General features: G+C 50.0%; 2 protein-coding genes and 1 pseudogene across 2 annotated transcripts; 2 read left to right on the top strand and 1 right to left on the bottom strand.

Moving 5' to 3' along the window:
- The first annotated feature begins 38,965 nt into the window (after nucleotides 1–38,965).
- On the top strand, nucleotides 38,966–46,509 carry LOC146764056 (uncharacterized). The gene is made up of 2 exons (XM_085565645.1): nucleotides 38,966–40,375; nucleotides 43,682–46,509. The coding sequence occupies exon 1, from the start codon at nucleotides 39,541–39,543 to the stop codon at nucleotides 40,258–40,260; it is 720 nt and encodes a 239-aa protein (XP_085421771.1). The 5' UTR covers nucleotides 38,966–39,540; the 3' UTR covers nucleotides 40,261–40,375; nucleotides 43,682–46,509.
- Nucleotides 40,698–42,338, top strand: LOC146764057 (uncharacterized; annotated as a pseudogene).
- A 9,885-nt stretch (nucleotides 46,510–56,394) lies between the features above and the next one.
- Nucleotides 56,395–68,528, bottom strand: LOC144248774 (uncharacterized). The gene is made up of 2 exons (XM_085565550.1): nucleotides 68,438–68,528; nucleotides 56,395–59,238 (listed from the first exon to the last, which is right to left on the bottom strand). The coding sequence occupies exon 2, from the start codon at nucleotides 59,209–59,211 to the stop codon at nucleotides 58,036–58,038; it is 1,176 nt and encodes a 391-aa protein (XP_085421676.1). The 5' UTR covers nucleotides 59,212–59,238; nucleotides 68,438–68,528; the 3' UTR covers nucleotides 56,395–58,035.
- Nucleotides 68,529–70,807: the final 2,279 nt, after the last annotated feature.

Genomic DNA, 70,807 nt, shown 5'->3' with positions numbered 1-70,807 from the left:
CCCAGAGAGGGCTCCGGCACCTGTCTCAGCCCGAGTGTCCCTGCAGAGGAACAGGGCATTTTTCAGGCACTTCCACAAGCTCAGGGTTCCCATTTCATGGGGAATCTGGGATGAAAATGGCCTTTTTCAGAAAGACAAATGCAGAGGAGATGGATTAGAAATTATTTGGAAAAAGTGACCCTTCTTCCAAACAAAGTTCACCAAGTCATTGCCTGCATTTCTCCTTTTCAGGTTCTTACAGTCATCTCCTGAAAGGTCCAGATTGTTCTGGTGCTTTTCATGAACTGATTGAACTCTTGATATATATCAGTGCATGAGATGTGGAAGCTTCTAAACTGAACACAGAAACAAACTCCCTCTGTCAGCCCATTTCCATCTTCTACATCACTTTCAGCTGTCCATGGGGATGTTGGAATTATTATCACACAGCTCTCCATTTCTGGCTGCAGGCTCTGGAGATTCTTTCTCTGCATTCAGTCAGGCTTGCATTCCCTGACAATTCCTGGTAGCCCATCATGGTTTCTTAGGGTAGAACAATAACAGTGAAAATCTCACCAATGGCCCAACTGCCCAGCCCACAAGATAAAGAAAGAACAAATTGTAAAGTTCTTCAACTATTTGTCCCACTTTTCTGCAAGAGTCAAGCTGCACACATGGTGTGGAAAGGCAAGAAAAGCTGCAGCTGGTGGCACATCTTGTGACAAAAGCTGCTCAAAGCTTCCTCGTCTTCCAGCAAAGGTTCTTGGAAAACTGAAACAGCTTTTAAGAAATGAAATGAAAATGGAAAGAAACAATCCTGTTATAAACGAGCACAATAGGCTGTCAAATCCAATTAAAAGGATTTATTAATAGCAGAAAGCGAAAGCAAACCAGCGCGCGCTGGGCGGCAGTCGTTTCAACTACCGCGCCTAGCTCCCCGTTTCCCCCCCACTTATTGGGTTGTCTCTTCCGGGTGTGTGACGCTCTGGTGACGCTCCGGTGTCTCTTCTGCGCAGGCGCACCCTGTTGTTAGGTGGTTGTTCTCTGCCTCTTGATGGCGCCAGTGGTCTTCTTTAAGGTTATCTCTGCAACCTGGAAATTCCCTCAAAAACAAGAAATGTTATCTCTAGGCACGTTTACATGTTTTGTCAAGTCTGTAACGGAACTATCCTTGAAACATATCTATTTGCTTAGGTGTTTGGGTGCCTAGCAGCAGCTTTTTCAAAACAGTTCTAACTCCCTAAAAAGTTCGTAACGAAGTCGTCCTTGAGAGATAGTCACTGGAATGCATGAGATAGACACTGGAATGCCTGACAAGATGAGAACATGTTCAGGCAAGTAAAAACTCTAATTAAAACTCTATTCTGTGAATATGAGAGACTCTATATGAACAAAAAGGCCTTATTTTCCTAACAATATCCCCCCTTTTTATTTTAACCTCCTTTTTGTTCATTAAAGCGTTCTAATTCTCTCTTGCTCAATTCTAAATACTCTTCAGTCTCTACTTCGCTAAGTGGCTCATACTTTGGCTTTACTATCATTAAATGTGCAGCTTCTAACCTATTTTTCACTAGTGTAATAAGTTTGCTAAGAATACATGGTCCAAAAGTAAGTATTAGAATTAGTAAAATTACTGGTCCTGCAAGGGTGGATAATAGAGTGGTCAGCCAGGGAGAATATGTAAACCAGGATTCATACCAACTTTGCTGGGATTCTCTTTCTCTTTTTCGTTGTTCTATTTGTTTGCGTAACTCAGCCATCGTGTCTTTTACAATACCTGTGTGATCTACATAAGCGCAACATTCTTCTTGTAAAGCAACACATAGTCCCCCTTGCTGTAAGAACAACAAATCTAATCCCCTTCGGTTTTGGAGGACTACCTCAGAAAGGGATTTTACTGATTTAACTAGTTCACTTATGGCTTTATCTATTCTACTTAGATCCTCATCTACAGATGTGCGCAGAGCTTTCATACCTTGGGTTTGACTTACCAGGGAAGCGACCCCTGTTCCTACTCCTGCTCCTCCTATGCTGAGCAAGATTGCTACCGTTAGTGCTGTAAGTGGTTCTCTTTTAACCAGGTAGTGTTCAGGGGTCTTTTGATGTTCTAACACGTATTCTTTTGGGTGGTATACGATTCTGGGGATTATTAGAACTTGAATGCAGAAGTCTGAATTATTAAAGGCTTTTACCGATAGGCAGGGTGTAACTCCAAGTTGTTGACATACCCATTTAGTATTGACTGCTGGCATAAGCCAATCAAAAGGCTTGTCTGTTCTGCTAATGCTCATTGTTGTGTTGCAGAGGTGTCGCATATCTGCAGGAACTTTTCCTACGCATCTTCCTTGCCCACTAACTTGGGACAAGGTAATGCCTGGAACATTATCTCTTTCTTTTTTCCAGAGACACTCTTTTGGATTTGTACCATTTATTTCCTTTGCCTCGGATGTAATCCCAATAGCTTCATAAAAGGGTGGATTTATCATATAGCAAAGCCAACATCCTTTAGTTAGGTTAGGATGGGTATGATTCAGAACCCCAAAAGTAGCTTGCATGATTTTCCATAAAGTTGTATACTTCTGCACTAATAACTGAGGTTCTTGATTACCTTTGTCTATAACATTATCTCTGGCTTTATTACTTTCTTTTAAGTCATTGCTTATTACTGGGTTTGGGCCTATAGGGCTAGGGTCGTGTGGCGCTACTTCTTTTTTTATTTGAATCAGATTTCCCGGATCATGTCCTTCTATCCAATGCCTAACTCCCCATGTTTTGCCTATTAACCACCCAGAATCGCTTGGTTGAGTGACATTTAGGTAAAGAAAGGTGCAGTTCCCAAGTAAGTTTTTCCCAGTCCAAGGCCACTCTCGTGGTCGTTTACATCCTACTGGTCCATGTCCTACCTTTAAATATTTGTCTAATCCCCCACCCGGAGCCCACGCTGATGCTATTGTTTCACAGCCCCAATAGGCACAGTAATAATGTTTGGGGTAATTACAGTATTGCTTCCCTGGGTTTGAAGCGGGGCACATATAGAAGCTTGTTAAGTTTAACAGTCGCCCGCATTTTAAATTCCGAGTTAGATCACAGATCCCAACTTTGAAGCTCGGTGCTCCAGGTCCCGTTATTGTTTGTAAAATATGACGGGTATCGTGATCCTCCCATCTGCTTAAGGTCCATTTAAAGGGTTCATGTGAATTAACTGTAGCACTCTGAAGGGGAAACCATACAAACATAAAAACCCATAGGATTGAGTGATACGCACTGCAGGGGAGGATGTTACTTATCATGCTCAGTTTTACATTCCCATTTTCCCCCATTCCGTTGTCACCATTCTCATACTCATGATGATTTACGTTCTCTTTCAAGGTTTGGGAGGGCCCCTCATCCCCACTATCTACCTCTCTGTCTCGCCTGTCAACTTGGTTGCTACAAGTTACAGGGCAAGCCATCTTCCCGACAGCAGAGATATTCTTCAGGGGTGGGATCGTTCCCTCTCTCCCACTTTGATCTCCGGGAGATCCAATTTTTTGTATTCAACTGTGGAGTGTCGCACCTGAGTTTTTTAACTAATTTGCGACACTTAACTTGGACTATATCCGTGAGGAACGGACCCAGGGGCTCGTTGGAATGGTAACAGTGGAATTCAGGGTTTATTCCCTTTACGAAAACCTCCCACCACTCAGGGGATCCTTTAGTCAATTCCCGAGTGGCAACCTTGTAATTTAGTACTTCAGATGTCAATTTGCGCTGCTCCAGCCAGCAGCGTTGACATACACTCTTTGGAGCTCTCCCCTTTCTGCAGTGAGCCCACCACAATCCTTTACAGATTTTGCAGGAAAAACAGGCAAAAGGGTAACAACGACAATCTAACCAGCTATACCTTACTCTAATACTTTGATGTTCAGCGTGGCCCTCCCCTTCCCAAGGTCTCTGTTCTTTTTCAAGTCGGATGAACCGATAGAAGGGCTGCTGGGCTGAATCCTCTAGACGTTTACAGTATCCTGGAGGCTTTGTTTCTCCAACTAGTTGTACTTGCAGTTCCCAGTTATCTCCAACCCAAATGTCTTTAGAGCTGATGGAGCTCATGAAAATTATTTGTAAGTTCTCTTTACTGTTAGCTTTAAATCCCCCAGCTTCCCGTCAATTTTCCAGCTCGCTTCTTTGGAAGCTGTATGAAATCGAGTTGGATCCACTGGCCCCTTTATTCTGCTAGCATGAGTCCATCCCTTCTCTGCTGTACGGACTGCGGAGTCAGTGGTGATTAAAACCAGGTATGGTCCGTCCCACTTTGGGGTGATCGAATCTTCCTTCCAGCTCCGGATGAGGACCCAGTCGCCGGGTTGTACCTGGTGTAACACAAGATCTAGGGGTGGTCTTTGGGCCCACATCCCTTTTTCCCATAACTGTTTTTTATATTTCATTAAAATGGTTAAGTATTTATTAATACTTTGATCAGTAATATTGGGATTGGTTTGAACTTTTTCTAGGGAATAGGGCATCCCATATAGCATTTCAAATGGGGATAGTCCTATATCAGCTCGTGGCTGAGTTCGAACATTTAATAATGCCAACGGCAAACATTTTATCCAGGATAATTTAGTTTCTAGTGTTAATTTGGTGAGTTGTTTCTTAATTTCCCCATTCATTCTTTCTACCCTTCCCGAACTCTGTGGATGCCAGGGAGTATGTTGTTCCCATTTTGTGCCCAGAGCTTCTGCTAGCATCTGTGTTATTTTTGAAGTGAAATGGGGGCCTTTATCAGAGTCTTATCGTTTCTGGGACCCCATATCTAGGTATTATTTCTTCCAGCAAGGCTTTTGTTACTGTCCGAGCTGTTTCTCTGGCAGTGGGGATTGCTTCTACATAATGTGTTAAATGGTCCACTATAACCAAAAGATATTTTAGTCTCCCTATCTTGGGGAGCTCAGTAAAGTCTACTTGTAAATTTGAAAAGGGCCTCTTTGCCACTGGCCTCCCACCCAGGGGTAGTTTCCTTAGGTTTCTTCTGTTTACTCGTAGACAGGTTGGACAGCTTCTAGTAATCCCTTTCGCTAAGTCATGTAGGCCCACTGTCATATAATGGGTGGCAAAGTGATCCACCAGTCCCTGAGCGCCCCAGTGTGTTCTCTGGTGTAATTTACTAAGCATCCGCTGGGCTATGGCTCTAGGTAAAACCTCCCTCCCATCCTTTAACAGCCATTTCCCTGATTCCTCTTTTATTCCCAATTTTGTAAGCTTCTCCTGTTCTTCTATTGTAAATATAAGCTTATCCTGGGTAGTAGACCCAGGGTTCTTTGGGGTATCTACAAGGTCCTTCCTAATTCCCTCACTTAAGGTTAATGTCTTAATAATTGCAGCTTTCTTTGCCTCATAGTCTGCCGCATTGTTACCCCTACTCCGGTAATCCATTCCCCGTTGATGCCCTTTTAAATGGACCACTGCTATCCTGGTAGGGCCTCTCAAAGCCCTCAGGAGGGCTATTATTAGTTTCTGATGGATTAAGTCCTTTCCCTGTGAATTTACGAGGCCTCTCTCTTCCCATAATTTCCCAAAAGTGTGCACCACCCCGTATCCATATTTAGAATCTGTATAGATGGTCCCCTCTTTTCCTTTTAATAGTTCCAAGGCTCTTAGGATAGCGTATATCTCGCAGGCTTGGGCTGACCATGTTTTGTCTAGGGGTCCAGATTCGATTACCTTTAAATCAGCCCCCCCCACTATGGCATATCCTGATCTCCTTTGCCCCTCAACTACTCTGGATGATCCATCAACAAACAATTTTTCCCCAGTCTCTAATTCTTCTTCCTCCAGGTCAGGTCTAATTTTGGTTTGTTCTTCTATAGTAATTACACAGTCATGTATCAGTGATTCAGTTTCGGGCTCTCCGAAGAGGAAGGAGGCTGGATTTTGTAATGAGGTGGTTTCTAAAGTGAAATTAGGGGTTTCTAATAGAATCCCCTCATATTTTAGGAGCCTGGCGTCGGAGATCCATTTGTCTGCTTTTTGTTGCATTACACTCCGTATGTTATGTGGAGTTAATACCTTCAGAGTGGCATTAAAGGTGATCTTCCTTGCTTCTTCTACTAACTCCGCACAGCCTGCAATTATTTGTAAACAGCCCGGCCATCCCCTGCTTACAGGGTCTAAGATTTTAGACAGATATGCAATAGGTTTCTTTTTCCCCGCCCAGTCCTGGGTAAGTACTCCATAAGTTACTCCATCTGTGATATTAACAAATAAAAAGAAGGGCCTCTTTAAATCTGGGAGGCTTAGGACTGGAGCATGGACCAGAGTTTCTTTTAATTCTTGGAATTTAGATTTTTCCTCCTCTGTCCACTTGAGGTGCCCGTCTTGGGTAAGTTTTTGATACAGAAATCTTGCCTTCCCGCTATAGTTCTCAATCCACTGCCTACAATATCCTGTAAGTCCTAATACCTGACGAATTTGTCGTTTACTTTGCGGTAGAGGCAGAGATAGGATTGCTTGTACTCTATCTGGATCAATTCTTTTTTCTCCCTTTTTCAAATAATGTCCCAGGTACCTAACTTCTTCTTCCACAAATTGTAGTTTTGCTTTAGAGACTTTTAATCCTTTTAGTCCCAGGAAATTCAATAGTTTAATACTTTCCTTCCGGACTTTGTCTTCTTCTTTACCTGCTATTAACAAATCATCCACATACTGAACTAGCTTTACCTCTGGGTCTGTTTTATAGTCTTGCAAAATTTGTTCCAGGGCTTGCCCGAATAAATTAGGTGATTCCGTAAAGCCTTGTGGAAGTACCGCCCACCTGAGTTGCTGTCGCCTCCCCGTGTCAGGATCTTCCCATTCAAAGGCAAAATAATCTCGACTGGATTCGTCCAGAGGGCAGGCCCAAAAGGCATCCTTCAGGTCTATTACACTATACCACTCATTTTCAGGTCCCAGTTTGCTTAAAAGAGTATAGGGATTTGCCACTACTGGGAATCAGGCTACAGTTCGCTTATTAATTTCCCTAAGGTCGTGCACCAGTCGATAGGATCCGTCTGCCTTTTTTACCGGGAGTATAGGGGTGTTAAAAGGCGACATACAAGGCTCTAGCAGTCCTTGGTTTAACAGCCTTTCAACCTCAGGTTTTAACCCTCTCCTCCCTTCTAGTGAAATTGGATACTGTTTTATTCTTACCGGGATTTCGGGATTTCTGATCTTCACTGTAAATGGGGTTATATTTAATTTGCCCACAGTCCCTGGATTATACCACACTTCGGGGTTTATTTTCTCTTCATCTTCTAAACGGAGGGAACAAAGTCTGATCTTTAATTCCTTCTCTACCACCTCAATTTGAACTCCCAATTCGACAATCAAGTCTCTCCCTAACAAATTGTAATCTGCTTCAGGAACTAATAGGAAGTCACCCAACCCCACTTTAGTTCCCGATTCCACCACCACCCCTTTAATAATTTGTACTTCAAAAGGTTCCCCCTTAGCCCCTATTACCGTGGCTGTCTGTTTTGACAAATTACAGCCCTGAGGCAGAAATTGAATAGTAGATCTTTCTGCCCCTGTATCGACCAGGAAATCTATTTCCTGGCCCTGGGGACCCACCTTCAATTTTATCAAGGGCTCTTTCTGATGTTTCCTGGTCCCCATAAAATAGAGCCCCTGACTCCCCTATTCGATTTTGAACTCCTCCTCGTCCCTTAGCCTCCTCCTGCACTCCCTCTTGAAATGTCCCTTCTTACCGCAATAATAGCATACCCTTTCTCCTACCTTTCCCTTGTCACCCCCCCCCTTCCGAGTGACTCTCTTTTGTTCTTCCTCTACCCGCCTGCTTTCCCTCACTGCAGCAACCATCATTTTCACCTGTCTCTTCTGACTTTCATCCTCTCTGCGGACATAAACCTTCTGCGCCTCTCGCAATAATTCTGCTAAATCCCTATCCTGCCAATCATCCATTTTCTGTATCTTCCTCCTGATATCATCCCAAGATTTAGAGACAAACTGGACTTTGAGAATTGCCTGTCCCATTGGGTTATTCGGGTCTAATCCCGAGTACAGCTGGAAACTTTTCCTTAACCTCTCTAACCATTCAGTGGGGGTTTCATCCTTCTTTTGTCGGTCGTTAAATGCTTTATTTATATTCTGGCCCCTAGGAACGGACTCTCTTATGCCATCAATTAATATGGTTCGAAAGTCCTGCATATTAGCTCTATGGGCCGCATCCTGGTTATTCCAATTAGGATTCTGGAGAGGCCATTTGGTGTCGGCTGGCTGCTGGGCATGCGCGGGTAGGGCATCCCAGGCTCGCATTCCAGCAACTCTTATCATGTTCTTTTCCTCGGCCGTGAATAAAATGTTAAGTATAGCTTGTAATTCCTCCCAAGTGTATATATTAGGACCTAAAAATTGATCCACCCGCTCTGCCACACCCAGGGGGTCTTCTAGCAAATTTCCCATCTCCTTCTTAAAGTCTCTAACATCCCCCGAACTTAAAGGCACCGAAATAAATCCAATCCCCGGCTCTGGTCCCCCCATCGGCATTTCCCTTAAGGGAAATAGTTTGCCTTGCGTCTTACTTCGGGTAAGAGGACCACGCGAGCCTGAGGGTTGATCAGAGTCTGAGTCTGATTCTTCCTCATCCGATTGTGGAGGAGGAGGGGGTGCATTTGGTGCAGGGGGAATGTAGGGCGGGGGTGCAATAATTACTTCTTCCGCTCGCCCCTTCTTTTTCTTTCCCCCTGAAACCTCCGAGAGTTTAAACACGAGCACCTCCGGCTTTTCTATCCAGACTTGGGCATAGGCACTCTCCTCAAGGTTAGAAGGTTGTTTAGCGTGTACCCAACCATTCAACAGTTGCTTTACCCAGTCCTCTGAGGACCCAAAGATGGGCCAAAACACACCTTTAGAAATCTCTTGTCCTCCCCATACTTCTATGCAATAGTGTATCATCTTTGCCTTATTCTTCCCAGGTGCCCCTGGAAAGTGCTCCCAATTTGTTAGCATAAACCCTAAGGGACTCTCCTTAGGAATTGGGGGAAGTTTTACCCCCACCGGGGAGGGGGATTTATCCTTGCTTCTCCCCTGCCCCATGTCCTCCGGAGTACCTTCAATCACTCACGACAGCACAATCGCTTCCCCTGGTTCGTGGCCCAGGCCCTCGCGGGCTCTGGAAAATGCACTACTGAGGGTCCACACTCGCTTGGAGAATCCGGCTGCCGGTTCTCCTCTCATTCACACACACACTCGCCGTACTCCGGGATCCCGAACCCCGCCCGAACGGATCCCCTTTATACTCACGCGTCCTGCGCCTTCGTCCGGACTTTTGTGCACAAAAATTACGGGGTACCCTGGGCCCGCTTCCCTTTCTTTGCTTTCGCTCTCTAGGCTTTTAGGTTCGTCGGTCGGGATGAGGGTAAAAACCCCGGTCTGAGTCCGCTCAAGGGAGCGGAATCGTGGCGCCCCTCTCAGAGAGAGGTTCCCCAGATCCCGATCCGAGTCACGGCACCAAATTGTTATAAACGAGCACAATAGGCTGTCAAATCCAATTAAAAGGATTTATTAATAGCAGAAAGCGAAAGCAAACCAGCGCGCGCTGGGCGGCAGTCGTTTCAACTACCGCGCCTAGCTCTCTGTTTCCCCCCCCACTTATTGGGTCGTCTCTTCCGGGTGTGTGACGCTCTGGTGACGCTCCGGTGTCTCTTCTGCGCAGGCGCACCCTGTTGTTAGGTGGTTGTTCTCTGCCTCTTGATGGCGCCAGTGGTCTTCTTTAAGGTTATCTCTGCGACCTGGAAATTCCCTCAAAAACAAGAAATGTTATCTCTAGGCACGTTTACATGTTTTGTCAAGTCTGTAACGGAACTATCCTTGAAACATATCTATTTGCTTAGGTGTTTGGGTGCCTAGCAGCAGCTTTTTCAAAACAGTTCTAACTCCCTAAAAAGTTCGTAACGAAGTCGTCCTTGAGAGATAGTCACTGGAATGCATGAGATAGACACTGGAATGCCTGACAAGATGAGAACATGTTCAGACAAGTAAAAACTCTAATTAAAACTCTATTCTGTGAATATGAGAGACTCTATATGAATAAAAAGGCCTTATTTTCCTAACAATCCAAGATGTATTTCTCTGTTTATTTTTATGCTACCCTTTTCTATCTTTCACTACTTCTCCTTCTCACTAATTCCAAGTGGATCTCACTTTTATGATCCACGACGTGGCAAGTTTTAGACAGTGTAAAATATCATGAGCTACACACAGTTTGCCTTCCCCTGTTTTGTTTTGTTTTTTGGTGTTTTCTTTTTGGAGATCAGTGCTGGGGACTAAGTGCAGTTCTTGGGTCAGGTACAAATTCAGCACTGAGGGAATGTGCTCCAAGAGTGTTTGACCCTCAGCAGGGACAATGCACAGCAGTGACCGAGGGGATTCCTGTGCTCCTGGGCAGGAGTCCAGGCTCTGGGTCTGGGCTGGACACGGCAAAGTTCCCGTGTTTGGACAGGCTCAGGAGCTGCCCCGGGGAGCGCGGGGCTGGGCACGGGGGCGAGCGGGCAGCGGACACATGGACACGGGACACACGGACACAGGGACACATGGATATGGACACACGGACACGGGGACACACGCACACTCGACATACGGACACGGGGACACATGGACACGGGGACACACGGACACGGGACAGATGGATACAGGGACACACAGACACGGGGACACATGGAAACGGGGACACACGGACATGGAATTTCAGCTGCAGCGGCTGCAGTGGCAGCAAAAGCAGCGAAAGCAGCGAAAGCAACCAGCACTAGGGTGAGCTGGTGAGTGAGCCGGGCCAGCGGCAGAAGCCGGGCCGTGCCGGGCAGGGCTGAGCCGGGGCCCGGCAGGGTGGGAGCTGCCAGGACGCCTGTAGGGAGAGCGGGCGTGGGGCCAGCGCAGGGCGCAGAGCATCCCGGGCTGGCTGAGGGGTTCCCGACCCCCGGCACGGCATCAGCCCCACTGACGGCATCGTGCTCCTCCCGCAGCCCCACGGCACCAGCGCAGCCCTGGAGATCGCGCTGCTGGACAAGGTCTCCTCTGGCTGTGCTGGTGTCATTCAGCTCCTGGAGTGGCTTCAGCTCCCCGACAGCTTTGTGCTGGTGCTGGAGCATCCGGAGCGGTGCCAGGACCTGTCGGGTTTCCTGGCGGAGCGGGGGTTCCTGCCGGAGGAGGAGGCGCGGGGGCTGCTCCTCCAGGTGCTGGAGGCTGCAGCATCCCCCTGATGAACTGTGTCTGTGTTCCACAGGAACCCTGTCCTACAGCCCACCAGAGGGGATCCACCAGCAACGCTACCACGGCGAGGCAGCGACGATCTGGTCCCTGGGCCTCCTGCTGCACCACCTGGTCATGGGGAAGCTCCCATTCAGGAGGGGCCAGGAGATATCTGGGGTCAGATCTTGTTCCCACCATGGCTCTCTCAAGGTGGATCCTCATCTGTGGGCACAGGGGGAATACCAGTGCTGGGAGACAGCAGCAGCTCATGGGCATTCTGCTCTGGCAGCTGCTGAGGAGGTGGCACATGTCCTGTTCTCCTGCTCTTCTCCAAACAGAGAATCCATGGGGAAGTTTAGGCCCAGCTCTGGGCACACTCAGCATGGCCTGGGCATGGGAACAGGGGGCAACTTCTCCAGCTGACTGGTGATTGCTGGTTTCTCTCCCCAGAGTGCCTGGATGTCATTAAGAGGTGTTTGTCCATGCAGCCCTTGAACAGGCCATCCTTAGAAGAGCTTTTCCGTGATCCTTGGGTGAAGGGAGTTCCTCTGCCCTAGAAGATGGGAGAGATCCACGTGCACAGTTGGATCCAGGGGCCTGGCAGGTAACAGCTGCACACATCGCTTGGCACTCAGTGGCAAAGCCAACCAGACAGGTTTTGTCCTGCCTGTAGCTCTGAGCAGGGGTCAGCAGAAGGGAACACAGCTCATGGGCTGGAGCTGAGCTGGAGACCTGGTGTGGCAAGCACAGGGGGCCACCATCCCCCTGATTTTGCTTGCCATGGTTCATGGATGCTGGGGCCCTGGGCAGAGCCCTGACAGCCTGGTCTGGCCCAGGGAAGAAGGAGCCCCTGGAGAAGCTGTCCCAGGTGGGGCTGCTGCTGCTGGGGACAGCGAGGATGACGTCAAGGATGACAACCTCTTGCTCCACCTGGTCTCTGGCAGGCTGAAGATGGTGGACTTTGATTCTGACATCTCCTTGAAAGCCAGGTTCCACAGGGAATTTGCAGATGAGTCCACACGCAGGGGGATGCTCCCAGATTTCGGCATTGCTCAGCCTGGCTGGGAACCAAAGGTTCCCCCTTTGCTGGGGCGGATGCAGCTGATCCTTCAGTCGGCTGCCAGGCTGCTTTTGGAAGGGCTGGGGACATGGGCTGGGGTGGATATGAAATGGGAGTGGGCTCCTGGCCCTGCCAAAAGCCCCCAGCACCCACCGTGCCTCGGGCTGGGGCTGGGCTGGGGCAGCCAGCCTGACACAAACAAACCCCCATGGTGGGAGCAGAGGTGGGACTCCAGACCCTGTTCAGGGGCTGCTTTGCTTTGCAGGCAAGGAAGGGCTTGGGCTGCTCCACTGCCCTTGTTTGCTTTGGGATCACCATGGGGGCAGTGCAGGGGAAGGGAGAAAGCCTGGGATTCCCTCCCCCATGGTGGGTTTTTCCCTGGCACGCAGGGGTTGGGCCTTCCTTAGGCCCCTGACAGAGATAAGATTTTTGACCTTTTTTCTTGTTCCCCTTTTTGTCTGTAACCTATTTTCCATAATTTGATGTTTGTCTTTCTAGAGGAAGCGTTTCAGGTGGAGTCCAGTCTGGATCAGGACGTGCTTGGGAGCAGCTGCAGCGTGGATGGGCCGTGCCCTTGGAGAAGGCTGAGGGCATCGTTTGGGAGCAGCTTTTCTTCCAGCGGGGGATGGCGTGAGGTGGGTCCTGTCTGCTGGGGATGGTGGGATCAGAGCTCTGGGGAGATGGCAGCGAGCACAGGAGCGTCCTGCTCTGGGCAGCTGCTGAGGGCTGGAGGTGCCGTGGCTGGCTGCAGGCTGGGCACATGTCCTGCCCTCTTGCTCTGCTCCCAAAGGCAGCAGTGATGGGCAGCTCTGGGCACAGCTCTGGCACGGCCAGCATGGCCTGGGCACCGCGGGTGGCTGGGACAAGGGGACAGGAGCCTTCAGCTGACGGGGCTTTCTGGTTTCTCTCCTTGCAGCCAGGCTCTGTGGGTGCTGAGGCTGCTCTGGGCTCTGCCAGGGCCCTGCTGGAGCTCAGCATGGGGCTGCAATCAGCCAAAGGAGAAATGGGGTGACCTGCAGCACAGACTGGCTTGAGCATTTTAGCAATACAGCTCAAGAAAACATGCAGCCACCCAAAAAATAAACTTGTTCAATAACTTCTGAAATGAAATCAATCTGGGATGACCCCAAATGACTTTTTGCAGCTTGCTCAAGCAGTAGCTCAGCCCTTCTCTGAACTGTTCTCTCTTCTCCCAACTGCTTCCTCTTTTCCCCCAGTGAGTTCCCAGCCTATTCCAGTCTCCATCACACTGTTCCCTTCCTTGGTGCCCCTCGCCATGAGGAAGGCCAAGCCCCAGGCTAAGGGACTCATCCTGTCGCTGGCTGAGGAGCAGCAATGTCTCAAGAGGTCTGGTGGGATTTTAGTGTCATTCAGAGCTGCTCTCCAGCCCCCAGCTCTCCTCACTGCTGAGTTCCCGCTCCCTTTTCCTCATCCTTGCAGCAGGATGAGCTCTGTGAATCCCCTGGAGCCTCCCCACTCTTTCCAGCCCACGCACCCACCTCAGTTAGGCTGAAGCTGCAGCTTCTCTGTCCCCTCTGGCACACCAGTGCAGTCCCCTGTGCAGGGAGCCCCAGCCCCAGAGCACAGCACTCAGCAGTGCAATCGGGGCTGGAGCAGCTGCCCTGCAGCCCTGCCTTGGCTCTTTGTGGCAGGGAATGCTCCCTGTTTGCAGCTGTCCCTGCAGGATGGCCCCAGGGCAGAGCCCAGCCGGGCTCCCACTGCAGCCCCTGAAGCTTGGGGCAGACAGTGGTCCCAGAGCTGAGGTTCACGGGGAGCTCCCGGAGCTGTGCCTCGCACTCTGTTGCCGTGTGTCACCGTGCAGGCTGGCTTGTACGGGGTGAATGTACCAGCCCTGCTTTGACTGACAGGGGCCTGGCCCATCACATCTCTCCCAAGGCTGCAGGCATTGCCCAGGCCAGAATCTGAAGGGGCACAGAGATCAGAGCAGTGAAATCCAGACTGGGTTTTCAAAGGCCCTTTAGAAGGAAGGGCTTGAGAATAAACGTGCTCTGTTTGCCACATAAACATCGGGGTGAGTGGTCTCTTTGGCTCCAACCCACTTTCCTACCCGAGCCAACGTTACCCACTCCCTCACACGTCCCCCCCGTGCCTTCCCACTGCCTTGTCCTGTCAGGGCTCCCACAGCCCCTCATCCCTTCGTGGCCCCGTCCCCTCAGGGTCTCCCCAGCCCGGCCAGCCTGCCCGGCAGCAGCGCCGCAGCCCCACAGGAGCTCCAGAGGAGCCCCACCAAGAGGCACCTGGGAGCCCTCAGCAATCCAGCCAGGAACACACAGGCAGGAGGACACGGATGGCGCTTCCTGCCTGGGACAGGGCTTGTGGCCATCTCCAGGCACCGCTCTCACAGAGATCCCCACAGCTCCAGCCCCTGCCCGTCTGCTCTGTGGGCAGCACAGAGGCTTCAGCAGAACCACCAAAGGCCAAGGGGCTTCTGGCCATTTTCCCTGCAACCCTGCATGCCTGGGCAGCTTGCTGAGCCCAGGAACCATTTTCTCCCTCTTCCCCTAGGCCCTGCAGAGCCTGGGCAGCAAAAGAAAGAACCTGGGAGTCTGTCTATAGCAACACATCCTATATTTCTACGCTAAAGAAAAACAAAAGAAAGAAAAGAACAATCTTAAAGAAACGAAACAGTCCTGCTGGCTCGGGTGGCCCTGCAGACAGAGCCTCTGGAATCAGCTCTCTGCAGAGCTCCAGCAGCGCAGCCAGCCGAGCCCCGACAGACGAGGCCGTCTCCTCCATGCCCTGCAGAGCCGATCACGCAGGTTGTCAAAGGTGGAATATGGAGCTCTCTCTGCTTCCTGGAGAATGTACGATGTTTGAACTGCCAGGCTTGCGACGGCGTCACTGATGTCATTTTCCATTCCTTCAAGGGCTGAAAGAGAGAGGAACAGAGCCATGGTCAGTTCCCACATCTGAGGGCCATGGCCAGCAGGGAGCAGGGACCAGCTGGATCAGCCCAAAGCTGCTGGCCACGAATCCCCAGGTGCCCTGAAAGCTCTGTGTGCTCTGCCCACGCCAGCCCTGGTCCGCACAGGGAGCAGAGCCCTCCGCAGCCGGGGCAGGGCTCGCAGCTCCCCCGGCAGCCCCCGCTGGCAGCCCGCTGCCCTCACTCACCCTCAGAGAGGAGATGGAGCTCTTCCTTCCTCCCCCTCAGGTGCCGCCCGGCCGTCCCTGGGAACACAGAGCCTGTCAGGCCCAGGGCACAGCTCCCTGCCAGCGGCGCCGCCAGCCCTGTGCCCACACGCCCTCCTGGCCCGGCTCGTGGCTCACCCATGAACCTGACGGCCGCCTCTCGCAGGGGCTCCTGTGGGCTCTGCAGGTAGGGCAGGGCCCGGCGCAGGTGCTCGGCCACGCTGCTGCTGTCCTCTGCCAGCTGGAGAGAGTGGCAGGAGGGAAGGGTTGGCCCCGCAGCCCCCCGGGCCGGGGCTCCATGGGCACCCGGCTGGGGCCGCAGGAGCCTGGAGCAGAGCCCGCGCGGCCTCGGGCTGCAGCAGCGGGCAGGGGCACAGCTGCCAGCCCGCACACCGAGCACCGCGCTCAGGGGCTGCTCCAGGCTGGGGCTGCGGCTTCCCGGCCCTCCTTACCAGGATCTCAATGAACTTCCACAGCTTCTCCTTCTTTACAGATTTTTCAAGATCTGTCCTGTTCAGGAATTTGGCCACACAAAGGAGAGTTTCCTGAGAAGCCTGGAGAGCAGTAGAGACACGGAAATTGCCCTACAGCCCAGGATCAGCATCCCTGTGCCAGAGCCAGTAGGAGGATCCAGCCTACTAGGTGCCAGGGTAGGAGGCAGCCAAGCCCTCTCCCAGGGGGACAGCAGCAGCCCGCGAGTCCTCACCTCTGCCACACACTGATTCTCATCATGGCAGTGGAAGAAGAGTGGGAGCAGGCTGTGACACACTTGTGTCATCAGGAGCTTTTTTCCTTCTTCTTCTACAGTAGACAGCAAGGTTCGAAATACAAACATGGAGATCCACTGCACATGCCTGTCATCCTGTGTAACAGGAAGGAAACAAGACCTTGGCATCAGCTGATTCTGGCCCACGTTGGTGCAGGCCTGCATCTCCACAGGGCACCAAGTGTCTGGGCAGCAGCCAGTGGCCATGGCTGAGGGCATAGAGCCTTACGTGTTCAAAGAGTGGCAGGAGCACCTTAGCCAGCTGCAGGGTGATGAGGCTGGGTATTGGGGCGTCATTATCCAGGAACAAATCACTAACTAGAACAATGGCCATCCTGACCACATCACTGTCATTTTCCTGCAGGAGCTCCCCGAGGCTTTCGGTCAGGCTCCACATTCTTTTGGCCTGTGCGGAGCAAAGGTGTGTGAAAGGCCACCCTGCTGCCACAGTGCCCAGAGGCCAAAGGCCTGTCCCAGCACTCAGGCAGCCGAAGTGGGAGGCAGGAGAGCTGGGAGCGGCTGCCCCAGTGCCTGAAGCCCAGCCAAGTTCCAGCAACTGCGTTCCCCAGCCCCACGCTGCCTGCACGGCTTCAGCTGCTGCCCCTCCTTACCAGCGAGGGATTATCCCTGAGCAAGAGGAGGGCCCTCAGAACCTGGCGGCGCATCTCTGTGCACTCACTCAGCAAGTGTCTCGACAAGAGATCCATGATGCTGTCACTGCATGCGCTCAAGTCCAGGCAATGCAGGACCTGAAAGGCACAGGGCAGTGACAGGGGACCCGGCCGGCAGGAGCCCAGAACCGCACAGGGCGGGGACCAGGCAGCAGCACAGGGCGTGGGCACCATCCCAGGCAGCTGCGGCTACGAGAGGGCAGAGAGCTGGGAGGCAGTGCCGGCCTTCAGACTCACCCCCACAAGGAATGCCAGGGCAGGGAAGTTCCAGTATGGCATCTCTTTGCGGAGCAACTGAAGGAGACAGTCTGAGATGCTTTTACACAAATCGATGGATTCATTGTGCATCTCCCTGGAAGGCGGAAAATGGCACTAAGATGTGGCAGCAGCTCTCTGGCCTCAGAGAGAAACAGACAACCTTCCCAGGCATCGCCTGAGAAAGTCTGAGAAGATCAGAGGAAAGAATGAAAAAACATTCTTATCTTAACATGCTGCACCTGGTATTGTGAACATCTGAATATGTTACGGAGATTTGTCTACCTAAGCGTGATTTTTTAATTAACTAATGGTGATAATGTTTAGACTTGAAAACCCATTAAATCAATCTATATCATAACTATCTATAAGAACACTGGGTTTCTTAATAATAATTATTATTGATCGGACCTCTGAAATATATGGAGTCAGTGATAATGATTACCCAGCTGGGGGCCTGCTCCTATGACACTAAGACCCTGAGCCGGGGGGGGAAGCCCCTTCCAGGACAGACTGATGCAGTTCTTGTCTTTACCCCCCACCCTGCAGGGGGACCTGGGCCCTTTGAGATGTGGCTGCTACTGGGCACCCTCCTCTCCCAGCCTTTCCCAGTCTGCTTGGCCGTCCCTCGTGCCTCTGGCCCACAGCCACAGGGACTGAATGGGATACCCCAGACACAGAGCAGAAATGCCGGGAGCAATGGGGAGAAGGGGGTCTCACCTGGCCAGCAGACCCACGGCATAAATGTGGGTGTCAGCACAGAGCAGCGTGTCCCAACCACGCTTGCGTTCCATTGACAACACCACATCCTCATAGTCCATTTGGCACAGCAGGGACTTCAGGGTCCTCACTGCAAACCTGAGTGCAGATCAAAGCCCGGGTCACACTGGGAGCACTGGCTCCTGCCCTGGCCATGTGGCAGGTACAGAAGGACTGGGATAGAGCACCTGCTGGGGCTGGTGGCAAGGCCGTGTTCTTCCTGGCATCCCTTCCAGAAGGTACCAACCGCCTCTGGCATCTCTTTGGTGCTGGAGAACACTTGGAAGAGCAGATGCACAAATAACTGCGGGAAATGCTCATCCACTATATCTGGGACACAGCGCTCCTGGAGGATCTTCCATATTACCACAGTTGCCTGCAAAGGACAAAGCCCCCCAATACAGCGCTCAGTGCCGAGGTGTTTGTGTGACAGGGCCCGAGCATGGCAGGGAGAGGCCCAGAGAGCCACAGGGGGAGCAGCGGGCCTGGTGGCCCTGCAGCTGTCCCTAGGCCAGCTTTCAGGCCCTGAGGCAGGGAGATGCAGTGGGGGAAGGAGGATGGAGAGCTGCTGGACAGGTGACCTTGGGGCCAGCAAAGGCCACTGGCAGAAACTCACAGCCAGGACAAAGACACCCGTTTTGTCCCCATCGGAGGTGCACGTGCTGTGCTCTGGCCAGCTCCCCAGCACATCCAGGAGTATCTGCTGTGCCAGCTCTGCAGTCCAGGGCGTGCACATGATGCTCTTCCACATGGCCATGGCAGCTCTGTGGGGTTAGAGCTCTGTCTCAGGGGATCTCAGACACAGCACCGTGGCCTGGGCATCTCTAGGGGCCCGGGTTGACCGACGGCTCTGCCTTTGCCCACTGCCCCTCTCCAGCAGCAGCCAGGCAGCCCAGCCCTGTGGGGACAGGCCCCTGTGGGGCAGCGAGGGAGCATGGCAGCAGGATCGGGGGCTGACATGCCAGGGCTGGGAAAGGGAGCAGCCAGAGGGCCCTGGGACTCTCTGTGGGTCAGACACCTGGCACAGGCTGTGCAGGGCGATGGGTTGGGGTGAGCCCTGAGCCCTCTGGGCAGGTGGGCCCCATACCTGTCACAGGATGGGGCCACACGCAGGAGTGTCATTACTGCGTCATTTGGCTGCGCTTCTGTGAGATACAGCAGGGCGTTGTCCAGCCTGTGCTCTGCAGAATCATTGGCCATGAGCCACTGGTGGATGTACCTCACCATGGCAGGCACCTGGAGAAGGCACAGGGAGACTTGGAAAGCTGCCAGAGGGAGCAGTGTTCCCAGTGTCCCCAGAGAAGTGCTTCCCTTCCCACCACAATGTGATGGCCTCAAAGGCTCACAGGGCCCAGCACTGTGGCTTGGGAAGCCGTGTGACTCATGGGGGAATTGAAGCCTGGCCACAGCTGCCTACTTGCTCTGCTCTGGAAACACCCCTCTGCACAAGCAAATCCAGCAGGGCGGCACTGGTCTCATGTCCGAGGAGCTCTGAGTAGGCTCTGAGCCCAGGGCCCATGGCGCCGGTCTCTTCCTGCCGAATTCTCTTGATGAATTTGCAAACGAGCTGTAGGAGAAGGGCAAGAAGCCATGGAGTGCTGCAGGCGTGCTGCTGGGCTGAGCAGTGCCAGCAGGCCCAGCCCAGGTGGGGATGGCTGCAGGTACCTGCGCTGTTCTGCGGAAGCGGCCACGGGTGCGTTCCTGCTCTCGTGTGCGCTGCACAGCTGCACCTGGCAAAGAGCGAGCGCAGCCCGAGCTGAGGGGCTGCGGGAGAGGCCGGAGAACACAGCCCAGCCCTGCGCTGCCCAGGCAGGGACAGCCCCGTGACGGCCCAGGGCACGGAGCACGGCTGTGGGGTGTCTGCCCGGCCCCTATTCCATCCTGTCCATGGGCATGGCCCCAGAAGATGGGATGGCATGGCATGGCATGGCATGGCATGGCATGGCATGGCATGGCATGGCATGGCATGGCATGGGGCCAAGCTGGCTGCAGGCACCATCCCTGTGGCCCAGCTCTGCCACTCACCCTTCTGCCGTGGCTGGAACTGCTCCAGCTCTTTAGGCTGCTGTGCTGGGGCAGCTCCAGGGCCTTCTTTCTCCTCCTTCCCCCGGGCCAGCTTGGGCACGCTCGCAGGTCTGAGCTCTACGTCGCTGCCTGGATTCATGGCTGCTTGCAGAAGGTGAAAAGGAAAAGGTCCGAGTCAGCAAGTGCTGCAGTCGTGCCTTGAGGGCACCTGCAAGAGTGAAGTCTTGGCAAGGCTACAGGACAGCAAGTCCTGCACTCTGGTCCTGGGGCTCCAACCACAAGGACAGGAGACTCCTGTCAAGGATGGTGCAAATGCCACAGTCTGCCCTCAAGGGCAGCTGCAGAAGAGATGCCTCGGGAAGGCCAGGGGTCACCAAGTGCTCTGGTCTGGCCACGAGCTCACCTGCAGGAGTAATACCTCGGGAAAGCTCCGGGTCAGCAAGGAATGAGTGGCTGTGCGAGGGCTCCTCACAGCACCGCTCTCTCGCGTCCTCTCTCGTCGTGTGCACCGAGCACTGTGGAGTGTAACTGTAACTTGTAACTGCCAACACCTCTGCCAGAGCGTGTCACCAAGGGCCCTTGGAATCCCTGTCCCGTTCCATTCCACGGTGACCATGCTGCACCGTGTCACCAAGGGCCCTTGGATCCCCTGTCCCGTTCCATTCCACGGTGACCATGCTGCACCGTGTCACCAAGGGCCCTTGCACGCACTGCCACCTGCCCTGGGGCCACCCCCAGCCCCCCAGAGTGGCCCAGGGTGGAAGGAATGCCTTGCCCCAGGTGTGTCAGACAGCCCAACAGGATCTTTAGGAAGGGCTCAGCCCATCAGCAAACGCTGCCCTGCTCTGCGGGCTCAGAGCAGCAGGAGCCCCCGCAGCTGCCGACGCAGCCGCGGCGGGAAGGGCACGGGGCCTCCACAGAAGCTGGCACGGCCTCCTCGGGACACGTCCCACATGGTGGCCATCCTAAGCACGGCCATGGGACACAGACCAGGAACGTGTGGGCCAGGGCAGGAATGCTGCTCTGAGCCCTGGGGCCCGGGCAGCGCTGACAGCAGCAGGTGAGGCACAGTCCCTGCCCAAGCAGAGTTCCCCCGAGCCCTGGCAGCAGCGGTGCCCGTCTCCTGCCCAGAAATCTGTGCCCCAAAAGGGCTTCTCTGCCCGAGGGCAGCCAAAGCTGGTGTGCACTGGGGGCTGTGCTCCGTCCTGCAGGGGCTGTGGGTAGCAGCACCTGGAGCAACTGGGGGCAACATTTGGTGCGTGTCAGATGTTGTTGCTCCTTCCTGGGATGATTTTTTCATGGAGGGGATTAGCAGCAGCACAGAAACACCAACAGCTACTGAACTTCACAGGACAAAGAGACTCCACCGAAACACTGCCATGTTTCCTTGTGCTTTTGTGTCTTTCTTGCACTCTGAAAGAAAAAGAATTGGCCCAAGCCCTGCTATTCAAATCTCCAGCTGCTGTGTGTCTTCCTGTGGCAGCTCACTGCAAACACAACTGGCTGCCTGCTCAGCTGGGCAATGGACGGCCACAAACAGGGAGGGCCCTGGTGAACATCTCTTTGGTCTCGTGGGGCAGCGAGGGCACAGGAGACAAAGACTGCTCCTCCCGAGTTCATGGGGCAACAGAGAGATTTTATTTCCCAAGCCCCCCCTTACACAGGGCATTTGAAAGACCAGGCCTGGAAGCTCTCATTGGTTTGAGCTCCACGCCCCTTCAGGTTCTGGCCGTGAGGTGCCTGCAGTTTTGGGGGATATTTGATTGGTCAAGACCCCTGTCAATCATGGGAACACCTCACCCTTCTTTTCTGTATAAAATTCTGTGTATTGTTCTCTGTCACCCTTCTGCAAGGGCCCTTTGCCAACATGGTGACAGAGGACAGCGTGCATCTAATTTACACTGGAGCTGCAGCATTCCCCTCCAGGAACTGTTAGGGGAGAACTCAGGCCACAGGCATAATGCTTCTTGGTTACAAATTGAACTTATCTCTAAAAGCAGAAAGCTATTTAACCCTGAGCCCATTTAACACTTAGAGAAAAACCCAATTTTAAAAAACAACCTTTAAACACTTGATCCCTTGGGGAAAAACCAAACTCCCAGAAAACAGTCTGTAAACAGAAAAACTGTTTGTAAACATGAGAAATAATTTGTAAACAAATCAAATCCATCTATGAACTGTCCATGAGGCAGGTGATCATTTGTAATGCTGTCTGTGGTTTCCAGTGTCCATATTTTAGGCAGCTGTATTGTACTGTTGTAGGATTTATTGTAAAACATGAGAACAGACTCAGAGGGGAGGAGGGTGTACCCTCAATCCAACCCCTTTCCCCTTTTTTCTTTGTATAAAAATAATAATAGGAACAGAACATGGATTTTGAATACTATTAACTTATGCAAAGTTTCATCCACATTTACTGATAATATTTGTCTTTATCAGCCAGGTTCAGGGCAAAGAACTTGACTGGGAGATGTTTTGATAAGGGCAAGGAACTCGGTTGGGAGACATTTTCTGTATTTATATTTTATCTAGTGCAAACCATATACTTTTTTCCCTTTGTTAGAAGTTAGAAATTTTTTATTGACTTTAATAGCTGACTTTTAACTTTTAAAATGATGACAAGTGGCAGAATTCAGTGAAAAAACTTTACAACTGCACTTTGCTTATGAAAAATCCAATCTCTGTGTGTACCTCAGTGGATATTCCTTGAATCATACCAGTTTATCTTGAAGCAATGCAACAATAATTATTAGAATATTAAGAAAAGGCATGTTAATACACATACTAGGACTTCTTTAAGACAATGATTTACTAAAATATGAATATCAATCTAATATCGATATCCAACTGAGACAGACAAAATCTCTCTAAGAGTTTAAAGTTAGAAAGTGTATGTTTATTGAGACAGCTGGGCAGTACGTGGGATAATTCCCTAATGCACACTGCAAAAATCACAGGTATTACAAAGCTTTTTTATTTACAGAGGTCTTGAATACACAAAATATGAATGCATATTCATATCCCTGTCACTTCCTCTGCTCCGCTTCATATGCTAATTGGCAAAAAGGCTATTAAGCATGTGTGGTTCTCTTCCCGGGGCCATTTTGGGGAGGAGTCTCCAAAATGAGGAAGTAAAATAAGTCTTCCTCGTTCTGACATTTCTGCCTTTCCTATGCATACGTGACAAATGAATCTTTGCCGTTTTCCTGTGCTTAATGGATCCCTAAAGTATGGGAAGTCTGCAACTGTTTTTGTGCCCCTGAAATCTGTTTATCAGCAGGATTGGGGCTGGGATGTGCCCTGGTGCCTGGGACATCATCAGGAGCGGGGCTGGGATGTGCTCTGGTGCCTGGGACATCACCAGGAGCGGGGCTGGGATGTGCCCTGGTGCCTGGGACATCACCAGGAGCAGGGCTGGCTCTGATGCTCTCCAGTGCCTGGGACATGACAAGGGGCGGTGCTGGCTGGGGTTTGTTTGGTGCCTGTGCAATCCCAAGGGCAGTGTCACAGCGGGGCAGCTCTCAGTGTCCCCAGCAGGTCACAGTGTCCAGGGCAGCCCATGCCAGCGGTCACTGCACACATGGGGCAGGCTGGGCTGGACAGGGGACGGGGCAGAAACGCTGCCCTGGGACTGGGGTCTCCCCCTGCCTCTGGGGCCCAGCCCCTGCTGGGAGCGCCTTGGGCAGGGCACGGGGCTGCTGCTGGGCCAGGGGGACAGGCCGTGCCCCCTGTCCCCTGCTGCTGGGCCAGGGGGACAGGCCGTGCCCCCTGTCCCCTGCTGCTGGGCCAGGGAACAGGCCATGCCCCCTGCCAGCTGCCCAGGCCCCTCTGATGCCTGTCCCTCGTCCCTGTGGCTTCTGTCCCCACCACTCCCCACCACCTTCACTCCCTCTGTCAAAGCCCCACTCAACCCCTTCACAGTGACCTCTGGAAAGAAAGAATGAATGAAGGAAAGGAAGTGTTGTCTGTTCACCCTGGCTGGATGTCAGGCACCCACCAAAGCTGCTCTCTCACTCCCCTCCAGAGATGGACAGGAGGGAGAAAACAGAATGAAGGCTTCATGGGTTGAGCTAAGGACTGCGACAGATCACTCAGCAAATGCCATCATGGGCAAAACATTTCCAAAATTGGAGATATTAATGGAATTTATTGCTATCTGGATCAGGGCAGGATAGTGAGGAGTAAAACAAAGCTTTAAAAACACCTTCTGCCCTTTCCTCCCTCCTTCCCATCTCTACCTCCCCCCGCAGTGGGTGCAGGGAGACAGGGAATGGGGGCTCTGGTCAGTTCATCCCCGGTTGTTTCTCCTGCTGCTTGGGGAGAGGAGTCATTCCCCTGCTGTGCCAGGGGTCCCTCCTGGAGACACTTCTCCATTAACTTCTCCACGGTGAGTTCATCCCACGGACAGCAGTTCTCCACAAGCTGCTGCAGCGTGGCTCGCTCCTCCATGGGCTCACAAGTCCTGGCAAGGCCCTGCTCCAGCGTGGGCTCCTCTCCAGGGGTTTGCAGGTCCCTGCCAGGTCCCTGCTCCAGCACAGGTTTCTCATGGGGTCGCAGCCTCCGCTCAGGCATCCCCCTGCTCCAGCACGGGCTCCTCCAGGCGCTGCAGGTGCATCTCTGCCCTCCGTGCCCTCCATAGGCTGCAGGGCCAAGCTGCCTCCCCAGGGACTGACCAGGGAATCTCAGGGCAATCAGCTCCAGCAGCTGGAGCAGCTCCTGCCCCTCCTGCCCTGCCCTGCCCTGGGGGTGTGCAGAGCTGTTCCCCTCACAGGTCCTCATCCTGTTCCTCCCTGCTCACAGCCACAATTCCAGGATCACCCATTTCCTTAAATCTCTTATTCCAAAGGTGTTACCACCATTTCTAACTGGGCCAGCCTTGTCCAGCAGCCAGTCTGTCCTGGAGCCAGCTGGAATTGACTCTGTGGGACATGGAGGAACAGCTGCTCTCACAGAAGCTGCTCCTAGATCCCCTGCCTTACCAAAACCTGGCCATGCAAACCTGGTATAAGTATGGTAGGGTTTTTATTACCACTATTAATTCTTATTATTTCTATTCTCTCAATTTTTTGCTATTAATGGTACAGTTGTTATTATTATTACTAGTATTTTTAGTCTTTTGGACTCTATATTAATAGTGGCTAGATTAGAACTGGAAACAAAGGTACTTCATTGCAAGTAGCGGTTAGAGTTTTGTCAGCCTCTTGCCCTGCCCTGTTCTCTGTCATTGCTGTGTGTGAAGCTGCTGCTGCCAGGCCTCCCTATTTCCCTGGTTTGAGAAATTCCATGGCATTGCTCACATGTCAGAGAGGGCTTATTCCATTCAAACACATGCTCTTAGCTCTTCGAGTCCCATTGTTGGAAGCTTGTTTTCTAACATTGTTGACTTTCTCAGCTTCTGTTAATATTTGTGATTTTGTAACAAAATGTTCTTGGATGTGATTGTGCAAGATTCTCTAATCAGCTTCCAGTTTGCTCTTGGGTTTCTTACCGGTGTGTCCGAGCTGAAGGCAGCATTTTGGGTGGGAGGCTTCAGCGGGAGCTGGGATTGCCTCGGCAGCAGCTGGTTTTGCAATGTGAGCAGCGCTGACAGAGATTCCGTGCGCTGAATATTCCGCCTGGTTGGAGCCGCAGTGCCCGGCTGGAGGGAGCCGCGCCGGGCGCTGCGGGTTGTGCCGGGCCGGGCAGCGGCCGCAGCCCCGGCAGGGCCCGGCCGTGGACACGGAGCCTTTGCTGGGCAGGGCTCGGCCCTGCGGCGCCGGGCGGGCGGTGCCGCTCCCGCCGGGAGCCTGCGGGAGCCGGGACAGCGAGAGAGCCCGGGCCGAGCATCAGCCCCGGGGCACGGCCCGGGAGGGGGCACAGCCCGGGGGTCCCGCAGAGCCTCCCTGCTCCAGAGCCGCGCCTGCCGCAGCGGGGCAGCTGCGGCACCTGCGGGGCACGGAGGAGCCGCAGGCGGCGTTCCGAGCGCTCCTTCGGGGCAGGATTTTGTCCCGCTGCGGGGAATTCCCGCGGGCCGGGCGGGCCGGGGCCGCTGCCGAGCGCCGCCGCCTTTCCCGGGAGCCGCCGGGCAGAGCTCTCTGCTCGGGGCTGGGAAAAACACCTTCACTGCCCTGGGAACATTTAAAATGTTTAATACAGGACAAGAGGAGACAAGGCCATAGAGCAAAGGTTCTTACGGCCGGGTGCATCTCGGCACTGAGCCAAGAGCACACGGTTATCTCCGGAGATACCCCTTGAATACCTTTTCCCTTACACCAGCCTGTTGCATATTCATAGTCCCTTATGCATAGTAAACTTTTTCCCAAGCTAGTTTACATATTCCAAGAACTGCTCAGCATGGCTCCTCCTCGGTTGCACCTTTTTAGGGCATGTGTATTCCTTGGTTGTGGTTTTGGTCCTTTTTTATCATCATCTTCAGTTTTGGCCCCGGCCCACACTGCCTTCAGACGGTGAGTGCTGATGGTTGGCAGATCTGTACAGGTGTCCTCATCCTGTGCTCACTGGATGTTATCCCATCCAAGCAGGAATTTTAACACAAGCATGCTTCTATCAGCTATGGCACTACTATGTCTGAACGTAATCAATGAACAACAGAAATAAAAACTATATAACAAAGTTATTGTAACACCACACATATAAAATCCAATGGAATATTTGCAAAAAGCCAATATTATAATATGTATCTATGACAGGGCCAAGGGCCGGGTGCCCGCTCGGTGGCCCCGGGACAGCAGAATTTTGGGGTCCCGGTGCTGGCTGCCGGCAGAGCCCCGGCGCTGGGCCGGGGATGCGTGGGACCCTCCCGCGGTGGGGTTGGGCTGCCCGGGGCAGGCGCTGCATCGTCAGCCCGGAGCCACCGGGGATCGCCCGGTACCGGCGGGGCGGGGCTGGGGAGCGGAGAAGGGCGGCACCGGAGCTGGGGGACCCTCTGCAGCCTGCGGGGTCGGACAGACCGATAAGGGGGTCCCCGGGAGCCTGGAACGTTGTGAAAAACGCCAATCACTTGGTTTTTAAAATTTTAAACTTTTAATAATAATAAAATGGTTATAAAAATAGTAACACAATTAGAGTAATCAAATTTAGAGTTAGGACAATTACAAGACAATAAAAAGGAAAAAATCATAGACGTCCAGATGCTCTCAGACACTTAAGCCAGGACAAGCATGCCTTGTGAACAAAGGAATAACCTTAAAAGCAATAGCCTATTGCATATTCATGTATCTCATACATGATGCATAAATTCCTTGCAAATTAAGAACTTTTCTGGATTTTGTCAACTTCTTTCCCTTAATCCTGGTGCTTCCATAAAGATGGAGACAAGATGGAAGAATGTTTGTCTTTTCTGATAAGGAGGTTGTAACCATTTATGTGCCCCAAGTCACCGCCATCCCTGTGTGAAGAGTTTATTGATTATCTCATCTCTTGCTTGGGCAAGTAAAAAAATCCTACATCGCAGAGTTTCTATTTTAATATTATGTTGTTACCTAAAACTCTATTTAACACACTACTTAAGAGAATTAATACAGCATAACTTTCTAACATTACACATATAATATTCGTTGTAACATTTGTGAAAAGCCAATCATAAAATAAGCATTCTACACAGAAAGTGTTGAAATGGTAAAACCAGTCAAAAACCCTTAGGAATTGGAAGGAAAACCAGAGGCAGTGGCAGCTAACACCTCAGAAACCCGTGGCTTTTGCTCCTCTCTTTGACCTGAGAGCTTCCTGGGCAGGGGCGACTCTTCCAATTGCACCAGCGTGGCCATGGCTGGGAAGGGCAGCGAGCAGATGGGTTGAGCTTCTCCTGCCAGCCCCTGAAGTGCCAGCTGTCATTTGTGTGCGCTGAGGATTCCCTTCAGGCTCGGAGCTGGCGCAGCTGCTCCTGGGCGCTGCTCACCCGCGGGCGCAGCGGTGCTGCAGCCGCTGTCCCGCACACAGGGAGGGCTCTGGAGCCTCCCAGGGCACCAAGGAGCGGAGCAGGGAACGTGCCGGGATCTGCTGCAGGACCGTGGGGCTGTGGGGGATCCTTCGGTCTCTTGGATGGGGCAGGGAGGGGGCAAATGGAATCAAGGTGAGACAGGGATCGGGCAGCCCCACGCCAGGCAGCGTTTTCTCCTCTGAGAGCTCCTCTGAGCTGAGCGAGCTGGTGAATCCTGCGGAGCAAATGAGACCTGGGAGCGAGGGAAGGGCTGGCTGGGAAGGAGTCAGATAAACCCAGTGGGTATTTCCCTTTCCAAGGGGCTCCTGGGGAGACAAAGGAGACAAGAAGGTTCCCCATCTCATGACATTCCCTTTTCTCCTTCAGTAGCCCTATTGCAGTCACTGCATACAAGAGTTTAGTTGATCCCTTTGATGCCAGGGAGCACCCAGAACTTGAACCTCGCTGGATCCAGCCCTGTCTGCCTATCACCGAGCAGAGGGAAAAGATAAAGAACCTGGGTGGGGGTTGAGCCAAAATGGCATTTTGACACTTCTGATCTGCTCCCAGCTTTTGCAGCAGGGCACCAACCCCATCGCTGCAAACCACTCCCTTTTGCAAGGCACACGTGGACCTCGCTGGTAGCTCAGGGCTCCTGAAGGGGCTGCTGCAGTTGGCAACTGGAGCTGTTGTTGAACTTTTCACATTGCTTACCCCCCCATCCAAATGCCATCAACTGTCTGAGGAAGGACACAAAAATATTACCCTGGAGGGGCCAAAAACTTGGAAAAGGATAAAAGAAATGTTCTTATGATGACAATGACAAAAAAACACAATTTATTTTTGACAGCAAATGAATACCCACAGCCCTCCAGCCCTCCCAGACTGGCAGGCCGAGTGGGGCCGTTTCCATGGCATGAGGAGCTGGCAGTCTGCAGAGAGAAACCAGAGAGCCACGGTCAGTCACAGAAGGCTCCTGTGCCCCTGTCCCACCACGGCCTGTGCCTGGGCCAGGCTGCTGTGTGCTCAGAGCCCAAACCTCCTGACCCATTCTCCGTTTTTAGACAAGGGCAGAGTGGTAAGCCACATTCCATCTCCTCTGCTGAAGCACAGCCCAGCAGCCTCCTCAGCAGCTGCAAGGGCGGGATGGCCGTGTGCCTGGTTTCCAGGCTCCCCGGCAGATCAGAGGTTAAACGTTGGGTGTCCCCTGGATTGTTCCCGGAAAGGGCCCATCTCTGCACAGAGACACCGTTTTTCATTTGTAAATTAGGTCTTTCTTTCTCTGCCAACTGTGGTTTCTCCAGCCCCGGCTGCAGCCACTGGTCATATAAAACTTTAAGAATCTTTTTCTACAAGCACAACTGACTTGATGTATATTTTACACAAGCACAAATTATTCCATAACATATATTACAATGGGGCTGCGGAGATCCCCTGCAGGTCCATGGGGATGCAGAGATCCCCCTGCAGATCCATGGGGATGCAGAGATCCCCTGCAGATCCATGGGGATGCAGAGATCCCCTGCAGGTCCATGGGGATGCAGAGATCCCCTGCAGCCCCTGCAGGAGCCGGGCTGGAGCTCGGCGATGCCTGAGAGGAGGCTGTGAGCCCGCGGGCAGAGGGGCCCCGCTGGAGCAGCCTGTCCTGGCAGGACTGAGCCCGTGGCACAGTGACCCACGCTGCAGCACTCGGAGGGGGCTGTGCCCCAGGGGATGGACTCCGCTCCGAGAAGTTCCTGGAGAAGTCTCGGCCGGGAGAGAGCGCAGGGTGCAGCAGGGAACGACTCCTGTCCCTGAGCAGAGGGAGAAGCCCCGGGGGATGAGCTGAGCATGGCCCCATTCCCTGTCTCCTGCCCTGCCGGGGGAGGAGGTGCAGCTGGGAGCAGGGAGGCGTGGGGAAAGCTGCATTTAAGGCTCTGCACTGACTTCTCCTGCTCCTGCTCCGAGTCTTTGGAGTTTTTTGCCAGAAATCTCTCCCCTGCCCCACCCACCCACAGGGCTGGGGCAGGTTTCCCTTTTTGGGGGAAATCAAAGCGAAGCTCTGATGCACTAACGAGGGGCAGGAGAAGAGAGGCTCCTGGGCTTCCCGCAGAGGCGGAGGCACGGGAGGCGCAGGGCCGGGAAAGCCGTGGCGGGAGGCGCGGAGAAGTTTGTTTGTGTGGGCAGCTCAATCCCGGCTCGGCCCGGGCCCGTGCCGGGGCTGTTCCTCATCTCCGGCTTTCCCCTCACGCAGCCCGGGGGCGCCGAGAGCGCGGGGCGAGGCGGGGCCGTGCGCAGAGCCCGCCCCGAGCTCGCTGCCATTGGCCGCCGGTGCCGTCAGTCGCGGTTGCGGCGCGCTGATTGGTGGGAGCGGGGCGCGGCGCGGCCCCGGCGGCGGGCTGAGGGCGGCCGTGGCCGCGCAGCGCCGCCATTGGCCGAGCGGCTGTGCGGGCCCGGCAGCGGCGGCAGCGGCCGGAGCGCGGTGAGGCGGCGGCGGCGGAGCTCGGAGGCGGCCCCGGCGCAGGTGGGAGCCGCGCTGGGCTCTGCGGGGGCTCGGGGCCGGCTGCGGGCGGAGGGGGCGGCAGGGGGCTCCGGCGGCTCGCCGGTGCCGTGTCCGGCCCGTGCTGGCCCCGGGCTGAGGGCGCTGCGGGAGCGGCTGCCCGCGGTCTCCTTCCCGCCGGGGCCGGGCAGGAGCCGCTGCCGGAGCAGCGCTGGCTCGGCCCGGCTGCTGTGGGTAGGACAGAGGGGCTGCCCCGCGGCCGGGAGCGGGCGGGGAAATTCCCGTCGCCGGAGGTTCGTGTGCCCGGCGGAGAGCGAGGAGTCCTGTCAAAGTGACTTTATTGCCGAGCAGGGGCAGAGGCCGTGGGGCATTTGCCGTGCGCTCTCTGCCGTGGCTGTAGTCCGCAGCCTCCTTTTTATCCTCATTTTCCCGGCCGATCTCCCTCTGCCTCTGCCCACCGGCTGAGTTCCTTGGAAGGTTCCGACTTCCCGATGCGCCTGGAGCCTGTCCTCGTTAATGTGCACCCTCCTTTTGTAGAACAGCCGATATTCATGGCTCTGTTAAGTCTTTGTTCTTCTCCTCGAAGTTCGGGAATGTAGCGGGACTTTGAGCAGCTCTCTGGGTCAATTTGTAACATTTATTGGAACTGATGGTTTCTTTCGTTACTTCCTTATCTACAAGTGCCCGGCCCTATGTCCAGGCAGATTCACTCCTTGACTCTGTTTTGTCCTTCCCGGGTCCTCTTTGGTTTTGGGATTATTCTCGGTGCCCTCATTCCCTGTCCTTTTGTAGCCGTTTGTGGATCAGGAGGCCTGGCTGCCACCTGCATGCCCTGGCTCAGCCGCTGGATGAGCTGCACTGCCAAGGTGTGGAGCATGGTACAAAGATGAGAGTTGCTGCAGCACAGAAGAGGAGAAGCAGCATTCCTTTAACCCCTGGTGTGCTGGGGAGCCAGGAAAGCGTGTCCCATTCCCATCCTTTCCATGTTTGGACCAATACATAAACTGCTCTCCTATTTCCTTTCTTATAATTTTTAGCAGTTTTCTCGTCATCTCTTTGCCAACAGCAGTTTGAGCCATTTAGTTTTCCACAAACTCCTCCTTTTTCTGTTCACAGATAATCTGATCCCATCTCCTGCTGAAATGTTGTGTTCCTCATTTCAGTGGCTTGGTCGGCAGAAAGGTCAGGAGCTGGAGTTGTCTGGTTGGTTCTTATTCTGAGGACAGCTTGTAATCAAATTATGCCATTCAAATGAAAAATGGGTTCTCTGTCTCCTGATATGAATTTGTGAGAAACGCCAATCACTTGGTTTTTAAAATGTTAGAAGTTTAATACTAGTAAAATGGTTATAGAAGTAGAAATACAATTAGACTACTAAAAATTTAGGGTTAGGACAATTGCAAGACATTAAAAAGCAAAGACTTACAGATGGACAGATGCTCTCTTGGGTGCTTAAGCCAAACAAGAATACCTTGTGAATAAAGGAATCACCCCTAAAAAAATACACTGTTGCATATTCTTATATCCTTCATGGTTATGCATACATTCTATTTCAAACAAGAAACTCTGTCTGTTGTATGTCAGCTATTTTTTTTTAATCCCCACGGCATGCTCCAGTCTGAGCATGGCCTGAAGAAATTAGCTTCTTCTAGTAAGAAAACCATAAATTCCTCTTGTCTGGAGAATTTAGGTGTACCTTGAGTGAATTTAGGTGTTCTCATTCCTTAACCCCCCCCCCACACACACACATACACAGACACATGCATATTTTCTCTTTTAACTACTAAAGCTTAATTTTATCTCCAAAGCTACGTTTACCATACTATTAAGATGTTCATACAGCACAAGTTATCATTATAACATAATACATATAGTAACTATCTGCACAGAGCCATATAACATGCATTTTTCACAAAATCATTTTGGTTCCCAGGGGCTGGTCCATGGTGTTGTAGGATTAGTTCTGGTGGCCGTTCATCTTTTCCCCATGTTTGGACGCTCCCTCAAGCTGGGGCTGCATCAATTGACCATTTTTTTCTTACTCCTTCATCATATACTTGAATTCCAACTGATTTCCCTGAACTTGTTCTAGCAAAACCCCCAGTGCTCTGATACACCCTGTACAGCACAGACAGTGACAGCAGATGTTGGAGTGGGCAGAGGGATGATCCCCCCTTATTTTAGTGAAGTTTTCACAACATTCTCCATTTGCTGTTTCCCTTTGCAGCTTCAGCCATTTCTGTTGCAGTCAGAGATCCTCAGCATGGGCTCTGCCTTCAGCTGTGCAGATTCCATCTGTGCAAGCAGGCAGAGCTTGGGGTGAGGGGCAGAGGGAATCAGCCAATTCCTGCCCCAGGCAAGAAGAGCCAGGTACATTGTCCCCAGTTTGCCCCAGCAGTGTTAATTTGCATTTCTGAAGCTCCTCCTGGGTGCCTGGAATGCAGCTTCTCTTCCACAGCAGCCTTCAGCAGCCTCAGTTGTGCCCCCCCCACAATCTGCTGCTTTTTTTTTTTCCCTTCAAATCATCTATTTATTGTTTGAGTTAAAGGGTCACCTTTAAATCTCATCTAGTTTTGAAAATTTTGAAAAACTCTAATCACTTGGTTTTTAAAATTTTAAAAGTTTATTAGTAATAAAATGGTTATAAAAATAATAATACAATTAGAGTTAGGACAATTACAAGACAAAAAAAGCAAAGAATTACGGACGTCCAGATGCTCTCGGACACTAAAGTCAAGAAAAGCTTGACTTGTGAACAAAGGAATCACCCTTAAACCAAGACACTTGTTGCATATTCATACATCCTTCATGGTTATGCACACATTCTGTTCTAAACAAGAAACTCTGTTGTATGTCAACTGTTCCCTTTAATCCCCTGGCCTCTTCAAGTCTGAGCAAGGCCTGAAGAAATTAGCTTCTCCTGATAAGAAGCTATAAATTCCTCTCCTTTGGAAGATTTAGGTGTTCTTCAAAGGGAGCATCTCATTCCTAAAAAGAAAACTCCCCCCACATACATAATCTCTATTTTAACATAATGTTGTAACCTAAAACTACACTTAACACAATATGTAAGGGAATTAATACAGCATAACTTTCTAACATTGCACATATAATATTCATTGTAACGTTTGCGAAAAGCCAATCATAAATATGCATTTTTCACAATCTCACCTCTTACTGCTCAAGCCAAATGATTTATAAAGAATATTTCCTGTCCTCTTGCATTCTTTGGACTCTGTTGGTCATCAAATAAAACATGGGATTAAACAAAGAAGAAATAACAAAACACTTGTAACACATAAAAGGAAGAATCCTAATTTCTTCCAGCATCCCATTCTCAATACATTACCCCACCTGCTAGTTTTTAACATTATTTTCCCATTTTTGGACTGATACCTGGGTCATAATTTTTTTCTGATATCCTTTGTTTTTTCCAGGATGACATCCTCATTGCCATCTATTTTCAACAATCTGTACACCCCATTCTTTAGCCAATAAATAGCGTAAAGCCAACCTATTTTAATGCACTGCAGGTGATGTTTGGCTTTGCAGACTCCATATTAATTCCAATGCCTGAGCAGCTTTGTTTATTATCTTCTCTATAACTGCTTGGAGTCATTTAATATGACTCAGGATATAATTTGGGGTTAACACAGAGCTAGACTGCTGTGCTTGTTTTACCTTTTTTTTTACTAACTGTCTCTTTACCGAATCTTGGACTATATTTCTAAGATCAAATGTAAAACAAATCCATCTCTCTACTTTTGGGCATTCCATGCCCCAAGTATTACTACTTTTTCCTAAGTTCTTTGTAATGTGATAATTTTCCCCCTTTTTCCTGCAGGTACTTAATTTGGATGGGTTATAACAGTGGCTGTTGACATGGGTGTGTGTGACAAAAAGGAACTTTGGTTTCTTTCCATGTGATACTTTCTGTAGCATTTGTGACACGATCTTGCTGCTATCTCAGAAGGGAAAAGACAACAAATGAGAGACAGAAACAGGAATGACAGAGGTCTGGCTTGGCTTATACCCCCACCTCCCCTGCCAGTGGGGCTGCTGCCCACAGCAGGTACGTGTGATCTTCTCGCTGCTGAGTACAGTGCTCAATCCAGGCTTGCCCTCTGTTTCCCTTGTCACTCCTTTTTTACTCATTTCCAGGCAAATTGTTTTTGACACCTTTTAACTGTGGTTTTCCACCATTCCTCAGGTATCTCTCAGTCCACAGGCATTGATAATTTCCATCTACAAAAGCAATTTATTACTTCAGTTTTTGAGGTCTTTCTGTATAGGGGATTGATTCAGTACTCAATACTTCTTGCCACGAGAACATAGATTTTGTGAGCTACAATGCCAATTATTCTCATAATTTAAACATTCACTTATAACCCAGCTGCCATGTCCAATATGGGGATGAATCAAATAAAGTATACAGCATAGCATTAATGGCAATTTCCCTTCTTGCCTGTACAAGCCACAGGCTAAGGCCAGACTATAAGAACTCTTTGACTCAAACACTCCCGATCCTCCTGTTTGAAGTGGCAGTGTTCCTCTGCCAAGGAGGTGTCGGAGGCGTCTCAGGGCTTATTCAGGCAGGGCTTAGAACCAGTGATGCAAGCTTTGCCTTATTTCTCAGTTAGGTGTTATTCTTTGTACCTGCCTTGGGTCATTTGGGTCTTCCCAAACCATTACCACCCAGTCCTGGTTGAAAGTTAATTTGGTATCACCCGGTTTAGATGTGATAGTCCATTCCTCACGGTTCTTCACAAATTCTTTTATTTTGCTGGCATGAATTCACCCTCTTTTCCATGGTTGGGATTGCTGCTTTAGTAGTACCTGGAAAGGACTTCTTAATAACACAGTGTTAAAAGAAAAACAATACTGCATTAACTTTCACCATTAGTTTTCTTCAAAACTTTCTGGGTTTAACTAAAAACTTTTTCTATAGCTGCTTCTTCTTCTTGTGTCCAGCTGTGCTAATTGCTGCAGAGGCCAATTCTTCTTCTTGTGAGCTATAACTAGTTAAATAAAAAAAGACTAGCCCAAATTTAACACAAGATGTATCACATCTCTTGGTTTTTTGCTTTTTAGGCAACATCCAACTGTTTTAGTCTTACAGACCCATTCTTCAGAACAAAAGCCTCCTTTCCTTAACAACAAAAATCAGAAGGAAAAAAAAGAAGTCTTGTTTAAAAAAATAAAGCACATTGTGAGAGTCAGCTATCTCTGCTTTGATCTTATCTCTATTGGTGGTCCCCCTCTCCCTCTTTTTCACAGCTTTGCCTTTGACTGTACTTCCTCACTCCCCTCCCCTTGTTGTCACTCTGTCTAGCAGGAATGGGGGAGAACTTACAAATAGCGACGGTATGGGGATTTTGGGGTGTATTTCGCTCTTTCTCTTTCTCTCTCTTTCCCTTTCTCTCTCTTTCTCTTTTTCTCTCTTCTTCTCTCTTCTCCCTTTCTCTCTGTTTCGCCCTTTTTTTCTCTCTTCACATTTCAACATCCACATTCCAATATCAGTCCACTTTCTAACATTAGTCCTACATCCTGGAGAGGTGAGTCTGCCAATCACCTCTCCCTCCTTTTTCAACTTCCTTACAAATTTAATTACTTTTGTTATGTGTGTTCTGCAGGCCTTTAATTCACGGCACCCTCCACCAAGGCTACCAGCTACCCACAGCTGACAGTGCTAAAGCTAAAGACTTATTTTGCTGTCACAATTTTCCATTCACAAGCTTGAAAGGGTTTAGGAACAAGGTAAACAAAAACTTACGTCTGAAGTGATCTTGCCTGCAATAAAAAATTTAAGGCAATGCTTGTTAGTGCAATATAATTTGCAAAGAAGCCAAGGTTTGATTTGGGAAGGGCATCTGAGGACACAGAGCATGAGTTTTACCAATCTATAATTTGAAGAGGGAATAGACAAAATGTGGATACAGTGGGGGAGACAGCAAGTAAGGAATTTATCTCTGCAATACTCTCTTTTTGACTGCCAGGAGACACTCTCTGAACAGGTTCTTACAGTACAAACAATAACTGGATGGAAAGAGGCACTCTTGAATTTAAGCTTTGGTGTCAAAATAGGAAACTGCCCCTGAGCACTGCAGTGCTGGAGCACCCTGCCTGCAAACTCACCAGAGGCAAGCCACTGCTGCCACGCTGCAGGGCTGCCTGCAGCACAGAGGGAACCATGGCCAAGCCCTCCCTGCAGGCCTGGGTAATCCACACAAGGAATCACAATTGCTTCATAGCTCTCTAACTCATTCAAGAAATAGGAAACTGTAGTAAACAGAGATCTCCCTCACCATCTTTTTCATATGTGTGTGTCACACACCCACTGTGATGCTGGAAGTAACAAATTGTTTACATTAGAAGATACTGAAACTTTTTCTTCATCTAGCTTTGTAGTTTCCCTTTTCTATATGTAGCCACCTCCCATTCTGGGAAAAAATGAGCCCTATTTTTTTACAAGTGTTTTGTATGCACAATTTTATTTGCTGTTCTAGATACACTGCAAGTAGTTAGCACTTCCAGAAAAACTAGCAAACAAATAAAACAAAAAAACGAAGAAAGCAAAACACATTTGGGTACATGAAAAAGGACTGGTTGGAAGGAAAAATGTTTCTCATTGACCTGCCAAGCAGCTGGTGTTACCTTCAGTTTAACTTTACACACTGAGAACACTTGATTGAACAGCCTGCATTGACTCAAATTAATAGCAGGTTTTGCTATGTCACAGCTGTAAACTAGTTTTTCAATCCTAGAGTACAGTAAGTTATGTATTTCAAGATAAAAATCACAAAGCAAATTGGAAGAAATTTAGTACTGCATGAGGTGTGCACACAATTACAATTAATTTACCTCTAGAAGTCAGTTTATGACTTTCCTCTACTAGGATTGCAGTAGCTGCTATAGCTTGAATACACACTGGCCAGCCTTGATTTACTGGATCCCACATCTTTGATAAATAAACCACAGGTCTCTTTACTCCTCCCCACTCTTGAAACAAAACCCTATGAGCTACCCCCTTTTCTTCATTTACATACAGATGAAAGGGTTTTGCTAGTGAAGGTAAGCTTAAAGTTGATATTGGGGCTAGTTTTTACTTCTTTTTTCTTAGTTTTTCATTACCCTTTTTGATCCATTTTATATCATCTCCCTCTGTCAGTTTTTTTTATTCGAAAATTTTACTGCCTGTGTATTTCCTTCAATCCACAATCTATAATATCCCAATAATCTGAGTATCTTTCTGATTTCCCCCTTTGAAGAGGGAGGGGGAAGGGATAGAATCCCTGTGTTTCAGTCTGGGTTGAGCTTCCAACTACCCTTACTAAGCAATTGTCTAAGATATTTTACCTCTGATTCTACAAATTGCAGCTTCCCTTTTGATACCCTTAATCTTTTTTCCCCAAGAAAATTCAAAAGCTTTATAGTAGCCTCTCCAGCTTCAGCTTCCCCAGAAAGTAAAAGATTATCCACTTATTGGATAATTTATATTTCAGGGGGAGTGGGGAAAGTTTGTAGTATTGTTTCTAAAGCTTGTCCAAATAAGTTTGGGGATTCTGTAAGCCCCTGTGGTAGTTTTGTCCATCTTAATTTCTGTTTTCTCCAGTTAGTGGGTCCTTCCATTCAAAAGCAAAGATAACTTGCTCTCCTGGGCTAATGGGCAAGCCCAAAAGGCATCTTTAAGGTCCACTACACTAAACCACTGATGCTGGGGAGGAACTTTACTTAAAAGAGTATAAGGATTTGGTACCACTGGATAGCGGGTCTGAGTTCCTTTGTTAACCTCCCTTAAGGCTTGTACCAGTCTATAGCTCCCGTCAGGCTTCTTTACTGGGAGTATTGGGGTATTATGGGGAGACATACAAGGTTCTAATGTCCATCCTTTGTTAGTCCTTCTATTACTGGCTTTAAACATTCCCGTCCTTCTAAAGATACAGGATAGTGCTGTACATGTATAGGACAATTTTTTTTTCCTCAGTTGTAATCTTTATGGGGTTAATATTTAATCTTCCCCTATTTCCCTCCCCAGCCCAAACTTCCTTGTTAATTCTTCTTCCATCCTCCTGGCCTAGTTTTAAAAGTCTAGCTGTCATCTTCCCATCTTCTGGAACAACCCCTATTCCTAATTTCACCTGTAAACCTTGTCCCAATAAATTGCTACCTGCCCCTGGGACCAAGAAAACATCCCTCATCCAAAATTTAGTTTCTCCCTCTATTACCACATTTTTAATAACGGGTACTGTGAAACTCTCTCCTTTTGCTCCTGTTACTATTACGGTATCTTTGCTTACACTATAACCTTTTGGAATATTTAACAGAAAGGTTCATTCTGCCCCTGTGTCTACCACAAATTCCAATTCTTCTTCTAGGGGACCCACTCTTAAAATTATCTCAGCATTCCCCACCTGGACCCCACCTGCGCCCCCCCTCGGCCCCATGGCCCCGCGAGGGGAATTTGGGGAGGTGGGAGTGGGGCAGCGCCAAGGCCGGGCCCCCCCGCGCTGTCCTGGCGGGAGCGGCTGCAGTGGGGACCGAGTGCGGGCGGGAGCGGCCGAGAGCCCAACGCTGCCCCAGCCCGACCTGCCCCAGCTCCATCCCTGCCCCTGCGCTGGGATGCAGTGGGGCTGGGGGGAAGAGGGAGCCGGCAGTGGGTGCTAGGCCTGGGGGCAGGAGGAGAAGGGAAGGAGAAGCAGGCTTGAGGAACAGAATGGTCAAAGGATGCAGGTGGCAGGAGAGGGTGGGATTGTGCAGGAGAAGGAGGAATAGCAGGAGGAAGAGGCGTGTGAGAATGAGGAGTGACGAGGAGGAGGAGGAGGAGGAGGAGCAGAAAGAGGAAGCAGCAGAAGGTTCCACCCCTCCCTGTGTCTGCAGCCTCCCCCCAGCCCCAGGAGCGCTGCTCCCCCCACATGCAGCAGGTGACTGTGGAGGGGTATCCACGATTTTCAGGGGGTGAATCTTGGTGTTTCTGAGCTTTCTTGGGTTAAATGTTGGTGCTTTGGTTTTATGTGGCAGCTGAATCTTTATGTTTTGGAGGAGGTTTTGCTGACTTGTGATGTTTGGGGAGTTTTTCATCTGTGTCTTGAAGTTTGTGGTGTGTTTGGGCTGAATCTTGGTGTTTTGGTGGTACTTACAGACACAAGATTCCCAATGACTTCCTGAGATGAACTTGGGCAAGGTGGAACCTGCATTCCAAGGTGCTCTCCTCTTGTTCTTTCCCCAAACCAGGATTTGTCATTTCCAGGGTGTGGCTGGATGGAGGAGGAGAAAAAGCCCCGGAGAAGCTGCAGGAGGAGGAGCTGCAAACCCAGCCCAGGGAGCTGCGGGGAGGAAAGAGCCCCCCTGAGCCAGGAAGGTGGGCGGAGATCCAGGCGGAGCTCGGAGCTGGTGGAGAAGCCTCATGGCAGGGAGAAGCCGCACAAGTGCTTGGAATGTGGGAAGGGTTTCAGCTGGAGCTCCAGCCTGATCCAGCACCAGAGGATCCACACTGGGGAACGGCCCTACGAGTGTGGGGAGTGTGGGAAGAGGTTTCAGAGAAGCTCCACTCTCCTCAGACATGAGCGGATTCACACAGAGGAGAGGCCCTACCGCTGCCCCGACTGCGGGAAGGGCTTCAACCGCAACTCCAGCCTCACCGTGCACCGGCGCATCCACACTGGAGAGAGGCCCTACGAGTGTGGGAAGTGTGGGAAGAGCTTCATACGCATGTCTGGCCTGATCCAGCACCAGGTTATCCACAATGGGGAACGGCCCTACGAGTGCTTGGAATGTGGGAAGAGCTTTGGGTGGAGCTCAGACCGGAGAACACACCAGCGCATCCACACTGGGGAGAGGCCCTACGAGTGTCCCCAGTGTGGGAAGAGGTTTCGGACCAGCTCCGATGTCCTAAGTCATGAGCGGAGTCACACAGAGGAGAGTCCCTTCCGCTGCCCCGACTGTGGGAAGGGCTTCAAGCACAATTCCGACCTCACCTAGCACCGGCGCATCCACACCGGGGAGAGGCCCTACGAGTGTGGGAAGTGTGGGGAGAGCTTCTCACAGAGATCAACCTTGACCAAACACCAACGGAGGCACCACTAAGGGAAGCCCTGTGAGTGCCCCGAGTGAGGGAAGAGCTTGGAGTGAGGGAAGAGAGGGAAGAGCTTGGAGTGAGGGAAGAGAGTGAGGGAAGAGCTTGGTGCGCTGCTGCAGCTCCATCCCCCATGGGAGGATCCGGGCTGGATGATCCCCAGTGACCCACGTTGGGCAGAGCCCTGGTGTCCCCGTATGGAGAATAAAACAGAGAGTAAAGCAATGGAGCTGATAAGGGGGCCTGATATCTGAGGCCTGACTGAGCAGAAACTGTGGGAGACACAGACACAGTTTAAGGCTCCCTGGGCAAGAAGAGGAGACATTGGGGGGTGGCTGGGGTGTGACAGAGGGGATGAGGGGGTGACAAAGGGACAGAGGGGACATCAGAGCCCTCAGGAGGGGACAAAGGGGACCCTGGGAGGACACAGGGACCACCGCAGGAGGCCACAAGTGCCACCAGGTCCCTGACACCTCCCCTGTCCCCTCCCCAGGTGTCCCCGTACCAGCTGGAGTCACTGGTGAATGTGGTGCCACCCTGGGTGAGGTGGCAGCCACCGTGACCAGGTTACAGAGGGACGAGCAGCAGCTCATGTCCCCAGAGTCCCTGCACGGGAACCTGAGGAACTTCACCTGGAGTCTCCGTGAGACCCTGGAGCAGGGCGATGTCACCTCCCTGGGCCACCGTGGTGTCCCCTCTCTGGGCCAGGCCCTGGCCGTGCTTGGGGCCACCCCAGGGGCCACCTGGGCCGATGTGAGAGCTGCGGGCTGGGCCTGGCAGGAGTTGGTGGTCAGGCTCGAGGACAGCCGGGCCCTGCTGGCCTGGGATGCCACCGAGCTCCGCGACGCCCGCTGGGACGCGGCCATCGCTGCCATCCGGGCTGGGGACCTGCAGAACGTGGCCACCCGCAGGAGGACAGCTGGGAGCAGCCTGGTGGCCACAGCCCAGCAGCTGAAGGTGGCCCTGGGCAGGGAAAAGAGGGCCTCGGCAGGGCCACGCACAAGGCCCAGGTGGCTGCGGCCACCAACGAGGCCGTGGGAGAGGCCGTGGTGGCCAGCAGCCAAGCTATGGTGGCCACCAGAAGGGGACATTGGGCACAGGTGGCCCTGGGGCCGCTGGAGCGCTTGGTGGAAGAGTGTGAAGGAGGCAGGTGGTTCCCCGAGGAGCTGCAGCGCCAGCTCGGGGACATCGAGGCCATCCTGGAGGGGACAAAGAAGGCGTCCCCCGATGTCCCTGAGGCCTTGGTGGCCGAAGTGGCCGAGTTTGAGCAGCTGTGGGATGCCAGTGCCTGCCTGGGCAAGGATCACCTGCTGGGGACACTTGGGACATCCACGACCTCCTCTTGAGTCCCTGTGGTGGCTCCGGCGGCCCCGGTGGCCCCAGCAGGCGCGCCCTGGCCCAGCGGTGCCAAAAAGCCGTGGAGGATCTCCCCAGGCTGCTGCAGCGATGGCACCGCTCTGATGGCATCAGGGACAGTGACATCCTGGTGGACAGTGCTGGCGTCACCAGTCCCCTCCTCGCGCGGGATTTGAGACCAATTCGGAGAATTTTCTGGGAATTTTCATGGGCATTGTCCCACATGCTGATGGGAGTTTCTGGGATGACGTTACCAGCCGCACCTGGGGCCATTGTGAGAGCACTCAGAAGGCTTTTGCATTCCCCTGCTGCCTTTTGCATTTTTCTACTTTTTCTGTTGGGTTTGGCATTTCTCTATTGCCTTTTGCAGGTTCCTATTGACCCCCAGCATTTTGCTCAGGTGCTCATACTGATATTGATTATTGATAATTCCTTGCAGCTGCTCGCTGGCACAATAAAATCTCAGAGTTTGCATGGACAAGTCCAAGGCAGTGTGAGCTTTCTGCCAGGATTTGGGAATCCTTTACAAATCCAATTCTCACATCCCCGGGCCCCCCCGGTCCTGGCGCTGTTCCCGGGGGTCCCGCGGCTCTGGGGGGTCAAAGGGGAGGGGGCGGAACCCCCGTGATGGGTGGGGGGCACAAAGGGGGGTCCGAGCCCGGTGCTCGGGGGGGTCGGGGGCACTGAAGGGGTGCGGGTGCGGTTTTTGGGGGGTCCCGGTGCTCGGTGAGGGGGGGTCAGTGCTCAGCAGCGGGGGCTGTCCAGGGACCCCCCCCCCCCGGTCTCCCCAAATCCCAGCCGGGTGTGAAAAACAAAGTTCACTAAGGGATTACTAAACAAAGTTTAATCAGGGATAAAAAAGGGTTTTGGGGCTGGCCAAAGAACTCGCCCTCAACTTAACCCTTCGTTCTCCGGATCCGGTTCCACTGCAGGGCCACGAACACACTCCTGAGTTTTGACATTCAAACACTCCCGGGAGGTTTGGGTGTCCCAGGAGCTCGTGTTTGGGTCTCACCTCTGACTTGTCTGCAGGACATTCTGTAGATTAAGTCGATATTTTTGATTTCTTCTCATGGTTCCACCCTGTTGTTTCAGGCCCCCTGATAAATTCATAAATTCTTCTGAGCTTTGTGTCACTGGTATCACCTGGTGAGGCTGGTCTGCAGATGTGAGAAACAACAGAATTGCTTTACACCTGAGTCAGTCACACAAAAGCATTTTAACATTACATAGTCTCTATTCCAGTATTTATTATTGATCTATTTAATGTTTATCTATTTTTAATATATTAAGGCCTATGATATAATATCTTTTTATTACTCTAGCAGTAAATTTGTTATACGGTGTACACATAAATGGATTGATTTTATTGTACCAGCGAGCAGCTGCAAGGAATTATCAGTAATCAATATCAATATCAAGTACCACAGCAAAATCCTCGTGCTCAATAACAACGTGCAGAAGGCAATACAGAATTTCAAAAGCTGATTATTCTATTGTCATTTATAACCCGGCTCTGCTGCAAGGCACCGAGGGGCTCATTCAGCCCCTGACCCACCGCCACCCCCATCAGTGTCCCCAGAGCGTCCTCAGAATGTCCCCAAGTGTCCCCAGTGACATCACCCCAGGAATTCCCATCAGCATTTGGGACAATTGCAATGAAAATTCCCAGAAAATTCCCCGAATTTGTCTCAAATCCAGTGTGGTTTGGGGAGAGGGGAGAAGTGACAGCAGCGATGTCCCTGATGATGTCACCGTCCCCGACGACGGCACAGTGGTGACATCGCTGTCCCTGCAGCAGCCTCGGGATGTCCTCTGTGAAAAATGCATATTTTATGATTGGCTTTTTGCAAGTATTAAATTGAATAGGATTTGCATTATGTTACATTGATTAGTAGTGCTGTATTAACATTTTAATGGTAGGGTAAATGTAGATTTGTGGTTAAAACGGAGCTTTTGTGGTTAAAATAGAAACTCTGTGCGTGGGAAGAAAGGAATGAGGTACTTGCACCGGGACAGCAGCCGCAGGACACCGAAATCTTCCAGAGAAAAAGAATTTACAGCTTATTGTAAATGCAGGCGAGCCGGGGGGAAGAAATGACAATGCCTGACTCCAGCTCAGAAGGATGAATGGTTTCTTTATTAGAACTATACTAATATAGATTAATATACTGTTTAAAGGAGATACTAAAACTACAAACCCGCTTTTTCTATTAATATACTGTTTAAAGGAGACACTAAAATACAAACCTTCTTTTTCTAACTCCCAAATCTAACTCCTCACAACTCGTGACCCTCTCTGAGATTCCAGCCCCAGGTGGGTTGGATTGGCCCCAGGCTCAAACGATCCTCACCAGAACCCAACCCAGCAACCACCCCACAACAATTTGGGTAACAAATTGTTAAACAATTCTCCAAACACGTTCCACATGCTAAAACAAGGAACAGAAACAGAAATTGTTTTCTCTTTCGTTTCCCTCTGTGCTCCTCTGTGGAAAATGCTGGGAGGCAGAGCAATGTGCTGCCACAAGCGCTCCCTGATTAAAGGAAATTCACTCTCCGTGCCCCGCTCAGCCCTGCGGGCGCCGCGGGATTGAGCAGAGGCTGCCACTGCTCCGGGCTCTGTGGCTGGACAGGATTGATGCATCATGCATGAGATCGATGAATATGCAACAGGCTGCTGCTTTTGGGTTATTCCTTGTTCAAGGCGTGGCTTTGGCAGCTCAGTGCCCAAACCATCCGGACGTCCGTAATCCCTCGCTTTTTATTGTCTTGTCACTGTCCTCACCTCATTGTCCACATTGTTATTGCTCTGATTTTATCGCTGGTTTTTAATAACTGTTTTATTACTAATAAACTTTTACAATTTTAAAACCCAACTGACTGGTGTTTTCCACAGTGCCCAAAAACATCCAGATGTCCAAAATTCTTCACTTTTTATTGTCTTGTCATCGTCCTGACCCTCATTGTCCAGATTCTTATTGCTCCGATTTCATTGCTATTTTTATAACTATTTTGTTACTAATTAACTTTTTGAATTAGTAAATTTTTAAATTTCAAAAACCAGCGAGTGGTGCTTTTCACAGTGCCCAAGAACTCCTGGATGTCCAAAATTCATTTTTTATCATCTTGTGGTGTTCTCATCCTCATTGTCCACATTTTTATTACTCTGATTTCATTTACTATTTTTTTTTACTCACTATTTTATTACTAATAAACTTTTAAAATTTAAAAAACAACTGATTGTTATTTTCCACAGTGCCCAAAAACTCCTGGATGTCTGAAATTCTTAATTTTTTATTGTCTCATGGTGCCTGACCCTCGCTATCCACATTTTATTACTCTGATTTTATTTTTAAATTTTATTTTATTTTATTTCTTATTATTTTATTTTTATTTTTATATGTCTTAATAATTGTTTTATTACTAAGAAACTTTTAAAATTTCAGAAACAACTGATCAGTGTTTTCACAGTGCCCAAAAGCTCCTGGATGTCCAAAATTCTTCATTTTTTATCATCTCGTGGTGCTTTGACCCTCATTGTCCAAATTTTTATTACTCCTATTTATTGCTATTTTTATAACTATTCTATTACTAATTAACTTGTTTGAATCAGTAATTTTTAAAATATTTTAAAGAACCAGAACTGGCATTTTTCACGGTGCCCAAAAACATCCGGGCATCCAAAATTATTTTCTTTTTATCACCTTGTGGTGGCCTAAATGTCATTGTCCAGATTTTGATAACTCTGATTTTATTTTGCATTTTAATTTTATTATTTTTATTATTTTAATTTTTTATTTTATATTTTTAATAACTATTTTATTATTAATAAACTTTTAACATTTCAAGAACAACTGACTGGTGTTTTCACAGTGCCCAAGAACTCCTGGGTGTCCAAAATTCTTCATTTTTTATCATCTTGTGGTGTCCTGACCCTCATTGTCCACGTTTTTATTGCTCCGATTTTATCACTATTATAATTATTATTTCATTACTAATTAACTTGTTTAGTTATTTATTACTAACTAACTTGTGTAATAATTAGTTTATTATTAATTAACTTGTGTAATTAGTGATTAGTTTGTGATTTTACAGACCCGCGATCAGCACTTTCAGAGCTCGCCGCGAGCAGGAAACGTTACACAGGAACGAGCTTTGGATCGATTCCTGTGTGATACTGATCAATAATCAATAATCAATAACTAATGCTGGATCGATTCCTGTGGCATTGCTCAATAATCAATAATTAATAACTAATACTGGGACTATTAATTTGTGATATTGATTAATTAATAATAAATAATTGACATTGGATTGATTCCTCTGTAGCATTGATTAATAATAAATAATAATGAAGAGTGGATAAAAGTTTCTGTAATATCGAGTGATTAATAATAATTACTAATATCTAATAACATAGATTGATTCCTTTGTGATATTGATTAATAATTTATAATTTATATTGGATTATTTTATTTTTAACATTGATTAACACTATTGGATTTGTTACTTTGTAATATTAATAATAATAATATAGGATCGATTTCCTTGTAATATTGATTAATAATAAATAACTAATAACATAGGATTAATTTATGTGTAATATTGATTCTTAATAATCAATAATTAATAATTAATATTGGATAGACTTATCTGTAATATTGATTAATTAATCCTTAATAATTAATAATAGATCAACTTATTTTTAGTGTTGATTAATTAATAATCAATAGTTGATATTGGGTCTATTTCTTTGCAATGCTGGTAATAATAAAGAATTAGTAATTACTACTGAATTTATTTCTCTGCAATATTGATTAATTAATAATCAATAGTTGATATCAGATAAATTTATTTGTAATGGTTAATAATTAATAATTAATAATCAATAATCAATAATCAATAAATAATATTGGATTGATTTCTTTGTAATATTGTGAAAAATGCCGATTGAATGATGCACTGCTATTGATTATTGATAACTCCCTGCTATTGATTATTGATAACACCCTGCTATTGATTATTGATAACTCACTGCTATTGATTATTGATAATCTGCTATTGATTATTGATAACTCACTGCTATTATTGATAATCTGCTATTATTGATAACTCCCTGCTATTGATCATTGATAACTCCCTGCTATTGATCATTGATAACTCCCTGCTATTGATTATTGATAATCTGCTATTGATTATTGACAACTCACTGCTATTGATTATGGATAATCTGCTATTGATTTTTTATAATTCACTGCTATTGATTAATGATAATCTGCTATTGATTATTGATAACTCACTATTGATTATTGATAACTCCCTACTATTGATCATTGCTAACTCTCTGCTATTGATTAGGATGTGTGGAGATGAAGGAACAATGGGAAAGGAAATCTCCTTTTTTTCCTTTTTCCCCCCATTTTTTTCTCCTTTTTTTGCCCCTCTCCCGTGACAAAAGCGAAGATTTGATGAAAAATCGATAAAATGGGAAACGGAACTTTTTAAAAATTGCTTTTTAAAAAAAATCAGTGAACAATTGGAGCTGGGTAATTGGTTCTCTAATGACTTTAAATTCGTGCTTTGGGTTTTTTAATCAATGCTTTAAAAAAGAACCTTAAAATCCAAACTGGAACAAACTCCTCCAGTGCCACCAACCCCACCGGTGTCCCCAATGTCCCCAAACTCCCCAAATGTCTCCAAACCTCCCCAGATGTCCCCAAACCTCCCCAGACCTCCCCAAATGTCCACCAGGCCCATCCCTGCCATGTTCTCCACGCTGGGCCTGGTGGCACCTGTGGGGACATTGGGGACACGTCACCGACACGCCCGGGTGGCACTGAGCCCGTCCTGGTGGCACCGGCCACCCCCCGATGTCCCCAGCTCTGCTCCTGATGTCCCTTAGGAGATCCCATTTGTGTCCCCAGTGTCCCAAACCCCATCCCCGGTGTCCCCAACCCTGTCCCCAGTGTTCCCAGGCATCTCTGCTGTCCTAAGACCCTCCAAACCCCATTCCCGATGTCCCCAGCTGTCCCCAACCCCACTCTTGATGTCCCCAACTCCGTCCTGGTGTCCCCAACTCTATCCTCAATGTCCCAAACCCCATCCCAGGTGTCCCCAGCTCCAGTCCTGGTGTCCCAAGACCATCCACACCCCATCCCTGATGTCCCCAGGTGTCCCCAACCCCATCCCTGATGTTCTCAAGTGTCCCAAACTCCGTTCCTGATGTCCCCAGCTGTGGCCAAACCCTGTCCCTGATGTCCCCAGGTTTCCCAAACTCCATCCCTGATGTCCCAAGGTGTCCTCAAACCCCATCCCTGATGTCCCCATGTGTCCCTCACCCGCCACCACCACAGTGACCCGGTGTGGCACGTCCCAGCCAGGCCCCAGGGTGGTCACCAAGGTGTCCCCCTCGGTGTCCCCCTCAGTGTCCCCCAAGCGTGGCCGGGTGTGTCCGTGGGCGCGGTGCTCCCAGCGGATCTCCACGTCCAGCAGGAAGAAGCCGACGGCGTCGCAGCGCAGCTCGGCCGGGAGCCCCGGGGACAGCCGGGACGGCAGCAGGGACACCCGGGGAGGGGCTGGGACACAAGACAGTGAGCTGGCGATACTGGGAGGGACTGGGAGGGACTGGGAAGGGATTGGGAGGGACTGGGGGGACTGGGACATACTGGGACATATTGGGAGGGACTGGGAGGGAACTGGGATGGACTGGGAGGGACTGGGACAGCTGCAGCGACATCTCCCTGGCGCCCCCCGGCGGCTGGGAGGACCGAGGAAACGTTCGGCCTCAGTGGCGCCCCCCGGCAGCTGGGAGGATCATGGCCGTTCTGTGCCCAAAAACCCCCAGAACCCCCCCAAAAAAAACCACCAAAAATGCTCCCAAAACCCACAAAAATCACCCGCTAAACCCTCCCAGAAACACACAAAAAAAGTCCCCAGAAATCACCCACAAAACTCCCCCAAAAAAACCCAAAAAATGCCCCCAAAACCCCCAAAAATCACCCACCGAACCCCCCAGGACCTCCCAAAAAGCCACAAAAAATGTTCCCAAAACCTTCAAAAAACCATTCAATGCCGACAGCGCCCCCTAGCGGCCAGGAGGATCGAGGCTGTCCCGTGCCAGTAGCGCCCCCTGGTGGTCGGGAGGGCCAAAACCACCCACTGCCAGTGGCGCCCCCTAGCGGCTGGGAGGAGCAAAGCAGTTCCATGCCTGCAGCGCCCCCTGGTGGCCGGGAGGACCAAAGCAGTTCCATGCCCACAGCGCCCCCTGGTGGCCGGGAGGACCAAGGCTGTCCATTGGCGCCTCCCAGTGGCCAGGAGGACTGAGGCCGCCCACTCCCAGCAGCGCCCCCTGGCAGCCGGGAAGACCCGACACCCCCCCCGCTCGGTGGCGCCCCCCGCTGTCCCCGCAGGGCTCTGCAGCCCCTCCCCTCCCCTCCCCTGCGCGGTGCCGGGGGGGCTCCCCTGGCCCCCCAGGAACAGCAGCACCCCCGGCACAGCCTCGGTGCGGCGGGCAGCGGCCGAGTCGAAGGCCAGCAGGCGCCACGTGGCGCCGTGGCGGTGCCGCAGCCACTGCAGCGTGAAGGGCCCGGCCAGGGGTGCGAAGGGGCAGTGCAGCTGCCCCGGCGCCCCCAGCAGCGCCCGTGTCTGCGGCGTCCGCACGGACACTAACAGGGACACTGCGGGGTGGGACAGGGCATCATGGGTGTAGGGACATCGGGGACACTGGGGACATCGGGGATGTGGGGGATATCAGGGACATTGTGGGGTGGGACAGGGCGGTCATGGGGTGGGGGGGCATCGGTGACACTGGGAGAACATTGGGGATTTAGGGACCTCAGGGATGTGGGGGGACATTGGGGACACCAGAGACATTGGGAACAATGGGGATGTGGGGGGACATCAGGGATGTGGGGACATCAGGGAAAATGGGGATGTGGGGGGACATTGGGGACATCGGGGATGTGGGAGTAATGGGGAAATCGGGGACAATGGGGGGACATCAGGGCCATCAGGGACACTGGGGACGTGGGGACAGTGTGGGGGCATACAAGACATTGGGGGACATGGGGACAATGGGGGACATTGGGGACAATGTGAGGACATTGGAGACATTGAGATATTTGGGCCAATGGGGGACATTGGGGACATCAGAGACATCAGGGACAATGGGCGAACACTGAGGACATGGGGACAATGCTGGAGCATCGGGGACAATGGGGGAACATTGCGGGGACATCAGGGACATCAGAGACATCAGGGACATTGGGGACATTGGGACAGTGGGCGGACAATGGGGACAATGGGGATGTGGGGTGTCCTGGCTTGTAAGATCAGCATGTATTCTATTGCCATCTGTTGGAGGTTGGGCAGTTTTCTTATCTCTTCAGAGAACAATGTCTCCCTCCGGGGAGATATCTTCTGTTCATGGACCATTGAATGACTCACTGCATGACCAGTAAAGTTACATCATCCCATTGTGAGATGCTCCACCCAGAGGGAGGAGCCAAGCATTCCTACCTGCATAAAATCAGCATTTTTGAGACACTGGCAGCCACTTCGCTGGATTCCCAGAGAAGCAGCTTCTTCTCTGCTGGATTCCCAGAGGAAGACCAGGCCCAACTACTACCAGACCTTCAGAGAAAACTCCACCCTTCTAGAGATCACCGCTTCAGCAGCATTTCATCTGCCACTCCAGGAGGAGCAGCCACCATTTAACTGGACTATTACCAACACCCTGACTCCTCAGGGTGTCAGGTTTCTGACTCCATCACTAGTTTTGTTTGTACTAACTGCATTTTTTTGAATTTAGTTTTTTTCATAGTAAAGAACTGTTATTCCCATTCCCATATCTTTGCTTGACAGCCTTTTAATTTTGAAATTGTGGTAATTTGGAGGGAGGGGGGGTTTACATTTTCCATTTCACAGGAGGGTCTTGCCTTCCTACACAGACTCCTGTCTTTTCAAACCAAGACATTGCATCAGCCTGTTCAGGGAAAAAGGCTAAAGATGTCTCTAGAACTTCACTGCTGCTTTTGTAACTCTGGGTATACCACCTGAAGTAAAGGCAATGGCCCAGCTTATACTTCCTGCTGAGTTGCTACCTTTTTTGCCTTTGGGGAATTATACACAAAACAGGTATTCCTCATTCCTCAAAAGGCCAATCTGTCACTGAATGGGCTCATGGCTCCCTCAAGCGTCTCCTGGTACAATAGAAAGGGGGGCCAGAGAGGACAACCCTTCCGAGAGACTGCAGAAAGCCTTTTATGTGTTCAACTTCTTGAAATGATCTTTGATGGACCCCAACCCCTGATTGTTTGACATTTTAATTGTAATTCACAATTGCAACAAAAGGAAAAATCCCTTGCCCTAGTGAAGGATCCAGGATCTGGTAAGATATTGGGGCTTTATCCTTAGGTCACCTGATGTCACCTGGTGTCACCACTGAGTCAGGAACAAGAGTCAGGTGACACATAAAATCTAACTCTCTCCAGGAGACTAATACTAATTTTTTTAGGAACCCATTTCTTTTTATACACTGCTCCAACACCGGTAGACCTGACTGGTCCTTTAATCAACACACCTCACATGATTGGCTAATTAAGGAAACACCCTTTAGTAAACATAAGAAAACAACTGTTCAAAACACCAGCTGCAAGATTGCTTTAATTCTTTCTCTCAGCCTTCTCAAAACTCCCCAGAACAATTCCTAGGAAAGTTTACCTGGCTTTCTCTCTGACCAGGTTGGGGTAGAGGTTTTGCTTGCATGTCCACAGAGAATGGTTCCAAGTGGATTCCAGCAAACAATGTGAAGGCGTTTTGAGATTCTTTGACTGCATCACTTGAAGATTCACCTTGAACATCAACATTGGAAGAGAACCCTTGTGAACAGGACCTCGCCACCACATCAGCACCTGTTTAACCTCTAACAGACTTATGCCCTTGGGGAAATGATTATGATTACCCAGTGGTATCAGGGCTTACAGGCCTAGATCAGCTTCTGGGGGATTGGAGACTTGGTGGATGGATAAGAAATTTAGTTTAAATAGGCTTATATGTATTAGGACTATATTTTGTATTGTTATGCTTATTCCTTGTATTTTATATTGTGTGAAAAAATTAATAGACAAATCACTTAAGAATATATTTTTGTTTGAACAGATAGGGGGAGGTATGGGGAATAAAACAGAGAGTACAGTGGAACTGATAAAGGGGCCTGATATCTTCTTCTTCTTCTGCCTGATTGAGCAGAAACCATGGGAGAGACAGACACAGATAAAGTCTCCCTGGGCAAGAAGTGACCAACAAACATATTGGGAGACATAGTGATAAAATAATGTTACCAGGTGATGTGATGTCACAAAGAAGTGTAACTAATGGGAAATTGTTACCAAAAACAGAGCCCTATATAAGCACCATACAAGTGAAACTCTATATATAAACACCTGATACATTCAATAAAATTGGCTTCTGATCCCAACTCAGATGCCCCCGACTCTCCATCATTGATAACCCCTGGTCTGGGTGATCCCTGTTGGGTGGGGGGAAGGTGTTGGAGAGATTTCTTTCCCTTCTCCTGCTGTGATTTGGATGGTAATAAATTCACTCCCTCTGCCCAGGCTGGGACTGTTTTGCCAGTGCCGGTGCTCGGGGCGGGATCTCTCCCGATCCTTTTCCTACTCCCGCCTTCCCTCAGCCAATCAGAGACAGCGCGGCTGATGACTCACCAGTTGCTGGGCAGACCCGCAGCGACCAGCGGTCCCGGCCGGACCCGCCCCGCCACGGCCCAAATCCTCCCAAATCCTCCCCAAATCCTCCCAAATCCTCCCCAATCCTCCCCAATCCTCCCAAACCCTCCCCGAATCCTCCCCGAATCCTCCCCGAATCCTCCCCAAATCCTCCCCAAATCCTCCCAAATCCTCCCCAAATCCTCCCCGAATCCTCCCCAAATCCTCCCCAAATCCTCCCGAATCCTCCCAGAATCCTCCCCAAATCCTCCCCGAATCCTCCCCAAATCCTCCCCAAATCCTCCCAAATCCTCCCCAAATCCTCCCCGAATCCTCCCCGAATCCTCCCCAAATCCTCCCAAATCCTCCCAAATCCTCCCCAAATCCTCCCCAAATCCTCCCAAATCCTCCCAAATCCTCCCAAACCCTCCCGAATCCTCCCTGCCCCATCACAGGGGGTCCTGTGCAAGGCCACGGGGAGCGGCTGCGGCCGCCGCTGGCTCAGGAGCTCTGTGGGCAGGAAAGGGGGTGACACTGGGACTGGGGGTGCTCGCAGGGCTTCCCTTAATGGTGCCTCCTTTGGTGTTGGGTCAAGCGAGAGCTTCTGGAGAATCTCTCCCCACACACAGGACACTCACCGGGCCTCTCCCCGGTGTGGATGTGCCTGTGGGTGACGAGGCTGGAGCTGTGCTTGAAGCCCTTCCCGCACTCAGGGCAGCAGAAGGGCCTCTCCTGTGTGTGAATCCACTGATGCACTGAAGCATGGACAGACGGCTCCTCAACTAATTAAAGCTGGAAAGAAGGGTATTTTATTGCAGTGCTGGACACACATGGAATCATTTCCAAATACATGTGCAAGGAGTTGCAGACTCCTGCTTTCTATTTATACAGGAAAGGTTTTACATATCCAAGCTGTTTCTAAGGACACATAATACATAATCATTACCTGCCCGCTTCGTATTATAATCAGCTGAATATCCATTACGGCTGTGCAATCGTGTTTCCTTAACTGGGTCTTTGGGATTTTGAAATAAGGGAGTGGGTGTAAGGGAGGAAGAAAGCTGTCTTCCTCAAGGTAAACTCTTCACCCATGGCCAGTTTGCAGGACTTTTTGATCTGCTGGTCACGGTAGCCTCTCCTAACTGCTGATTATTCTTAAGGCAAGATATTTCTATGGTCTCTGCTCCTTCGCAATTCCTACATCTATCCCTGTCACTCCTAGCTTTACTTTTCTAATATATTTGCTACTCTTTAACTAAGGCATGTGATTTTTGCTAGCTAACTTGGCTTCTCAATTAATTTTAAAATCTTAACTAAAATATGAAATCTTCTACTATCTCAGTTATATTCCCAGCTGTCCCCTTGACTCATCCACAGTTTTCAATTATCCTAAATACATTTCCAGCTGACCCTTGGCTCATTACGATGAGATTGGAGCTTCTCAGAAACCACTTCCTACACTTGGGACACTCATAGGGCCTCTCCCTGGTGTGAATCTTGTGGTGCTGATGAACTTGGAGATCCACCCAAAGCCCTTCCCACACTCCCCACACTTGTAGGGCTGATTGATTCCCCATCTGGATCACCTGGTGCCAGATCAGGTCTGATCTCTGGAGCTCCAGCTGAAGTCCTTCCCACATTCCAAGCGCTTGTGGAGCTTCTGACCGCCATGAGTCATCTCCACCATCTCTGAGTGCCAAATGGATCTCTGGCTGCCTTCTAGGCACAGAGGGGCTCTTACCTCCTCACAACTCCCAGGGCTGGGTTTGCAGCCCCTCCTTGTGTGGGATCTCCAGGGCTTTTCCTCCCCATTGGGTTCCCATGCTGTGGAGCTGCTCAAAAAAGCCTCAAAACAGAGGTTCTGAGCAGCGATTTGTCCTCCCAGGTCTCTGTCTGCAGCTCAGTGCCTGGGGTAAGGAAAGAAAAGAAGAGGAAGGGATGTGGAAGGAAGAAGGATAGAATGAGAAGAGAAAGGAGGGTGGAAAAGGAGAGGATGGGACTTGCCTCCATGCCAGAGGGAAGGGGAAGGAGATCCCACCAATTCATCCCTGGCAGGACAGCGTTGGCAGCAGCGCTGTCCTGCAGCCAGGGGCAATGTTGGGCTGATAGGTGGAGCAGAGGAGAGGGGGAAAGGGGCAGTGACTTCCTCCTCACCTGCCTCAGTGTTCCATGCTATCTTCCTTTACCTCACAGCCTCCACCAGCTCCACCTGCACAAAGGTTGGGATGGACAAATCCTGGCTTGGGGGAAAAACAAAGGGTGAGCACCTTGGTCCTGCTGCCCAAGTCCAGCTCGAGAAGTCACCACCCTGTTCACAGTTGGATGGGCCCAGACTCTGCTCATCTCCAGAGTCCCCCACTCCTCCAGGCTGCTGGGATCCCCCAGCTCCAAGATTGGCCGTTGCTGCTCTCCCCACTCCGATGCCAATTGGAACCCCAAAACCAATGTCCCCCCCAAACTGTTACCACTGCCCCAGCCAGTACAGAGATCGCTACAGGAACCCTTCACAAGTCTCCAAAGGGGCATCTGCATCTCACCTTTGGGGCAATACAAGATCCAAATATCCCTTTCCCTGCAAAAAAAACTCCCAGAGACCCCCCAATGGATTTGGGGTGAGCTCCCCCTCCCCACTTACCTGCAGGATCTGGGCGAGTAAATGCTGCCATGACCAGGGGAGCTGCAGACTCGGCAGAAGGGCAGGCAAACCGTGTGGATCTGCTGCGGTTCCTCCTCTTCCTCCTCCTGTTCCTGTTCCTTCTTTTCCCTAACCTCCTCCTCATCTCTCTCTCCTCTTCCTACTGCTCCTTCTCCCTGACCACCCCAGATCCCCCTTTCCTACCCACCTCTCCCCCATGGCTGCAGCACCAGCGTTTGGGTAGAGGGAACCTCCCATGAGCCCCCCAGGTATGGGCAGGGGGCTTGGGGACCCACCCAGTGCAGATCCATTCCCCCCTCCCAGAGCCTCACGGAAATCACTCCAGGGATCAAGCGATGGGGACACTAAGGGATCCCCATGGAACCACCCATTTTTGATCCCATCCCCACCCTTCCCTCCCCACTCCCATTGTTCCCCCAACCCAAAGACCCCTCCCAACTCAATCTGAGGGTCCCATTCCTCTCCTGGTCGGAATCCTCTTTTCCCCTGCTCTCCCACCCCTTCCCCATTGTGCCTCCAGCTCTACCTCTCACCCCTGGGCTTGGATTTGGGGATCCAGGCCCCTCCTGTTCAGTTTGGGGATCACATCCCCCCTTTCCCTCAATTCAGGCAGCTCCTGGCAGCTTTTTCCTGGGAGGAATCCCTGAGTTTTGGGACTTTTAGGATGTAGCTTAGGAGGAGAACAGCTCTGTCGGGCTTTCCCCTCCCTGTTGTGGCCCCTCAGCTGTTCCCGACACCCTGGGGGTGTTGGGATTTCCCTCCTAGGGACAAGGACCTTCATCCCCTTCCAGGAGCCCAATGCCCAGCTGGGGCTCCAGGTCAGGGGTCCTTGAGCAGCTGCCCCAGAACCTCCACCAGGTTCTCCCAGCGCAGCCGGAGCCGCTCGGCCTGGGCTCCCCAAAGGCCTCAGCAAGGTCCAAGTCCTGCCCAGGAACCCTCAACTCCTTCAAACCCAGCATCCCCCTCATCCCCTGCAAGTTCCTCCCATGGCACCGGCCATGGCCATGTCCCCACTTGTCACTGGCCATGTCCCACCATGTCCTCACCCATGGCTGTCTCCCCACCATGTTTCCATCCCTGTCACTGCCCCCCATGTCTCCATCCATGCCTGTGTCTCCCCATGTCCCTAGGGATGGCCCTGTCCCCCTCCATGTCCATGCGTGCCCATGTCACTCTCCATGTCTAATGCTTTTTCTCTTTTTGAGCCTGGTCTTATAAGCTCTCAGAGATAAGCATTATACCCTTGATAGCTCAGCTACCTCAGGTGGCATAAAACAAGCAGGATGGCTCATGTGACAGTGTTGGGAATAAAAAGTTTTAATAAAAGGCAAAAATAAAAAAGCTTTTTACAGAGAAAAGCCAAGTCAGGGCAGAGGCTCTTGCTCTTGCTAAAACACTTCACTAAAGCAATTAACTTCTTTTGTTCTCTTATTTTCTAGAGAATTGCTTAGGTGGGACTTTTTGGCTCCTGTCCAATTAGCTACCCTTAAGTTTGAGGTGAAGTCCCCAAGGTCCTATGAGGTGTCTTTCAACCAAATTGAGGAGAGAAACACCTGGCCTTTTGTCCTTTTTAAGGGAACAAAAGGTAACTTGTCTACTCTGTCAACAGAGGGCACATTCTTACACGTGTCCCACCATGTCTGTGTCCTACCATGGCCATATCCACTAACTTAGTTCAATGTCTATTTTTACTTCAATATTGGATATTTTAAAGGGATAAAGAGAAATGAAAACAAAATCAAGGCCAAAAGAAAAAGACTTCCATGTCCATGCCAGCTGAGGATCCACGTGCTTGGGTGGAGGGAAGAACCTTTTTGGTGGAGTTTCTACCCCATTGTCTCCAAAATCTTGGTCTTTTCCCCAGTTTTTCCACCATCTGGCTGCAGAAGACACCCTTGGGCAATAGGAAATCAAAATCGTGGAATCCCTGAAGTTGGAAAAGACCTTGTCCTGGTTCAGAGCAAATTTGGGAGAGAACCTCCAAAGGGATTCCTCTGGAAAGCAGATTCAATTGGCTCCTCCCCCAGCCAGTTTGGGAAAAGTATCTCCTTGGAGAACAGTGGAAAAAACTGTTTTTTAAAGAATAAAACCTAAACAATATTAAACAATAAAACCTCTTGCTGCTCTAAAAGAGAGACAAACTCAGGAAGTCCCTCCGTGGGTTGTAGCTCAGCTCACTCAGTCTCTTATCAGTCCCTCCAGTGCTGGAAATGCCACAGTCCAGGCCTGGCCCGCTGGACCACAGGTGTGAGCTGCCGGTGCTCTTCTGGGTGTTCAGGCCAGAGCAGGTTTAAACAGGTCCAAAGAAAAGGGAAAAACAGCCACAGTCCAGGGAACTTCTCTGCCACAGCTAGCTAAAACTAATTAACAGCAAAGGAGAGCTCTGTACCTCTGTCTGTCCATCTGCAGACAACCCGGCCCAGGAGCAGGAATGTGGAGGAGTGAGTGCAGTTTCTGAAAACAAACTCTGCTCTTCTCTCCCTCCTTTGCTCTCGGAACAAGTCTTAAAGGTGCAAAAATTATAATTCACTATAAACAGAACAGACAACTGGAGATACAAGCATCATATAGTCAACCTAGGACATACCTCCAAGACCATTCAGTATTCCTTGATGCCACCAGAATATAGGATTGAATGCAAAAGATTTTATGGAGTTGGAAGTCATTAAATCTGCTCTCCCCAAGGAATTCTCATTGTTGGTCTGTGCCCCAATGGATGTTCCTGCCACTGGGTTTATCTAGGTGCCCGCAGGGAACGAGGAAGATGTGGAGCCTCCCAGCCAAGTGTCTTCCCAACACAGATAACCAGGCCCATAGATCACCAAGACTGCCCAATGAAGGTCACTGAGGATCATCCAACGTGGATCCTCCCATGGAGGATGGAGCTGGAGCAGCACATGAAGCTCTTCCTGCACTCAGGGCGCTTACAGGGCTTCAACCCATTAGTGGCGCCTCCGTTGGTGTTTGATCAAGGCTGATCTCTCTGAGAAGCTCTTCCCACACTTCCCACACTCGTAGGGCCTCTCCCCGGTGTGGATGTGCCGGTGCTCGGTGAGGTGGGAGTTGTGCTTGAAGCCCTTCCCACAGTCGGGGCAGCGGTAGGGCCTCTCCTCGGTGTGACTCCGCTGATGTACGAGGAGACTGGAGCTGATCCGAAACCTCTTCCCACACTCAGGACACTCGTAGGGCTTCTCCCCGCTGTGGATGCGCTGGTGCTTTCTCAGGTCTGAGTGCCACCCATAGCTCTTCCCACATTCCAAGCAGGTGTAGGGCCGTTCCCCAGTGTGGATCACCTGATGCCGAATCAGGGCTGAGCTTTCTCTGAAACTCTTCCCACATTCCCCACACTTGTAGGGCTTTTCCCCAGTATGGATCTTTTTGTGTTCCGTAAGCTGGGAGTTGAGGCTGAAACTCATCCCACACACCCCACACTCGTAGGGCTTTTCTCCAGTGTGGATCCTCTCGTGTCTCCTCAGGCCAGAGCTCTGCCTGAAGCTCTTCCCACATTCCCCACACTCATAGGGTTTTTCCCCAGTGTGCATCCTCTGGTGTTGCATCAGGTAGCCCTTCTGGCTGAAGCTCATCCCACATTTCCCACACTCAAAGGGCTTTTCCCCAGTGTGGATTACCGAGTGCTGCATCAGGCTGCTCCTCTGGCTGAAGCTCTTCCCACATTCCCCACACTCAAAGGGCTTTTCCCCAGTGTGCATCCTCTGGTGTTGGATCAGAATGGAGTTCTTGCTGAAGCTCCTCCCACACTCCCCACACTCAAAGGGCCTCTCCCCGGTGTGGAATCTCTGGTGAAGTCTCAGGCTGGAGCTCCAGCGGAAACGCTTCCCACATTCCTCACACTCGTAGGGCCTCTCCCCAGTGTGGATCACCTGGTGCTCGATCAGGTTGGAGCTCCGGCTGAAACCCTTCCCACATTCCAAGCACTTGTGGGGCTTCTCCCTGCCACGAGGCTTCTCCACCAGCTCCGAGCTCTGGCTGGATCTCTGCCTGCCTTCCTGGTTCAGGGGGGCTCTTTCCTCCCCGCAGCTCCCTGGGCTGGGTTTGCTGCCACTCCTTGTGCGGGATCTCCAGGGCTTTTCCTCCTCCTCCATTTCCTCCATTTTCATTCCTCCCCGGGAATGAAAAATCCTGGTCTGGGGGAAAAAAAAAAGAACAGAGCATCTTGGACTGGGAGTTCCTCCTGTCCCCACTTCATCTCACCAAGTCATTGGGCATTGTGTGTCTATAAGAACCTCCAAAACACCAAGGTTCAGCATAAAAATCCTCAAAACTTTAAGACACAGATCAAAACCTCCCCAAACATCAAGATTCAGTAAAAAATTCCTCCAAAACATAAAGATTCAGCCCCTAAAAAAAATAAAGCACCAACATTTAACCCAATAAAGCTGAGAAATGCCATGATTCACTCCTGTGAAAATCGTGGAACCCCTCAACAGTCACCTGCTGCATGTGGGGTGGCAATGCTCCTGGGGCTGAGGGGAGGCTATAGATACACGGAGGGATGGAACCTCGTGGTGATCCTTGTTTCTGCTCCTCCTCCTCCTCCTGTGTCCCTATTCTTCCTCACACTCCTCTTCCTCTTCCTATTCCTCCTTCTCCTGCACAATCCCACCCTCTCCTGCCACCTGCATCGTTTGACCATTCTGTTCCTCAAGCCTGCTTCTCCTTCCCTTCTCCTCCTGCCCCCAGGCCCAGCACCCACTGCCGGCTCCCTCTTCCCCCCAGCCCCACAGCATCCCAGCGCAGGGGCAGGGATGGAGCTGGGGCAGGTCGGGCTGGGGCAGCGCTGGGCTCTCGGCCGCTCCCGCCCGCACTCGGTCCCCACTGCAGCCGCTCCCGCCAGGACAGCGCGGGGGGGCCCGGCCTTGGCGCTGCCCCACTCCCACCTCCCCAAATTCCCCTCGCGGGGCCATGGGGCCGAGGGGGGGCGCAGGTGGGGTCCAGGTGGGGAATGCTGAGATAATTTCAAGAGTGGGTCCCCAAGAAGAAGAATTGGAATTTGTGGTAGACACAGGGGCAGAATGAACCTTTCTGTTAAATATTCCATAAGATTATAGTGTAAGCATAGATACTGTAAAAGTAACAGGAGCAAAAGGAGAGAGTTTCACAGTACCCATTATTAAAAATGTGGTAATAGAGGGAGGAACTAGATTTTGGATGAGGGATGTTTTCTTGGTCCCAGGGGCAGGTAGCAATTTATTGGGACAAGATTTACAGGTGAAATTAGGAATAGGGGTTGTTCCAGAAGATGGGAAGATGACAGCTAGACTTTTAAAACTAGGCCAGGAGGATGGAAGAAGAATTAACAAGGAAGTTTGGGCTGGGGAGGGAAATAGGGAAAGATTAAATATTGACCCCATAAAGATTACAACTGAGGAAAAAAAATTGTCCCATATGTGTACGGCAGTATCCTGTATCTTTAGAAGGACGGGAATGTTTAAAGCCAGTAATAGAAGGACTAATAAAGGATGGACATTAGAACCTTGTATGTCTCCCCATAATACCCCAATACTCCCAGTAAAGAAGCCTGATGGGAGCTATAGACTGGTACAAGATGTAAGGGAGGTTAACAAAGGAACTCAGACCCGCTATCCAGTGGTACCAAATCCTTATACTCTTTTCAGTAAAGTTCCTCCCCAGCATCAGTGGTTTAGTGTAGTGGACCTTAAAGATCCCTTTTTGGCTTGCCCATTAGCCCAGGAGAGCAAGTTATCTTTGCTTTTGAATGGAAGGACTCACTAACTGGGAGAAAACAGAAATTAAGATGGACAAAACTACCACAGGGGCTTACAGAATCCCCAAACTTATTTGGACAAGCTTTAGAAACAATACTACAAACTTTCCCCACTCCCCCTGAAATACAAATTATCCAATATGTGGATAATCTTTTACTTTCTGGGGAAGCTGAAGCTGAAGTTAGAGAGGCTACTATAAAACTTTTGAATTTTCTTGGGGAAAAAGGATTAAGGGTATCAAAAAGGAAGCTGCAATTTGTAGAATCAGAGGTAAAATATCTTGGACACTTGCTTAGAAAGGGTAGTTGGAAGCTCAACCCTGACTGAAACACAGGGATTCTATCCCTTCCCCCTCCCTCTTCAAAGGGGGAAATCAGAAAGATACTCAGATTATTGGGATATTATAGATTGTGGATTGAAGGATATACACAGGCAGTAAAATTTTTGAATAAAAAAAAAATTGACAGAGGGAGATGATATAAAATGGACCAAAAAGGATAATGAAAAACTAAGAAAACTGAAGTTAAAACTAGCCCCAATATCAACTTTAAGCTTACCTTCACTAGCAAAACCCTTTCATTTGTATGTAAATGAAAAAAAGGGGGTAGCTCATAGGGTTTTGTTTCAAGAGTGGGGAGGAGTAAAGAGACCCGTGGCTTATTTATCAAAGATGTGGGATCCAGTAAATCAAGGCTGGCCAGTGTGTATTCAAGCTATAGCAGCTAGTGCAATCCTAGTAGAGGAAAGTCATAAACTGACTTTTGGAGGTAAATTAATTGTGTGCACACCTCATGCAGTACTAAATTTCTTCCAATTTGCATTGTGATTTTTATCTTGAAATACATATCTTACTGTACTAACTTTGAAAAACTAGTTTACAGCTGTGACATAGCAAAACCTGCTATTAATTTGAGTCAATGCAGGCTGTTCAATCAAGTGTTCTCAGTGTGTAAAGTTAAAATAAAGGTAACACCAGCTGCTTGGTAGGTCAATGAGAAACATTTTTCCTTCCAACCAGTCCTTTTTCATGTACCCAAATGTGTTTTGCTTTCTTCGTTTTTTTGTTTTGTTTGTTTGCTGTTTTTTCTGGAAGTGCTAACTACTTGCAGTGTATCTAGAACAGAAATTAAAATTGTGCATACAAAACACTTGTAAAAAACATAGGGCTCATTTTTTCCCAGAATGGGAGGTGGCTACATATAGAAAAGGGAAACTACAAAGCTAGATGAAGAAAAAGTTTCAGTATCTTCTAATGTAAACAGTTTGTTACTTCCAGCGTCACAGTGGGTGTGTGACACACACATATGAAAAAGATGGTGAGGGAGATCTCTGTTTACTACAGTTTCCTATTTCTTGAATGAGTTAGAGAGCTATGAAGCAATTGTGACTCCTTGTGTGGATTGCCCAGGCCTGCAGGGAGGGCTTGGCCATGGTTCCCTCTGTGCTGCAGGCAGCCCTGCAGCGTGGCAGCAGTGGCTTGCCTCTGGTGAGTTTGCAGGCAGGGTGCTCCAGCACTGCAGTGCTCAGGGGCAGTTTCCTATTTTGACACCAAAGCTTAAATTCAAGAGTGCCTCTTCCCATCCAGTTATTGTTTATACTGTAAGAACCTCTTCAGAGAGTGTCTCCTGGCAGTCAAAAAGAGAGTATTGCAGAGATAAATTCCTTACTTGCTGTCTCCCCCACTGTATCCACATTTTGTCTATTCCCTCTTCAAATTATAGATTGGTAAAACTCATGCTCTGTGTCCTCAGATGCCCTTCCCAAATCAAACCTTGGCTTCTTTGCAAATTATATTGCACTAACAAGCATTGCCTTAAATTTTTTACTGCAGGCAAGATCACTTCAGAAGTAAGTTTTTGTTTACCTTGTTCCTACAACCCTTTCAAGCTTGTGAATGGAAAATTGTGACAGCAAAATAAGTCTTTAGTTTTAGCACTGTCAGCTGTGGGTAGCTGGTAGCCTTGGTGGAGGGTGCCGTGAATTAAAGGCCTGCAGAGCACACATAACAACAGTAATTAAACTTGTAAGGAAGTTGAAAAAGGAGGGAGAGGTGATTGGCAGACTCACCTCTCCAGGATGTAGGACTAATGTTAGAAAGTGGACTGATATTGGAATGTGGATGTTGAAATGTGAAGAGAGAAAAAGAGGGCGAAAGAGAGAGAAAGGGAGAAGAGAGAAGAAGAGAGAAAAAGAGAAAGAGAGAGAAAGGGAAAGAGAGAGAAAGAGAAAGAGAAAGAGGGAGAGTGAAATACCCCCCAAAGTCCCCATACCGCAGCTATTTGTAAGTTCTCCCCCATTCCTGCTAGACAGAGTGACAACAAGGGGAGGGGAGTGAGGAAGTACAGTCAAAGGCAAAGCTGTGAAAAAGAGGGAGAGCTGGACCACCAATAGAGATAAGATCAAAGCAGAGATAGCTGACTCTCACAATGTGCTTTATTTTTTTAAACAAGACTTCTTTTTTTTCCTTCTGATTTTTGTTGTTAAGGAAAGGAGGCTTTTGTTTTGAAGAATGGGGCTGTAAGACTAAAACAGTTGGATGTTGCCTAAAAAGCAAAAAACCAAGAGATGTGATACATCTTGTGTTAAATTTGGGCTAGTCTTTTTTTATTTAACTAATTATAGCTCACAAGAAGAAGAATTGGCCTCTGCAGCAATTAGCACAGCTGGATACAAGAAGAAGAAGCAGCTATAGAAAAAGTTTTTAGTTAAACCCAGAAAGTTTTGAAGAAAACTAATGGTGAAAGTTAATGCAGTATTGTTTTTCTTTTAACACTGTGTTATTAAGAAGTCCTTTCCAGGTACTACTAAAGCAGCAATCCCAACCATGGAAAAGAGGGCGAATTCATGCCAGCAAAATAAAAGAATTTGTGAAGAAACGTGAGGAATGGACTATCACATCTAAACCGGGTGATACCAAATTGACTTTCAACCAGGACTGGGTGGTAATGGTTTGGGAAGACCCAAATGACCCGAGGCAGGTACAAAGAATAACACCTAACTGAGAAATAAGGCAAAGCTTGCATCACTGGTTCTAAGCCCTGCCTGAATAAGCCCTGAGACGCCTCCGACACCTCCTTGGCAGAGGAACACTGCCACTTCAAACAGGAGGATCGGGAGTGTTTGAGTCAAAGAGTTCTGATAGTCTGGCCTTAGCCTGTGGCTTGTACAGGCAAGAAGGGAAATTGCCATTAATACTATGCTGTATACTTTATTTGATTCATCCCCATATTGGACATGGCAGCTGGGTTATAAGTGAATGTTTAAATTATGAGAATAATTGGCATTGTAGCTCACAAAATCTATGTTCTTGTGGCAAGAAGTATTGAGTACTGAATCAATCCCCTATACAGAAAGACCTCAAAAACTGAAGTAATAAATTGCTTTTGTAGATGGGGATTATCAATGCCTGTGGACTGAGAGATACCTGAGGAATGGTGGAAAACCACAGTTAAAAGGTGTCAAAAACAATTTGCCTGGAAATGAGTAAAAAAGGAGTGACAAGGGAAACAGAGGGCAAGCCTGGATTGAGCACTGTACTCACCAGCGAGAAGATCACACATACCTGCTGTGGGCAGCAGCCCCACAGGCAGGGGAGGTGGGGGTATAAGCCAAGCCAGACCTCTGTCATTCCTGTTTCTGTCTCTCATTTGTTGTCTTTTCCCTTCTGAGATAGCAGCAAGATCGTGTCACAAATGCTACAGAAAGTATCACATGGAAAGAAACCAAAGTTCCTTTTTGTTACACACCCCCATGTCAACAGGCACTGTTATAACCCATCCAAATTAAGTACCTGCAGGAAAAAGGGGGAAAATTATCACATTACAAAGAACTTAGGGAAAAGTAGTAATACTTTGGGCATGGAATGTCGAAAAGGAGAGAGATGGATTTGTTTTACATTTGATCTTAGAAATATAGTCCAAGATTCGGTAAAGAGACAGTTAGTAAAAAAAAAGTTAAAACAAGCACAGCAGTCTAGCTCTGTGTTAACCCCAAATTATATCCTCAGTCATATTAAATGACTCCAAGCAGTTATAGAGAAGATAATAAACAAAGCTGCTCAGGCATTGGAATTAATATGGAGTCTGCAAAGCCAAACATCACCTACAGTGCATTAAAATAGGTTGGCTTTACGCTATTTATTGGCTAAAGAATGGGGTGTACAGATTGTTGAAAATAGATGGCAATGAGGATGTCATCCTGGAAAAAACAAAGGATATCAGAAAAAAATTATGACCCAGGTATCAGTCCAAAAATGGGAAAATAACGTTAAAAACTAGCAGGTGGGGTAATGTATTGAGAATGGGATGGTGGAAGAAATTAGGATTCTTCCTTTTATGTGTTACAAGTGTTTTGATATTTCTTCTTTGTTTAATCCCATGTTTTATTTGATTACCAACAGAGTCCAAAGAATGCAAGAGGACAGGAAATATTCTTTATAAATCATTTGTCTTGAGCAGTAAGAGGTGGGATTGTGAAAAATGCATATTTATGATTGGCTTTTCGCAAATGGTACAATGAATATTATATGTGTAATGTTAGAAAGTTATGCTGTATTAATTCCCTTACGTATTGTGTTAAGTGTAGTTTTAGGTTACAACATAATGTTAAAATAGAGATTATGTATGTGGGGGGAGTTTTCTTTTTAGGAATGAGATGCTCCCTTCGAAGAACACCTAAATCTTCCAAAGGAGAGGAATTTATGGCTTCTGATCAGGAGAAGCTAATTTCTTCAGGCCTTGCTCAGACTTAAAGACGCCAGGGGATTAAAGGGAACAGTTGACATACAACAGAGTTTCTTGTTTAGAACAGAATGTATGCATAACCATGAAGGATGTATGAATATGCAACAAGTGTCTTGGTTTAAGGGTGATTCCTTTGTTCACAAGTCAAGCTTTTCTTGACTTAGGGTCTGAGAGCATCTGGACGTCTGTAATTCTTTGCTCTTTTTGTCTTGTAATTGTCCTAACTCTAATTGTATTATTATTTTTAAAACCATTTTATTACTATTAAACTTTTAAAATTTTAAAAACCAAGTGATTAGAGTTTTTCAAAATTTTCAAAACTAGATGAGATTTAAAGGTGACCCTTTAACTCATGAACAATAAATAGATGATTTGAAGGAAAACAAAAAAGCAGCAGGTTGTGGGGGGGGCACAACTGAGGCTGCTGAAGGCTGCTGTGGAAGAGAAGCTGCATTCCAGGCACCCAGGAGGAGCTTCAGACATGCAAATTAACACTGCTGGGGCAAAGTGGGGACAATGTACCTGGCTCTTCTTGCCTGGGGCAGGAATTGGATGATTCCCTCTGCCCCTCACCCCAAGCTCTGCCTGCTTGCACGGATGGAATCTGCACAGCTGAAGGCAGAGCCCATGCTGAGGATCTCTGACTCTGCAACAGAAATGGCTGAAGCTGCAAAGGGAAACAGCAAATGGAGAATGTTGGGAAAACTTCACTAAAATAAGGGGGGGAACATCCCTCTGCCCACTCCAACATCTCCTGTCCCTGTCTGTGCTGTACAGGGTGTATCAGAGCACTGGGGGTTTTGCTAGAACAAGTTCAGGGAAATCAGTTGGAATTCAAGTATATGATGAAGGAGTAAGAAAAAAAATGGTCAATTGATGCAGCCCCAGCTTGAGGGAGCGCCCAAACATGGGGAAAAGATGAACGGCCACCAGAACAAATCCTACAACACCATGGACCAGCCCCTGGGAACCAAAACGATTTTGTGAAAAATGCATGTTATATGGCTCTGTGCAGATAGTTACTACATGTATTATGTTATAATGATAACTTGTGCTGTATGAACATCTTAATAGTATGGTAAACGTAGCTTTGTAGATAAAATTAAGCTTTAGTACTTAAAAGAGAAAATATGCATGTGTGTGGTGGGGGGGGGGGTTAAGGAATGAGAACACCTAAATTCGCTCAAGGAACACCTAAATTCTCCAGACAAGAGGAATTTATGGTTTTCTTACTAGAAGAAGTTAATTTCTTCAGGCCATGCTCAGACTGGAGGATGCTGTGGGGATTAAAAAAAACAGCTGACATACAACAGACAGAGTTACTTGTTTTAAATAAAATGTATGCATAACCATGAAGGATATGTGAATATGCAACAGTGTATTTTTTTAGGGGTGATTCCTTTATTCACAAGGTATGCTTGTTGTGGCTTAAGTGCCCAAGAGAGCATCCGGACATCTGCAAGTCTTTGCTTTTTAATGTCTTGCAATTGTCCTAACTCTAAATTTTTATTAGTCTAATTGTATTCCTACTTTTATAACCATTTTACTAGTATTAAACTTCTAACATTTTAAAAACCAAGTGATTGGCGTTTCTCACAAATTCATATCAGGAGACAGAGAACCCATTTTTCATTTAAATGGCATAATTTGATTACAAGCTGTCCTCGGAATAAGAACCAACCAGACAGCTCCAGCTCCTGACCTTCCTGCCGACCAAGCCACTGAAACGAGGAACACAACATTTCACCAGAGAATGGGATCAGATTATCTGTTAGCAGAAAAAGGAGGAGTTTGTGGAAAACTAAATGGCTCAAACTGCTCTTGGCAAAGAGATGACAAGAGAAAACTGCTAAAAATTATAAGAAAGGAAATAGGAGAGCAGTTTATGTATTGGTCCAAACATGGAAAGGATGGGAATGGGACACACTTTCCTGGCTCCCTGGCAGACCAGGGGCTAAACGAATGCTGCTTCTCCTCTTCTGTGCTGCAGCAACTCTCATCTTTTTACCATGCTCCACACCTTGGCAGTGCAGCTCATCCAGCAGCTGAGCCAGGGCATGCAGGTGGCAGCCAGGCCTCCTGATCCACAAACGGCTACAAAAGGACAGGGAATGAGGGCACCGAGAATAATCCCAAAACCAAAGAGGTCCCGGGAAGGACAAAACAGAGTCAAGGAGTGAATCTGCCTGGAGATAGGGCCGGGCACTTGTAGATAAGGGGAGAAACCATCAGTTCCAATAAATGGTACAAATTGACCCAGACAGCTGCTCAAAGTCCCGCTACATTCCCGAACTTCGAGGAGAAGAACAAAGACTTAACAGAGCCATGAATATCGGCTGTTCTACAAAAGGAGGGTGCACATTAACGAGGACAGGCAGCAGGCGCATCGGGAAGTCGGAACCTTCCAAGGAACTCAGCCGGTGGGCAAAGGCAGAGGGAGATGCGGCCGGGAAAATGAGGATAAAAAGGAGGCTGCGGGCTACAGCCACGGCAGAGAGCGCACGGCAAATGCCCCACGGCCTCTGCCCCTGCTCGGCAATAAAGTCACTTTGACAGGACTCCTCGCTCTGCCCCGGGCACACGAACCTCCGGCGACGGGAATTTCCCCGCCCGCTCCCGGCCGCGGGGCAGCCCCTCTGTCCTACCCACAGCAGCCGGGCCGAGCCAGCGCTGCTCCGGCAGCGGCTCCTGCCCGGCCCCGGCGGGAAGGAGACCGCGGGCAGCCGCTCCCGCAGCGCCCTCGGCCCGGGGCCGGCACGGGCCGGACACGGCACCGGCGAGCCGCCGGAGCCCCCTGCCGCCCCCTCCGCCCGCAGCCGGCCCCGAGCCCCCGCAGAGCCCAGCGCGGCTCCCACCTGCGCCGGGGCCGCCTCCGAGCTCCGCCGCCGCCGCCTCACCGCGCTCCGGCCGCTGCCGCCGCTGCCGGGCCCGCGCAGCCGCTCGGCCAATGGCGGCGCTGCGCGGCCACGGCCGCCCTCAGCCCGCCGCCGGGGCCGCGCCGCGCCCCGCTCCCACCAATCAGCGCGCCGCAACCGCGACTGACGGCACCGGCGGCCAATGGCAGCGAGCTCGGGGCGGGCTCTGCGCACGGCCCCGCCTCGCCCCGCGCTCTCGGCGCCCCCGGGCTGCGTGAGGGGAAAGCCGGAGATGAGGAACAGCCCCGGCACGGGCCCGGGCCGAGCCGGGATTGAGCTGCCCACACAAACAAACTTCTCCGCGCCTCCCGCCACGGCTTTCCCGGCCCTGCGCCTCCCGTGCCTCCGCCTCTGCGGGAAGCCCAGGAGCCTCACTTCTCCTGCCCCTCGTTAGCGCATCAGTGCTTCGCTTTGATTTCCCCCGAAAAGGGAAACCTGCCCGAAGCCCTGTGGGTGGGTGGGGCAGGGGAGAGGTTTCTGGCAGAAAACTCCAAAGACGCGGAGCAGGAGAAGGAGAAGTCAGTGCAGAGCCTTAAATGCAGCTTTCCCCACGCCTCCCTGCTCCCAGCTGCACCTCCTCCCCCGGCAGGGCAGGAGACAGGGAATGGGGCCATGCTCAGCTCATCCCCCGGGGCTTCTCCCTCTGCTCAGGGACAGGAGTCGTTCCCTGCTGCACCCTGCGCTCTCTCCCGGCCGAGACTTCTCCAGGAACTTCTCGGAGCGGAGTCCATCCCCTGGGCACAGCCCCCTCCGAGTGCTGCAGCGTGGGTCACTGTGCCACGGGCTCAGTCCTGCCAGGACAGGCTGCTCCAGCGGGGCCCCTCTGCCCGCGGGCTCACAGCCTCCTCTCGGGCATCGCCGAGCTCCAGCCCGGCTCCTCCAGGGGCTGCAGGGGATCTCTGCATCCCCATGGACCTGCAGGGGGATCTCTGCATCCCCATGGACCTGCAGGGGATCTCTGCATCCCCAGGGACCTGCAGGGGATCTCTGCATCCCCATGGACCTGCAGGGGATCTCTGCATCCCCATTGTAATATATGTTATGTAATATACATCAAGTCAGTTGTGCTTGTAGAAAAAGATTCTTAAAGTTTTAAATGACCAGTGGCTGCAACCGGGGCTGGAGAAACCACAGTTGGCAGAGAAAGAAAGACCTAATTTACAAATGAAAAACGGTGTCTCTGTGCAGAGATGGGCCCTTTCTGGGAACAATCCAGGAGACACCCAACCTATAACCCCTGGTCTGCCGGGGAGCCAGGAAACCAGGCACACGGGCATCCCGCCCTTGCAGCTGCTGAGGAGGCTGCTAGGCTGTGCTTCAGCAGAGGAGATGGAATGTGGCTTACCACTCTGCCCTTCTCTAAAAACGGAGAATGGGTCAGGAGGTTTGGGCTCTGAGCACACAGCAGCCTGGCCCAGGCACAGGCCGTGGTGGGACAGGGGCACAGGAGCCTTCTGTGACTGACCGTGGCTCTCTGGTTTCTCTCTGCAGGCTGCCAGCTCCTCATGCCATGGAAACGGCCCCACTCGGCTGCCAGTCTGGGAGGGCTGGAGGGCTGTGGGTACTCATTTGCTGTCAAAAATAAATTGTGTTTTTTTGTCATTGTCATTGTCATTGTCATCATCAGAACATTTCTTTCATCCTTTTCCAAGTTTTTGGCCCCTCCAGGGTAATATTTTTGTGTCCTTCCTCAGACAGTTGATGGCATTTGGATGGTGGGGGTAAGCAATGTGAAAAGTTCAACAACAGCTCCAGTTGCCAACTGCAGCAGCCCCTTCAGGAGCCCTGAGCTACCAGCGAGGTCCACGTGTGCCTTGCAAAAGGGAGTGGTTTGCAGCGATGGGGTTGGTGCCCTGCTGCAAAAGCTGGGAGCAGATCAGAAGTGGCAAAATGCCCTTTTGGCTCAACCCCCACCCAGGTTCTTTATCTTTTCCCTCTGCTCGGTGATAGGCAGACAGGGCTGGATCCAGCGAGGTTCAAGTTCTGGGTTCTCCCTGGCATCAAAGGGATCAACTAAACTCTTGTATGCAGTGACTGCAATAGGGCTACTGAAGGAGAAAAGGGAATGTCATGAGATGGGGAATCCTTCTTGTCTCCTCTGTCTCCCCAGGAGCCCCTTGGAAAGGGAAATACCCACTGGGTTTATCTGACTCCTTCCCAGCCAGCCCTTCCCTCGCTCCCGGGTCTCATTTGCTCCACAGGATTCACCAGCTCGCTCAGCTCAGAGGAGCTCTCAGAGGAGAAAACGCTGCCTGGCGTGGGGCTGCCTGATCCTGTCTCACCTTGATTCCATTTGCCCCCTCCCTGCCC

Source organism: Lonchura striata, chromosome 36, assembly GCF_050655825.1.
Source record: "Lonchura striata isolate lonStrDom1 chromosome 36, ASM5065582v1, whole genome shotgun sequence".
NCBI lineage: Eukaryota > Metazoa > Chordata > Aves > Passeriformes > Estrildidae > Lonchura > Lonchura striata.
The sequence above is the reverse complement of the archived record's forward strand: the minus strand, read 5'-3'. Positions and strand labels throughout refer to the sequence as shown.

Excerpts from the sequence above, each read along its gene's own strand:
- LOC146764056 (XM_085565645.1), top strand. The coding sequence starts at position 39,541 with ATGGAGGAGGAGAAAAAGCCCCGGAGAAGCTGCAGGAGGAGGAGCTGC.
- LOC144248774 (XM_085565550.1), bottom strand. The coding sequence starts at position 59,211 with ATGAAAATGGAGGAAATGGAGGAGGAGGAAAAGCCCTGGAGATCCCGC.